Genomic DNA, 72,089 nt, shown 5'->3' on the forward strand with positions numbered 1-72,089 from the left:
ACATTTCCTTTCAGCTTTTCCCTAACTGGAGCTCCACTAAGGGTCAGGGGCTGAGACGGGTGATTGTTGGAATATAAATTTATACCCCCACACAGATCGGCCTGGTGCCCTCAACCAAACACATATATATTTATAATTAACTTAAAATTAGGATATTTTGTATATTTTAAAGGATTAATTGCCTGGACCCGTTATTTTTACATGTTTGTTAAATTTTAAATTAGTTAGTGATTAATTTGGCTTCGTGATTGTTAATGAGGAACGTTAATTGATTTGTTATTTAATTCTTATTTCATTTTTCTTTCATTTACGTGCCCTTTTTTTTTATAATTTTAATTATGTGCTTTTAATTTTCTATTGTCTTTTTGTTTTGTTTTCGTGCGTTTACCGGCTTTTTATAATGCCATATAAATAAATAAATATGTTCAAATAAATAAATAAATGTGTTTAAATAAATATATATATATATATAAGTAAATAAATAAGAACACCTACGCACCGACGAATAGATTAATATTTAAATAAATTAGCACTGGCACAAATAAATACATAACATATATATATATATATAAGTCAAATAAATAAATAAATATGTGAAATAAATAAATAAATAAGTTATTGCGAATAAATAAATAGTTTAAATAAATATTATAACTGCCGATATAGTAATCAATTTAAAGAAATGAGGACGGCAAAAATATCACGTGATTTATGTTTTCTTTATTTCCTTGATCTAGGTCGGTGCAATTTATGTAATTCCTGGTGGGGATTGGAGGTTGGGATTTGCCGGTTTTGTTATCCGCGTCGGCGGAAGATTTGGCCGGGATTTCCTCCCCGGACAACCCTCGACAAGGACAATAGAGACCCCTGTAGATTTCTGGATGTCCTGCCTCCTGGATCTGTCCAATATTCGGTTTTCCTGGTCCGGGTCTGCCTCCTGATCGTCTGTTTTTTTTTTTTTTCTATTTGAATCACTAACGAATTCCGGTTTTACGCCCGCGGGTCACGTGGGTCTAGTGCGGATTGAGTCCCGTGGCTGCCCCGTTGCCCTATTTATGGGCTCGGTTCCCACCGATTCCCCTTTCCCATTTTCGAGCCTCTCTCAAACGAGGCCGAGATCCGCGTTCAAGGCCAGAGATTTAGTTTTTTTGGCCTTGGTGTGCGTAGATGCACTCCCTCCGGGCTCTCCTCTCGCGATCGGCAAATACCATCCACATTCCCCTTTTATAGGATGTGGAAGGCATGGGGCTCTTGGGTTCCACTTTCCCCTATTCATGGACCTGCCAACTCCGCCCAACGGGCATAATTCCCCTTCGGCTCTGCCAACTCGTTTCGGTGCGCATTCCAGGCGATATTTGTTTCGCCCACGGCTATCGATCACCGTCAGAATGCAACACCACGCGAAAATTAGCAAATCGAAAGAGAAGGGAATATTCGCGAGCATTCTACTAAACGTAAACAAAACAAAAATTGGCCAACTCTATCACAACAAACTCGCCGAACAGCTCCGCGGCGTTCTACTGGCGGCTGGTGCTTGCCCCGACATATGGATTACCCAACGTAGGCCACACCCACGGTAATTATCCTGCCTGTGTCTCCTGTGCGCGCGTCGTGCCCTCCCTCTACAATCGCAGATCTTTAGCATGATAGATGCCAATAGGCTTCCCCGCCAGGTCCTCTATCTCGAACATGTTGTTCCCAACGGGCCGGACGACTCGGCATCTCGCGAATTTCCGTGCGAACTTGGCGTTGTAGTTCTTTCCGAAATCGCTCAGTGTAAAGTTTCGCCGGTATACTTCTTGGCCTGGTTTTACGTGGAACTCACGGGCGCGCTTGTTGTACTGCCGACTGCTCCTTTCGTACGCCTGATGCAGGTGCTCCTTAATGCGTTCGCGGATGATGCTTCGCTTGTCCTGGGAGTTTAGAGTGGCTACCTCATGATCTGTCATCGATTGCAGTTTTCTGGCCAACTTATAGCAGCTGCCGTGGAGGTACATTTGCTGCCCGAACACCGCAAAGAAAGGGGTCACGCCCGTCGCCTCATGGATCGAGTTTCGGATCGCGACTTCGATCTCCGGCAGAAATGCATCCCATTCTCTGTGATCTCGCTCCAGATACGTCCGGATCGCGGCCAGAACTGTCCGGTTGACCCTTTCTGCCGCGTTGCTTTGCGGAGAATATACTGCCGTTCTCGTGTGCTGTATTCCATATGCCTCCATCATATCCTGAAACGCCTTCGAGACAAACTGTTTGCCATTGTCCGAATGGATCACCTCTGGTACGCCGAACTTGAAGAATATTTCGTGCACCAGAAACTCGACGACGTTCGTGGCGGTGGCTTCCCTCATAGATTTGAGGAACGTGAACTTGGAGAAATGGTCCACCACCACAAATATCCAGGCTTTCCCTTGCTTAGACCGCGGATATTTGCCTAAAAAGTCTATATATAGCTTTTGGAATGGCCTTTCCGTCACCACTTCCTGCCCTATCCCGACTTGTGTGCGGTAATTCGGGGCCTTCGCCTCCTTGCACTGAATACAACGACCCACGAAGTCTCGGACTTGTGTCGTCATCCCCGGCCAGTAATATTGCCGTTGGAGGCGCTGCAGCGTCTTCTTCACCCCTCCGTGTCCTGACGTCGGTTCCTCATGGGCCGTCGCGATCATCCCGGCCGTCAGTGAGACAGGAATCCACAGTTTCCATGGCCCTCCTTCGACTTCGTCCTCCAATCTGCTGAACCCCAGGCGTTTAAAAATGAGATTCCCTTCCACGCGAACATCCGGTAGGCGCGCCTGATTTGCCAGTATCTCATCTCGTATTTCCTTGTATCCTTCAGATTCGAACTCCGTCGTCGTGAATCCGAGAGCGTCGTCAGCATCCAGCTCTAGTTCTTCTACGCATCTGGACAGCGTATCGGCTACCACGTTCTCTGCACCCTTCCGGTGCGAAATTTGGAAGTCGAAGTTCTGCAACCTGAGAGACCAACGCGCCAAGCGTCCACTGAGGTCTTTCATGGTCATCAACCACTTCAGGCTGGCATGGTCGGTGATCACCGTGAACGGCATGAGCTCCACATACGGCCGGAACTTTTCGATGGCAAGTACTGCTGCCAAGCACTCCTTCTCTGTAACCGAATAATTTAACTGGTGTTTATTCAATTTTGCAGAGAAGAACGCTATCGGACGCTCGTGTTTGTCCTCGTCGTACTGGAACAGGACAGCCCCCACACCATGGTGCGATGCATCGCACTGGACGAAAAACGGACGTTTGAAGTCGGCATGGACCAGAACCGGAGCAGATGTAAGAGCCGTCTTCAACGCTTGTATCGCGCTCTTGGCCTCTTCGTCCAATACTAATCGCGTGTTCTTTCCTTTTTTTAGGGCGTTCGTGAGTGGCGTCGCCATGGCTGCAAAATCCTTGATGAATCGGCGATACCACCCCGCAGTTCCAAGGAAACTACGCAGCTCCTTCACCGACTTCGGCTCGGGAATCTTCTGGATTGCGACGATTCTTTCCGGATCCATTCGTAATGCTCCTCCGCCGATGATGAACCCCAGGTACTTCAATGCCCTGTAGCAAAATTTGGACTTCTTTAACCCTATCGTCAAATTTGCTTTTTTCAGGCAATCCGCAACCAACCGAAGATATTTTAAGTGCGTCGCGAAGTCTGGAGCGATGATCAGCAGGTCATCAAGGTAAACAAAAACGTTGGACCTTAGTTGAGCGGGAATGACCTTGTCCATCAGACGGCAGAGCCTCTGCGCCGCGTTGCATAGCCCGAACGGCATCATCGCGAACTGGTACAAGGGCCTTCCAGCGACCGTGAACGCCGTGTATGGACGACTCTCGGGATGCAGTTCCACCTGCCAGAATGCGAATTTCAAGTCGACACTTGAAATATAGTGCGTCTGTTCGATTCTGGACAGGATTCCCTCTATGCACGGCAACGGATACGCGTCCTTCACGGTGAGGTTATTTAGCTTCCTCGCGTCCAGACAGAATCTGTTTTTGTCCGGCCTTCGCACCATTGTCGTGCGGTTACTCCACGGACTCTCACTGACTTCGATAACGCCAAGTTCCAACATCTTGTCGACTTCCGCCCATACGATCTCCTGCATCGCTGGCGACTGAGGATAATGTCGATCCTTGAAAGGTTCTGCTCCTTCCACAAGCTGGATACGGTGCTTCTCCACCGCTGTCTTCCCTAGTCCGACGTCTTCAAACGCAAGGAACTCCTTTTTCACCGTTTCTAACTGCTTCTTTTCCTCCTCTTCCAGGTCCCATTCTTCAATCACGGACTTCTTGTCGGCCTCGCCATCGAGCCACGGATTCGTTGCGTCCCATAGTTCCGCAACGCTCGCCTTCGGTTTCGGTGATGGTATCTCTCCGAGGATGGCCGGTGCCAACGCGAATCGCCTCCAGAAATCGATCCCTAGGTACATTGCCTGTTCCAGATACGGGCACACATAAAAGGTGAGTATTTTCTCTACACCTTTATATTGCACGGGCACTTGTACTCGCCCTATGATTGACCTGTCTTCTCCCGCAGCGGTTTTCACGATGGACAGGTACTTCTCCATCCCCACGCCGATCTCCTCCAGCAACTCTCGGCTGCCTTTCCCGAGGACGTTGATGGAAGCGCCTGTATCCAGCAACCCGGAAACTCGCTTGCCCTGGATGAGGACCTCCGCAAATACTCTGGGATCCTCTCCCATACCTCGGCGAACGGCTTCCACCACGGCTCGTCGGGTCTGGTGCCTCTGCCTGAAGCGGGCTCTGGCCTTCAACAGTCTCCGACTGACGCTTCGCATCCCGTTCAGCTGGTTATTGTCAAAAATCCGATTCCTGACCTCGAGGTACCTTTCCATCCGTTCCTCTGCCGGTAAATATCTTAGACTATTGCTATTAATGTCTATCTTATGATTAACTACTATTTTAGGGGTCTGCTTCGGCGTCTCGAGATTACTATTCAGTTGCGGTTGGGCCTGTATCTCGAGCGCGGGTCTCCCACTTTCCCGGCGCTCGTCCTCCCGTTTCCCGTACACACCGGGCAATTCGGCGTCACCACTTCCGGCTTCCCGCAGCGGTAGCAGAAAATCTTCCGCTCCTGCGACGGACAATCACGGAACCCGTGGTCAGCCTGGCCACAATTCCAGCAACTCAGCCTCGGCCGGGAAACCTCCTCAACGACAGGATCTTCCGGCCCGATTTCATCTTCCGGCGGGTCGCAGGTCATCTCTTCCACCTGGCGTCCGCCCGGCTGGAACTTGTTCGGTCCCCGGTATGGTTGTCGGACGTCCCGCTTCATGAAGGCATCCTCCACCTCCAGGCATTCCTCGCGCAACTGCTCCACGCTATATACCCTCAGGGCATAGACGAACCTGGCGATCTCGGCGGTAAGTCCTTTTTTACGATTCTGACCATTTCCGTTTCCGCTATGGGGGCCAGCAGTCGATTTCCCAGCCGACGCATCGCCCGGAAATACTCCTCCACAGATTCGCCCTGCTGCTGCCGCCGATCCTGGAGCGCTCGCCGCCGTTCGAACTCGCCACCAATTCCACGGAATCTGGCCACCAAGCTCTCCTTCAGGTCTTCCCACGTCTGCGGAGGATTCTCTCGTACATAATGCCAGTACCACTCGGCGGCCTGGCCTCGCATCAGATGGTAGAAGCTACCCAACACCTGGTCCCAGGAACACCGAGTCTGTCTTTGGAGGTACTCTACCCGGAAGACAAAATCTTCCACGGCAAGTTTGTTTTGGTCGCCGTCAAAGAATATCTCCCATTTCTCGACTCGGATCCCTCTAACTCCCTCTTCTCTTCTTTCAGGGCCCCGGAAACGTTCGGCGCTATCTCGACGTGGGCCGTACGCCGCCTGGAATTGCTGCTGCTGTGAATCAGGAAACGCCGGCAACGATCCCTCGCCGCCATTCATCCCTGCGGAGCTGCCGTGTGCTCTCGGAGGTCTTGGTGGGGGTCTGACGAGTTCCTCATCCTCTGGCTTCGCCCTGGGGTACGCTCCCGACTCCTGGCCATAGCCTACGTCCGCTCGCATTGCCTGCTGCTGCATCGCTTGGACCGCGGTCGCTGTCTCCTTCAACGGCTGGACCACCTCGTTGATCATGGCCATCATCTCCATGAATCCGCGACGGATCTCCTCCTGCAATGTCCGGCTGACATTTTCCGACAGCGCCGCTCTGTGCGTCTCATACGCCTGGGACACCGCCACATTCACCGAGGATGCGATCTCGCTCGGCATTCCACGAGGCGGAGGAGAAATCTCCCAAACGTCTGCTGTAGCACCACCTGCTACTCCTCCCTCATCTCGACCTTGTTGACCTTCCGACGGGGGAGTTCTCGTGGTCATCTTATCAACCTTCGATCGCAAGTTGTACTTCCTAAACATGAACCTCTTCTTATTTCCTAATCGCTACCTTATGTTCCTACTAATTGACACGCTTTCTTTTCTAGATATCAAACACCAAACAACTCAAATTGGACGATAAGAGGGGGGAGAAAATACTGACACTTAACCGGAGCCAAACACCACCCGCTTTTTCTGCGTCATCTGCCTAACGCCAGGATCAATGTTCATATTTGTGAGCTCCATCGGATCCACTATCTTCTGCTGGGAAGATAGGGCATCGAGGGTGCTCACACCACTGCTTGCTTCCTCTCCAACTACGCCGCGCATGTGTTTGCGAGTCCTGTGGCCGTTCCAGATGCATCGCATGGTGAACCCTGTGTTCCCATGGGCCACCCGGAAACCGGCCATTTCGTCGCACACATGCACCTCGTAGTCGACAGGAGCCTGTCCACAATCCTCAACCTTCTGCGGATCCTTCTCTCTGCCACCAGGCATCACCCGGGAGCCTACCAGTTGACGTTTGTCGCCGCTGGTGTCATCCCTTCACATCCTTGAGGATCTCCGCTTTTAGGTGAGGCATCCTACCGCAAATTCTCAAAAAAAAAACAATTACTTTGTGGTTCCTTTTCTTCCAGCCCCCCAGGTTTTCTTGCGGCGAGCAATTATGTTCGGCATTTCGACCGCCGACATAAGCCATCGCATCGCTTCCCAACCTGGACTGCCGGACCACCTTGATTCCAACCTTCAACTGGAAAAATTTTGTATTTTTTTTTTTTTTTTTCAACTGCGTATGGGTGCGATTGTCCCTTTTGGAGGACCTTCGACACCCCACTCCTAGTTTGAACCTTTGGGCGCCATTATGTTACGACCCGCTTATCGAAGGGGCAAGGCCGGCTAGCCAGTCGACTCAGGGAGGGATTTTTCCCCATCTGCCCACAGGTCGCACCATAAATCCCAGCTGATTGGGAATCCAAAATAAACAAACAAATAAAAAAAAAAACAAAGGTAAATAAAACGCTAACAGAAACATTACTCGAATTTATAATTGACATTCACCTTTCATCTCTCCTGGACGCAGGCTCGGGACATGGCTGGAAATATCCTTGGACGCACCCTCCCTTACTGACACCCAACTGGACATCATCTTGTTGGATGCCCCTGGGCGTGCGGCTATCTTGGCTTACTCCTGGTCACGGCTCGTCCTGTCATCTTCCCCCCCCAACATCAAACGCTTAGCAACTCATATTCATAACAACATTTACTTATTACACATACTAATTTATCAACCTAATTTTTACAATCATTTATGGTTTCTTTCTTTTTTTTGTATTTTTAGAAATTTACGGGCCAAAGCAAAATTATAGTGGATTCATATCATCCAAAAGTGTCAACGACGATGAAGACGAAAGAGGACAAGGACAACGAGGACACGAGAATTCGGTAAGGGTATAATATTGTAATTAAAGAACTTTTAATTAACCCACATTTCCTTTCAGCTTTTCCCTAACTGGAGCTCCACTAAGGGTCAGGGGCTGAGACGGGTGATTGTTGGAATATAAATTTATACCCCCACACAGATCGGCCTGGTGCCCTCAACCAAACACATATATATTTATAATTAACTTAAAATTAGGATATTTTGTATATTTTAAAGGATTAATTGCCTGGACCCGTTATTTTTACATGTTTGTTAAATTTTAAATTAGTTAGTGATTAATTTGGCTTCGTGATTGTTAATGAGGAACGTTAATTGATTTGTTATTTAATTCTTATTTCATTTTTCTTTCATTTACGTGCCCCTTTTTTTTATAATTTTAATTATGTGCTTTTAATTTTCTATTGTCTTTTTGTTTTGTTTTCGTGCGTTTACCGGCTTTTTATAATGCCATATAAATAAATAAATATGTTCAAATAAATAAATAAATGTGTTTAAATAAATATATATATATATATAAGTAAATAAATAAGAACACCTACGCACCGACGAATAGATTAATATTTAAATAAATTAGCACTGGCACAAATAAATACATAACATATATATATATATAAGTCAAATAAATAAATAAATATGTGAAATAAATAAATAAATAAGTTATTGCGAATAAATAAATAGTTTAAATAAATATTATAACTGCCGATATAGTAATCAATTTAAAGAAATGAGGACGGCAAAAATATCACGTGATTTATGTTTTCTTTATTTCCTTGATCTAGGTCGGTGCAATTTATGTAATTCCTGGTGGGGATTGGAGGTTGGGATTTGCCGGTTTTGTTATCCGCGTTGGCGGAAGATTTGGCCGGTATTTCCTCCCCGGACAACCCTCGACAAGGACAATAGAGACCCCTGTAGATTTCTGGATGTCCTGCCTCCTGGATCTGTCCAATATTCGGTTTTCCTGGTCCGGGTCTGCCTCCTGATCGTCTGTTTTTTTTTTTTTTCTATTTGAATCACTAACGAATTCCGGTTTTACGCCCGCGGGTCACGTGGGTCTAGTGCGGATTGAGTCCCGTGGCTGCCCCGTTGCCCTATTTATGGGCTCGGTTCCCACCGATTCCCCTTTCCCATTTTCGAGCCTCTCTCAAACGAGGCCGAGATCCGCGTTCAAGGCCAGAGATTTAGTTTTTTTGGCCTTGGTGTGCGTAGATGCACTCCCTCCGGGCTCTCCTCTCGCGATCGGCAAATACCATCCACATTCCCCTTTTATAGGATGTGGAAGGCATGGGGCTCTTGGGTTCCACTTTCCCCTATTCATGGACCTGCCAACTCCGCCCAACGGGCATAATTCCCCTTCGGCTCTGCCAACTCGTTTCGGTGCGCATTCCAGGCGATATTTGTTTCGCCCACGGCTATCGATCACCGTCAGAATGCAACATTCTAGTTTATTTTATTAAAAATCTAGCTTATAAACAAGCTAAATTGGCAACCGTGTATGGCAGTGCGTTTACTAACACACCCACAAGAAAACGTGTACATATGTAGCCGCGCGTTTGTGTTGGCGCGCAGCTGTGCACTGAGGGGAAAAAAAAAAGTTTTAAATATTTATTTTTGGTTTTTTTTTTATTTATTACGCATTGTACTTCGCATTTAAAGTTTATGCTAAAAAAACTGCTCTCTAATTCATCACTCATTTTGATCCGCCAAAAAATTTAACATAACACTTACGATGGTCCACCACGAAATAAATCAAAAGCCAACGCAGACAGAAAAATAAGTTTCAGTGCATGTGCTCGAGGAAAAAACAAAAACAAAATACATTGCGTTCAGCGAAGCGTGACGACCGATAGAGATGTAATGAAGAAATAAGCAAAATTGTTTTTGTTTCGCATGCAAATCGAAGCCCATATGCACGGTTCTTATTCGGGAACTACCCATAAGCACAAAGCATCTACAAAAAGCACCGCAACTTTACTCTCTAGCTTTTTTTGTTGCCTTTTCATTCGGGAAGTACCGTATCTGCCAAAAATCTCGCGCAAAACTGCCTGTAAAACCGATTACGCACGGGTTATGCTTTGGTAAAGTTTCTTACGCATGTATCACTGAAAGACAGCTGAAAACAGCGATCTACCGCACGGAATAGAGGCACGAAAAATGCCAATTTTTGGGGTTGTAGGACATAAAATTGTTTATAATTTTTTTTTCTGAACAAATAAAAAAATTGCAAGTAAAAAACTTAAACGGCAACATTAATACCTATTGAATAAAAAAAAAAAATTTTTATGTGACTACTGGAAGCGGGGAACTATTTTTTTTGGAGTAAAATCCTTTTACACGTGTCAAATAAAATCTTCCATAGAAGCTGAAAAAAATTTTCATTCAATTCTGAGATATGAAAAATTTTCTCGAATCCGTACGATTTGCAAAAGAATGTCCCATATATAAAAGCAAGTTGTGTTAGTTACACCACTTATAACTTAAGAACGGCTGAACAGATTTGGCTGGAAATTGGTAGGAAGGTAGCTTAGAGCCCGGAAAAGGACGTAGGGTACTTTTTATTCCGTTCGACATACCAAAAATCGCATATAAACTGAGTTATTACCTCATCACACTGACAAGCACACACTACCATAGCATTTTAACTCAATTTTTTTGAAGTGAATTGAAGATATTTGTGATTTTGGTGAATTGAAGTGAAGTGAAGTTTTTCGTGGTTTTAGTGAATTGAAGTAAAGTTAAGTTTAATTAATAATGCCGCAACCAAGACGATCGAATCTTTCCCGACAAAGCCGTAATTCAAGAAGACTACAAAATACTGCAAATGAAAGGACTGAAGGAGAACAAAACATTGCACGTGAACAGCGCCGCGTTAGTATGGGTCGACTTCATGCTTCTCAATAAGAACAACAGAGGTCAAGAAATAGATAATTTGCGACGCAAAAGATATTTATCAAGTGCTGATTTGAATCGAGAAGTGTTTCAATACGATTGCATCACTAATTACAGCTTGCATCCCAGCGTTTGCATTGGGCAAATGGACGTTGTTTGCAAGTATTGCGGTGCGTTGAAGTTTTACGGAGAAACGCCTTGATTATGCTGCTTTAATGGTAAAGTGAAATTGCCACTGTTGACTTCGCCACCTGAGCCATTGTATTCACTGCTTTGTGGTGAAACACAAGAATCACGCCACTTTCCTGCAAATACTCGAAAATACAATGGTTGTTTCCAAATGACGTCATTTGGGGCAGATATTATCGAAGAACGAGGATTTAATCCGACATTTAAGGTTTTTTTTTTGGTATTACACAGAATTTAGTTAAAGAATAACTTACTTTATCTTAGATACAAGGGCAGATTCACCAGCGTATTGGATCATTACTATCTTTCGAAGATACACAAAAAAAATTTTAAAAAATATATTTCATGGGCAATATGGAAGAACAACTTGATCGACGCCTAGGGATCAATACAGGAATGAAGCGAGCAATTCTTCAAGACTTGCAGTTTCATGAACATCATGCGATGGTCAGGTTGTTTAAGAGTGCTTAGAGCGCATGCTAAATGATGACTATAAAGTTGTCATAAAAGCAGATAAACGACCATCTGGAACACACGAAAGGACATTTAATGCTCCACCAATAGACGAAGTCGCCATCCTGATTGTGAACAATTTGATGAATGAGAAGATACATAATCGGGTTTTACTCTTGATTGAAGATATGTGTCTTGTGCGGTAATATATTAATCAGGTTAGAATGCCAGCGCCAAATCGTGAAATGAATAAGGCATTTAATCGAGAATTAGAACGGGAACGTGAATATGATCACCAGGAATTAAATTTGTTAGTTCAAACGAATGTACTCCTGTTGAATTCCCAACAGAAGAAAGTTTATGATACTTTAATGAAGGCAATCGATGAAGAAAATGGTGGTTTATATTTCCTAGATGCCCCTGGTGGAACTGGCAAGGCATTCCTCATGTCATTTTAGCAACTGTTCGGGCGAGATCCAACATAGCTGTTGCAGTTGCTTCTTCGGGAATAGCAGCCATATTGTTAGAAGGATGCCAAACGGCTCATTCAGCATTAAAATTACCGTTAAATCTTCAAATTATTGAAGAACCAACGTGTAATATTGCAAAACACTCATCAATGGCCAAAGTTTTAATGGTATCGAAATAAAATTTTTCCTTTTCATATCAAAAATTTTCTTCATCTTTTAAACACTAAAGGAAATTTTACCTAAAACTATCGCCATCTGGTGGCGGAACGGAGTTCGCTGGGTTTACTAGTTGAAAATAAAGATTGAATCTATATATCTTTTGATCCGTAGAAGCCAGATCCAATATATATGTATATATATGATCTACACATCAATACCTTTCAATTTTTAAAATGAAAGTTATCGAATAATTTGAAACGTGAAAATTTTAGCTTATTCTAGTTTATTTTATTAAAAATCTAGCTTATAAACAAGCTAAATTGGCAACCGTGTATGGCAGTGCGTTTACTAACACACCCACAAGAAAACGTGTACATATGTAGCCGCGCGTTTGTGTTGGCGCGCAGCTGTGCACTGAGGGGAAAAAAAAAAGTTTTAAATATTTATTTTTGGTTTTTTTTTATTTATTACGCATTGTACTTCGCATTTAAAGTTTATGCTAAAAAAACTGCTCTCTAATTCATCACTCATTTTGATCCGCCAAAAAATTTAACATAACACTTACGATGGTCCACCACGAAATAAATCAAAAGCCAACGCAGACAGAAAAATAAGTTTCAGTGCATGTGCTCGAGGAAAAAACAAAAACAAAATACATTGCGTTCAGCGAAGCGTGACGACGGATAGAGATGTAATGAAGAAATAAGCAAAATTGTTTTTGTTTCGCATGCAAATCGAAGCCCATATGCACGGTTCTTATTCGGGAACTACCCATAAGCACAAAGCATCTACAAAAAGCACCGCAACTTTACTCTCTAGCTTTTTTTGTTGCCTTTTCATTCGGGAAGTACCGTATCTGCCAAAAATCTCGCGCAAAACTGCCTGTAAAACCGATTACGCACGGGTTATGCTTTGGTAAAGTTTCTTACGCATGTATCACTGAAAGACAGCTGAAAACAGCGATCTACCGCACGGAATAGAGGCACGAAAAATGCCAATTTTTGGGGTTGTAGGACATAAAATTGTTTATAATTTTTTTTTTCTGGACAAATAAAAAAATTGCAAGTAAAAAACTTAAACGGCATACCTATTGAATAAAAAAAAAAATTTTTTATGTGACTACTGGAAGCGGGGATAATATATTTAATATATAGAAAAAATAAATAAAAAACTATTTTTTTTGGAGTAAAATCCTTTTACACGTGTCAAATAAAATCTTCCATAGAAGCTGAAAAAAATTTTCATTCAATTCTGAGATATGAAAAATTTTCTCGAATCCGTACGATTTGTAAAAGAATGTCCCATATATAAAAGCAAGTTGTGTTAGTTACACCACTTATAACTTAAGAACGGCTGAACAGATTTGGCTGAAAATTGGTAGGAAGGTAGCTTAGAGCCCGGAATAGGACGTAGGGTACTTTTTATTCCGTTCGACATACCAAAAATCGCATATAAACTGAGTTATTACCTCATCACACTGACAAGCACACACTACCATAGCATTTTAACTCAATTTTTTTGAAGTGAATTGAAGATATTTGTGATTTTGGTGAATTGAAGTGAAGTGAAGTTTTTCGTGGTTTTAGTGAATTGAAGTAAAGTGAAGTTTAATTAATAATGCCGCAACCAAGACGATCGAATCTTTCCCGACAAAGCCGTAATTCAAGAAGACTACAAAATACTGCAAATGAAAGGACTGAAGGAGAACAAAACATTGCACGTGAACAGCGCCGCGTTAGTATGGGTCGACTTCATGCTTCTCAATAAGAACAACAGAGGTCAAGAAATAGATAATTTGCGACGCAAAAGATATTTATCAAGTGCTGATTTGAATCGAGAAGTGTTTCAATACGATTGCATCACTAATTACAGCTTGCATCCCAGCGTTTGCATTGGGCAAATGGACGTTGTTTGCAAGTATTGCGGTGCGTTGAAGTTTTACGGAGAAACGCCTTGATTATGCTGCTTTAATGGTAAAGTGAAATTGCCACTGTTGACTTCGCCACCTGAGCCATTGTATTCACTGCTTTGTGGTGAAACACAAGAATCACGCCACTTTCCTGCAAATACTCGAAAATACAATGGTTGTTTCCAAATGACGTCATTTGGGGCAGATATTATCGAAGAACGAGGATTTAATCCGACATTTAAGGTTTTTTTTTTGGTATTACACAGAATTTAGTTAAAGAATAACTTACTTTATCTTAGATACAAGGGCAGATTCACCAGCGTATTGGATCATTACTATCTTTCGAAGATACACAAAAAAAATTTTAAAAAATATATTTCATGGGCAATATGGAAGAACAACTTGATCGACGCCTAGGGATCAATACAGGAATGAAGCGAGCAATTCTTCAAGACTTGCAGTTTCATGAACATCATGCGATGGTCAGGTTGTTTAAGAGTGCTTAGAGCGCATGCTAAATGATGACTATAAAGTTGTCATAAAAGCAGATAAACGACCATCTGGAACACACGAAAGGACATTTAATTCTCCACCAATAGACGAAGTCGCCATCCTGATTGTGAACAATTTGATGAATGAGAAGATACATAATCGGGTTTTACTCTTGATTGAAGATATGTGTCATGTGCGGTAATATATTAATCAGGTTAGAATGCCAGCGCCAAATCGTGAAATGAATAAGGCATTTAATCGAGAATTAGAACGGGAACGTGAATATGATCACCAGGAATTAAATTTGTTAGTTCAAACGAATGTACTCCTGTTGAATTCCCAACAGAAGAAAGTTTATGATACTTTAATGAAAGCAATCGATGAAGAAAATGGTGGTTTATATTTCCTAGATGCCCCTGGTGGAACTGGCAAGGCATTCCTCATGTCATTTTAGCAACTGTTCGGGCGAGATCCAACATAGCTGTTGCAGTTGCTTCTTCGGGAATAGCAGCCATATTGTTAGAAGGATGCCAAACGGCTCATTCAGCATTAAAATTACCGTTAAATCTTCAAATTATTGAAGAACCAACGTGTAATATTGCAAAACACTCATCAATGGCCAAAGTTTTAATGGTATCGAAATAAAATTTTTCCTTTTCATATCAAAAATTTTCTTCATCTTTTAAACACTAAAGGAAATTTTACCTAAAACTATCGCCATCTGGTGGCGGAACGGAGTTCGCTGGGTTTACTAGTTGAAAATAAAGATTGAATCTATATATCTTTTGATCCGTAGAAGCCAGATCCAATATATATGTATATATATTCTCTACACATCAATACCTTTCAATTTTTAAAATGAAAGTTATCGAATAATTTTTATTTTTCAATTTATATAATAAAAATTACAAAATAAAAGTTATTGCGTAATTTTTATATAAAATTGTATATTTAATAATTACAGTCGACTCTCGTTAATTCAAACCTGCGATAATTCGAACCTCTCTATAATTCAAAGTTATCACGAGGTCCCTACGAAATCTCTTTATATTTCGAACTAAATCAATACATTTTCATACACTTGGTAATTCGAACGAAAAAATCATTGATATTTAACAAAACCACGCGTTAATTCGAACTCATCAGCGTCTAACACTCGACAATTCAAAGTTGCAGAGAAAAAAATTTTGCGACAAGTTCAAACTTGCCTTTGTTTTTGTTTTGATTATGTAGTATTTGACGCACACACTTCTTACGAATTGGTTTGTGTAGTTATTCAGTTATTGAGCAGTGTGCGCAGCAGAATTGTGCTTTAAAGCAAGCCAGTATAACAAAGTTCTTTCGAAAATTTCGAAATTTCGAACCATTTGATATTTCAAACACTCGATAATTCGAAATATTTCAAGAGTCCCTCGAGTTTCGAATTAACGAGAGTCGACTGTATTACTAATTTTTAATTATTAAAATTAATTTTAAGTATTAAAAATCAATTTTTTTCATAAAAATTGAAAAAAAAACATTTATCTTGTTTTTGAATTTGCCATAAAAATTTAACTTATGACAATTTTTTCCAATTTTTTTGGAGACTGTTTTGGGCTTCAATTTTTTTAATCTCAAATATAATCAAAATATAAAGAATATACGAGTATGTAAGCATATGTACCTTATGGGGTCCGAGGTGTCTCCTTCACTGCGTTGCAAACTTATGACCCCTTGCTCTGCTTGTTAAAAAACAAGAAAGGATGCTAGCTTCGGCAAGCCGTAGCTTATATACCCTTGCAGTCATCAAATATGTCGAACAAAATGCATAAAGGCTAAAAACATCGAAGCTTAGACGATTTTTCTATTCATTTTCCATATTTTCGACTATAGATCATATGGGAGCTATATGATATAGTTGTTCGATTTTGATCAAATTTAATTAGTAGTTCAAGAGTTGTTAGAAAACTTTATATTCCAAAAATTATGCTTATCTAATAAAAAACAACGATGTTATCATTATATTTCCGTTATTTCTATACAGATTTTTCGATCTTTCCTATGGTAGCTATAAGATATAGCTGTCCGATTTTTATGAAACTTTTTTCTCAATATTAGGGTTGTTAAAAAACTTGATATTTAAAAAATCATGCTAGTGGGATAAAAAAAAAGATGTTATCAATTTATTTCCATTAATTCTATATATATTTTTCGATCTTTCCTATGGCAGCTATATGATAGAGTTGTCCGATTTTGATAAAATTTAATCCGAAATTCAATAGTAGTTAGAAAATGCCATATGGAAGAAATCAAGTCGATCTGATAAAAAACAACGGCGTAAGATTTTTTTATTTCATTCTCTTGTTTTGGAGCTATCCGATATAGTCGGCCGATCCGACTTATATACTGCGTGCAATAGCTACACAACTTTTGGGAAAGTTTCAGCAAGTTAGCTTTAAAACTTATAGAGTAGTTTACATAGAAACAGACAGACGGACCGACGGACAGACGTACATACATATTTCGATTCAGATGGTGATGCTGATCAAGAATATATATACTTTATGGGGTCTAAGGTGTCTCCTTCACTGCGTTGCAAACTTCTGACTGAAATTACAATACCCTTTTGCTCTGCAAGGGTATAAAAATCCTTATTACCTATGTGAAGAATTTGTGTTGAAATTTTAAAAAGGATCGGTTCAGTATGTTTTGATTTCTAATGTTCACCGACTTTCAAAATAATGTCTTTGGGAAAATTTTTTTGAAGTTTTTTATACTTCAAAATGCGTCAAAATTCGGTAGTTTAAATCGCAGTAACTCCGTTAATTTTACTCTGATTGACTCGAAATTTTTACATAATATTTTCGACATATTGGTCTTTAAAAAAAAATTTAAAAAGAAAATGCAAAAAAAACAATATTTTTAAAAACTTACCCTCTTTAGGCACAAACATATTAAAATTCCTTTGTAAATATCGGTAGTTTCCTTAACTTTACTTACTTACCAATAAAATATTCGATTGAGAAACTGTAAAAATCTCTTTGCCCGTAAATTTTGCAAAATAAAACGAAGAAAATATTGTTGGATGTATTTTTGCTATAATTAAAATAAATAAAATGTATATATCGGTGTGAGTCAGGACAGATCTTCTTGCAGTTGTTTTTAACATTATATTTTCGGATTTTCGAATGTAGGGCCCTTAGAAATAGTAATATCAGCGTAGGGAGCTGATTGAGCGATGTGAAGCACCTTAAACTTTTTTAACACAAGAAGGGAGTAGAATTTTTGAGCCGCCTGAAAAATAAAAAATGATTAAATTTATAAAGTATTTAATTAAAATACAGAATTACTTGTTCTGAACTGACAAATAAAAAATAAGTTTTTAGGCGCAACAGTGTATATTAAAAATTTTGAAATCTAGCCATACGCGTATAGACCGGAATTTAGCCGCTAATTCGGGAAAATGTTTAACAAGAAAGATAGCTTATATACCCTTGCTATTAATGTAGAAACGGCTAGACTTTTAATCCATATTGTTAGTTCGTCAGCGATAAAGTTTACTGTGCAGTTTAGCTCTAGTTTTGCGAATTTTCTATAACTTTTATAATTTCATTATGATAAATTAACATCTGTATTTAATTTTTAATAATTTATAATATAGTATAATTTATAATATAGTAATCCGATTTTTATGAAGTCAATTTCCATGTTCAAGAGTCGTAAGAAAACACAATCTGAAATTTTAGAGTCGTAAAAAACACCATCTAAATTATTATTATTATAACAATAATTTAGAAAAAAAACCGCGATAACCGACGGCTAGACGTAGAACAGACAATTCAGATGCCAGATCGGTTCAGTTGGTGATGCTTATGCACTTGGGGTCTGCGAAGTCTACTTCAATGCGTTGCAAGTTTTCTGACTGAAATTGTAAACCCTCTGCAAGGGTAAACATGTAACAAACTAATAATTTACATTTTTTTTAATCTTCTTTGTTCTTTAAATTAACACGCTAATAATTATAATATTTAGAAATAAGCCTGTGGCTGCTAATCTTCCGAAGCGCTTAAGGAAATTTTTTTTTTGCGGTGAACATCATACCTTATATTTCTCGAGGTAATCAGGAAGAGTTTTTTTTTAAATTTGTTTGACTATGTTGAAAGTGAAAACTGCGATTTTAGATCAAAAAATCGATGTTAATTTAATTTTTAAAAATAGAAAAATATAAAAAATTAAAAAAAATTACCTCGAGAAATTCATTCATTCTTCCTGATTACCTGCGTATTTATGTGGAGAATTTGTGTTAAAAATTTGAAAAGGATCGGTTCAGTAGATTTTCAGTTCTGAAAAAACTCGAAAATCGATTCAAAGTCTTTTTATACGTGAAAATACGTCCAAATTCGGTCGTTTAAAGCGTTGTAACTCCGTTAGTTTGACTCTAATTGACTCCAAATTTTTACACAATATTCTCAACATATTGGTCTTTAAGAAAAATTTTAAAAACAAGAAAGGAAGCTAGTTTCGGCTAGCGGAAGCTTATATACCCTAGCAGTCATCATATCAATGCGTAAGGGCTAAACAACATCGAAACTATGACGATTTTTTTCATTAATTTTTCATATTTTCGACTTTGTTATAATTTTCCGATTTTGATGAAATTTTATATGTAATTCAAAAGTAGTTAGAAAACTCTATATTCCAAAAATTATGCTTGTCTGATGAAAAACAACGATGTAATAAATTTTTTTCCCGTATTTCTATATAGATTTTTCGATCTTTCCTATGGTTGCTATATGATAACGTTGTCGGATTTTAATGAAATGTTTTTTCTTAATTCAAGGGTTATTAGAAAACTCCATGTTTTATTCTCTCGTATGGGAGCTATTCGATATAGTAGTCCGATCCAGCCAGTTACGACTTATATACTGCGTGCAATGCGCTACACAACTTTTGGGAAAGTTTCAGCAAGATGGCTTTAAAACTGAGAGACTAGTTTCGATAGAAACAGACAGGAGGACAGACGGACAGGCGTACAGACGTATTTCGATTCAAATCGTGATGTTGATCAAGAATATATATAGGGGAGAAGTGGGGGTTGTGTTCATGGGTCGGTTGTGGGCACCCCTACGTATATTTTCACAAAATGAAGATTGACTTTTGTTGGTAATGTCATTCGCAAGCAATTACCCTATGTATAATTTATGCCAAATATCAAAGTAAACGAACGCGTTTGCTTTTTGAAATGAACGAATTGGTTTTTTTTGTGCTTGGAAAAGGTGGTGAAACTTTATTCAAAGATTTTCAATAGTGTATCAATTAAAGTGAATCGATTAAAATGGTAAGTGTAATGCATTTTTATTTAGTCAAAGCATTATACTAAATGGAACAATATCGATTTGAACCAAAAAATTTATGCAAACACATTTTTTAATTACTTCTTAAAATGTCTGCGAAAGTTGGTTGTGGGCACCAAAATTGGGTGGGTTGTGGGCACCCGTTTTTTTTTTTTGGCAAATTTTTTTATTACCTACAATTTCTTGTAAAATTGTTTTCAAAATTTGTTTAGAACCCTCTAGAACAGGGGTGCTCAACGCCTATGCACCGAGTGCACTTTTGTTTTTGTAGAGCTCTGTGCTTATGGGTAGTGCGCGCATAAGCACCGTGCATATGGGCTTCGATTTGCATGCGAAACAAAAACAATTTTGCTTGTTTCTTCATTACATCTCTGTCCGTCGTCACGCTTATCTGATCGCAATGTATTTTGTTTTTGTTTTTTCCTCGAGCACATGTGCATGTGAAACTTATCTTTCTGTCTGCGTTGGCTTTTGATTTATTTCGTGGTGGACCATCGAAAGTGTAAGGTTAAATTTTTTGGCGGATCCAAATGTGTGATGAAATAGAGAGCAGTTTTTTTAGCAAAAACTTTAAAGGCGAAGTACAATGTGTAATATGCTTAGTAGTAAATATTTAAAACTTTTTTTTTTCTCTCAGTGCACAGCTGCGCCCCAACACAAACGCGCCGCTACATATGTACACGTTTTCTTGTGGATGTGTTAGTAAACGCACTGCCATAAGACGATCTTGAGCACCCCTGCTCTAGAACATTCTTGTAGAAATCTTAGGCTCTTGGAAAAGGATCCTCTCCCGCTGAGAGGGATTATCACTAAGATTTTCACACTTTATTCTTCATTTTTCGGCTTCCAGAATATTCGTAAGATATAGATTATCACTAAGAATTCCACGCTTTATTCTTTATATTTCGGCTTTCAGAATATTCGTGAAATAAATAAATTGTCATTTTGTTGATATTGGTTGCGGTTTTTTTCCTATATTATTCCATTTGCAGCATTTTTCCCAGGGTGCCCACAACCCCCCCAAAAAAAAATTTTAGCTAAAAATTACGATCTTACAAAAGTCCATATGAAATTTTTTCGCATGACAAAATCAAGTATGTTTCTTCATAATTAGTTAGCTTAGGTCTCTAGCTTTACACAGATACCCATATGTCCAAATAATATGCACTAGTTCGGGAATTATAAGCCAAAAACAAAACTATGCCCACAACCCCCACATCTCCCCTACTTTATGGGGTCGGAGGTGTCTCCTTCAACTAAACAACTTTTGGTACATTTCCATCGAGATAGCTTTCTCAGTTTGAAACTGCAAGTTTCTGAATTAAAATATAGTACATTGCAAGGGTATAATTTGCAATTCGGACCTTTTTATTGAAAATACCGACAATCAGTATGTCAATCGTTTCCGTAAGATCCGTGGTTCTAAGATAAACGCGTTTAAAGTTTTGGCTGTTGAAGCCGGTGCTTGACATGTGCTCCATGTAAAGGTCTGAAACTCTTGTAATTTTTTAAATTTTGGTTTTTTGAGCAGATTTTTGGAACATATATCTATACGATTTTTTCCCCCAAAAGTAAGAAACAGCCTTAAGAGATCTTCCACCGGATCACGGGCCCATTTTACTTCAACTGTACGACCATCCACAGCTTCAAAAACGCACACATTTTCTATTATTTGGTTTCAATACAGAAAGTATGTAAGTTCCCCTATTAATGGCTTCCCAAACATGTAAGAGATTGACATTATGTGACTAGCTGCACAACACTGCGCCCCTCTTATATCGGTTTGTAATCCTTTTAAAAGCAGACGGGCCTCTGGGCAAATCAATTAACTGACGATTATGAATTGCTGAACTGTGCAGTAAATCTTCTGACCAGATATTCAACACTATGATGAAATGGGACTTTTAGGCACAACAATGGAAAAAATCTGTCATCACTATGATCCATAAAGCCGGAAGGGACAAGCCCCAGCCTTCATTATACGAGGTGTGGCAATTAAGTTCCGGGAATTCTTTCATAAAATAAGAACAAATCAAGTTTGAATCGAAAGTGTATTATTAACCTTCACAATAGCCTTCCTTTAACTCTACATAACGTTTCCAACGTTGCTCCCACGATTGGAAGCACCCTTGGTAATCCTCCGAAGGTAAACCGTTCAGCACCTTCACCACGGCTTCCTTGACCTACCGTACGCCATTCCCTTGAGGTATGACCCCATCGTAGGGAATAAGAAAAAGTCTCAGGGGGTTATAATAGGGCTATAGGGTGGCTGCGGCAACGTTGGAATACCGAGGTTCGCCATGAACTAAGGCACAACCGATAGACCGATTAGATCACGACACGTTGCTTGGATGGAAAATGACTTATTTTCGTGACGCAACTTAAAAAAGCACTACCGAGAAACACCCATAAAACACAAACTGAACGTGTGATCGACTTCAAACTTTCACTCGAGCTTAAGAAAGATGACTGCCCTCTAGACATGCATAAACAAACAATGTAGTGATGCCACTTTTCTAATTATAACTAAATTCCTGGAAGCTAATTGGCACACCTCGTATATGCCAAGCAGTCTCCTGCCGTGTCCATCAAAGATGCTTTAAAAGCTGCTTCTCAATTATATAAAGCAACACCAACAGTCCCATAATGCTATCCCAAGCCACCAATTTGGTTTTCCAGAGAATCACGCAACCGAATAACCTCCGAGATAAGAAATACATTTGAAAGTCAAGAGTATTGTTCCTTAGTCTTTCTAGATGACGCCCAGGCTTTCTCACGCGTTTGCTTGGACGGCTTGATTTATTAAATTAAAACATTGCTTCCACAGAACACCCATAAAATACTGTTATTCTAAGTCGTTCTAAGTATCCCATTATAGCAACCCAACATTTATCAGCTCAGTTTGGGCATAGGGGGGTCGGTGGACAAGCAGGTAGAGCGCTGGTCTCCGAACCGAAAGGCCTGGGTTCGATTCCCAGGCTCCCCGAGAAAAAGAAACGGTCTCTTTTTCCAAATCTCTATCATTTCTATGCCCTATCGCTCACTGAACAATAGTAACAAATTTCGGATCCCCGGACCCGCACGCCCCCTCGTCCACGTTACTGTGAACACGATAATAAAACTTCGCCACTTCTAGATGGCTCTAGGTGGCAACCCCACCATATTTTTTTTTTTTTTTTAGCATTTGGAGAAATGGCTAGCAGATTGGCGCATAAAGGTTAATGAGCAAAAGAGCAAACACGTCACCTTATCCCAAACAGACAACCTTGCCCTTTGAATATTTACCGTCAGTCTCTAAGAGAGGATCGATAAATAAAACACCGTAATTAAAAAAAAAGTTAACAAAGTCAACAAATTAATTCTGTTATATCTGCAGAAAATGCGGCTTCGTTGAGATCTTTACTAAAATTGTCATGTCTGTTAAAATGGTTTTTCCAAGTAACGGGTATTTAAAAGTAGACGCCTCTTCCTCCGCCTACACTTCTTGACCGAATCAGATGGTGATACTTTTTAAAAATATATACACTTTATAAGGTCGAAGATGTCTCATTCACTGCTTTGCAAGCTTCTGGATTAAGGGGCACAACTAGTGTGACAGCCTAAAAAATGGTGATTTTTGGGAATTTTTATAAAAAAAACTACTTGATTAATTCCTTTCAAATTTTCAGAATATATTTATACATGTTTTAAGAATGTATAGTGAAATTTTTAAAGAAAAAAGTTAAATATTTTTTAAGTTAGAGTCGATCTCCAACGGCGCTAAAAAAAAAGTGCCTTAACTGCTGCAGTGATTCCGGCCCTCTCCGTGGACGAAATCAAAAAATTCTCGTTAAACTAGATAACATTTTTCATACCATGAACTACGATAAAAAAAAAAATATCAAAAAATGACAAAATGGCAGCGTTTTAAAAAAAAAAGTCGAATTTTAACAAAAATTTTGGTCGTTTTTGGCCTGCCAAAATTCGATTTTTGATCGGATCAAAAAACCGATAGTTCATGGTACGTAGAACTATATAAAGAACATTTAAAAAAAATTTGGTAGTGATCGGATCATTAGTTTTTGAGTAATCACTGCAGCAAATTCGGAAAATGCTGTTTCGAGAAAAACGCGTTTAAAGATAAAATGATCGCTTGCACTGTTATGAGAGCGGCTGCTCTTTAAATTGCTATAACTCAAAAACTATTTGGGATATCGATTTGAAATTTAAATATGTCATTTTCAAAGGTGTAATCTACTGAAAAATCAAAAAAAAATTCGAATTTTTTAAAATCTCACACTAGTTGTGCCCCTTAAGGGGGTCTTCCTATGTGATGGGTTGAAAAAATCGATTTTTTTTTTTTTCATAAATTGCTCCCTTAACATGTCTAGAATACAATAGTAAAGCGATTTTAGAAAATTCGAAGTCGTTTTAAAGATACAGCAGGTAAAAGAAAGAGCGGTTCGAAGCGCTGAGTTGGCAGTTAGAAACTTTAAACTCGTTTTTCTCAAAACTGTGTTTTTCAAACTTTCCTCCATTGTATCTCAGAAACGGCTGGACCGAATTACTTGAAATTTACAGGGCACACTCAATATATGTAAACGCATGAAATGAACTATTATCAATCGAAAATTTTCAAAACTTCGATTTTTTTATAGCCAAAAAAAAAAAAAAAAAACGCCAAATTTGCAACTTTTTTTCAAATGTCTATCAAAAATCCAATTTTTTTTATATTCATTTGATTGTAGTTCATTCCGTGCATTTAAGCCTACAAATTAAAACGCCGTTTATTTTTTTTTTTTTTCTGATAAGCCGATCAGCCGGAATCGTGGAGGAAGTGGGAGCTCTTTTTTTCGAGGCGGGGGTGTTCAGAGCGCTGTAACTCTAGTTTGACCGAATATTTTTTGCTGAAATTTTTTATTTATACTGTCCAAATATGTGTTAATAAATGATAAAAAAACTTGAAGCTCTAAATATTTACTGGTCGTAGAAAAAAATCCTAAAATAACCCTAAAAAACAGGCCGTCACATAGGAAGACCCCCTTAAGGCAGGTTCTCACCTTGTAGGGTCGAAAAATTTACATTTTTTTTTAAAAAAATTGTTTTGAGAAAACGGTTAAAGATAAAAATCTGAAATTTTTAACTTCCTTTGAAAACATATTTATTTTGCGAAAAAAATTTCAAAATTGAAAAATCAAAAAAGGGGCGGGAGGGGGCGTTACTCAGTTGCAACATTTCGGCAAAAAGGTGTCCCGCTTACGGAAGTGATTCAGCCAAAACGGGTGATCGGAAACACAAAAACCAAAAAGATTCTTAAAGTGTACAGTACTGTGCATATTATTTAGTTTAGGAAAAAAAATTTATTTTCATAATAATGTGTTTATTTTTACCTGTTTTCTGGAGTTTTGTGCAGTAAGTTGAGAAAGAGACAAGTTTTCTTTAACGATAAAATGTGTTCTAACATCAATAAAGAGTTGTGCTGCTCTTTTATTTAAGACACGTTCCTCAAATTGTTCATCAGTTTCATTTTCCATTTGTTCGTCACTGTGATTCTGTAAATAATAAAAAAGAACACAATTAAAAATTTATACTGATTATTTGACGACACAAGTCTTATAGCATGTTGTGTGTCTTTAACGGTCATTTTATAAAAAGTCTGGGTTTTAAGGCATAAATAAGGACCGTTGGACTTATAGGTCACCATTTTTTTTCTATCTTTATCTGTAGATGTCTGTAAAGTAACAAAAAAAACTTTGTATACTGTGAATTTTTTTGAATTGAAGAGGAACTGTCCGAAAACAAGCTTTGTCCCAGGCTATTGCTGATATTGACAAAATTTGTCATTTAAATAAATATGTTGATGAAAATCATATTTTATGGTCATTCCACCAACTAACGCAATTCAGGGATGAAATAAAACATTTTTTTTTTTTCGTATTACTAAATGGTCAACAAATTCATTACCACATTCATCCGTTTAATTTATTTTTCGTTCGCATCTTTTTAGTGAATTATTTTTTTTTAATACTAACAAGAAAGTAACCTAGCATTGGCAAGCCAAAGCTTATACAACCTTGCAGTCGTCAAATAATTCGAACAGAATTCATAAAGGCCAAACAACATCAAAACTATGTCGATTTGTCTATGAAGTTTCTATTTTTTCGACCATTTTTTCATAAGACAGCTATATGGTTTAGTTGTCCGATTTTTATGAAATTTAATTAAAAATTTAAGAGTCATACGAAAACTATTTATTCCAAAAATTATGCTTGTCTGATGAAAAACAACAACGTTGTTTATTTTTTTTGTTAATTTACTTTAATTGTATAAACATTTTTTTTATCTTTCCCATGACAGCTATATGATATAGTTTTTCTTTTTTTATAAAATTATTTTTTTTAATCAGGGGCAGTTTAAAAACTCGAGAAAAAAAACAAAAACGGTATCAATTTTTTGCCATTATTTTTATATATATTTTTTATCTTTCATATGGCAGCTATCCGATTTTGATAAAATTTTGTCCGAAATTCGGTAGTAGTTAAAAAACACCATCTAAAGGAAATCAAATCGATAAAATAAAAAAAAAACAATAAATTATTATGATAGTTTTTTTTCAATTTGTCGTATGGAAGCTATTCAAAATAGTCGGCCGATCCAACCCGTTCCAACTTATATACTGCGTGCAATAACTACACAACTTTTGTTACAGTTTGAACAATATAGCTTTGAGGGGTTATCCTGGTCTTGTCTTTTCAAAAAATTCATTTTTTTCAAAAGTTTTAATATAATAGTAAAAAGTGTCAGGAATGTTGTCCGAAAACTTCAAGTCGATCGCAGGAAAACTTTACGAATGGGGAGATCTAAAGAGCGGTTTTTCCAGAGTGTTTCAAGATACACGTTGAAACTTTGAACGCGTTTTTCTCAAACCACTTTTTTGAAATCGGTAGTTACATTTTTTCGAAAGCTATTGCATCGATCGACTTTTCTCCTTTTGCACACTTCTTTTAGACATGTTTTTGTTGTCGTTGAACGAAGGATTTTTATTATTTTCAATTAAAACTTATTTTATAGGCCGAGATAGGGTCAAAGTTTATGCCAACAAGAAAGGAAGCTTGCTTCGGCAAGCCGAAGTCAAACAGTCGATTCAAGTGTTATTAAAAAACTCCATATTTTGAAAATCATACTCGTGACATTAAAAACATCGACGCTATAATTTGATTCCCCAATATTTAAATATATAATTTTCGATGGCTGCTATATGATAGTTATCCGATTTTGATAAAATTTAAGCCGAAATTCAATAGGGCCGTCCATAAACCTCGTGACGCTCCTAGGGGGTGGGGGGGGTTCATCAGAGAGCCACGCTTTGTTATAAGGAGGTTGTAATTTGTTTTTGTAATGCGTCACATAGGGGGGAGGGGGTCAAAAAAGCCAAAAATTAGCGTCACGAGGTTTATGGACGGCCCCATAGTAGTTAGAAAACGCCACCTAGAAGAAATCAAGTCGATCTGATCAAAAACAATTTTTTATTTCATTCACTTGTATGGGAGCAATCCGTTATAGTCGACCGATCCTGACCGTTCCGACTTATATACTGCGTGCAATAACTACACAACTTTTCGAGTGTTTTATCAAGGTAGCTTCAAAACTGAGGGTCTAGTTTACATAGAAACAGACAGGAGGACAGATGTACAGACGTATTTCGATTCTGATCGTGATGCTGATCAAGAATATATGTACTTTATGGGGTCTGAGGTGTGTTTTGCACTGCGTTGCAAACTTCTGAAACACCCGAAAAAATAAAATCAAGAAAATAAAAGATAGGGTGAGCATAGATTGCGCAATTAAGGAAATATCAAATTGCAATACCATGTCCTTAATTAGTTCGATGACACGCGCACTGAGCTTGCACTTTACGATCATGGGTACGCTTAACAATGAGCACCCAAAGTTGATTGAACTAAAGAAAGTGCATCCAACAATAACAATAATAAGATCGGATGACACGTGCGCTGGGCTTGCACCTTCTTGACCATCGATCGTGGGAAACGCTTAACCAAATCCCCAAAGTTGATTGAACTGAAGCAAGAGCATCCAACAACAATGACTAATAGTAAATCGGCCAATTATAGTTAAGTTTGGCCAACGGCGACAAAGACATCAGCAATTTCGGAAGCAAGAACCAATAGGAACAAATAACGTCAGCTCCAGACCAAGATAGCCCCTTGAAACTGAGAGACTATTGGGTTGGCAAGAAAGTAATGTCGTTTTTTTTAGTAATCGTTTTTAATCTAATTTATTTACGACTAATCGAGCACCAGGGTCACACTTTTTAGTATCTTTTTAAAGCTTATTGTCTTAGGTACTATCGACGAAAATTTGGTAATTATTCGATAACATTTGTGGAAGCTATAGCAAATTAAACATGGAGGACCAAAGTGAGCATTTTCGGCATATTTTGCTTTTTTACTTCCAAAAACGAAAAAAGCGGTCGAAGCTCGCGAAAAATTGTGCGAAGTGTATGGTAAAGATGCAATGAGTGATCGCTAATGTCAGCGCTGGTTTGCCAAATTCATGCTTGGAGATTTTGGAGTTAAAGACGCCCCACGTTCTGGTCGACCATCGGCCGTTTTTGACGAACAAATTCAGGCTTTGCTGGATGAAAACCGGCGTTATTCAACGCGGGAGATGTCAGAGAAGCTCAGTGTGTCGCATAAAACGGTTGAAAACCATTTGAAGAAACTTGGCTACGTAAGCAAGCTCGATGTTTGGGTTCCGCATAACTTAAAGGAAATTCACCTAACTAAGCATATCAACATCTGCTATTCTCTGCTGCAACGAATTAAAAACGATCCTTTTTGAAGCGGATCATTACTGGCGACGAAAAGTGGGTTGCTTACAATAATGTCCAACGAAAAAGATCATGGAGCAAGAAAGATGAGCCAGCCCAAGCCACATCAAAGGCCGATATCCATCAGAGGAAAGTTATGCTGTCTGTTTGGTGGAATTGAGCTGCTGGGACGAAATAAAATCATCAATTCAGATGTGTACTGTCGCCAGCTTTTCAATTTGGCGGAAAAAATTAAAGAAAAGGAGCCGGCACTAGCTAATCGCAAGGGTATAGTCTTTCACCATGACAACGCTAGGCCCCACACATCTTTGGTCACTCGGCAAAAATTAACGGAGCTGAATTGGGAAGTGCTACCACATCCACCTTATAGTCCGGACTTAGCACCTTCAGACTACCATTTGTTTCGTTCTGTTCAAAACTCTTTGAATGGTAAAAACTTTGATTCAGATGAGGCTGTCGAAAACCACTTGTATAGATTCTTTGCTGGAAAAGACCAAAAGTTCTTCGAGCGCAGAATTATGCATCTGCCCGAGAGATGGTCATTAGTGGTCGAACAAAACGGCCAATACATAATTGATTAATTATAAGTCCTGATATATATAAATCATCTTTGAAAATATTGAAAAAACGACATGACTTTCTTGCCAACCCAATAGTTTACATGGAATCAGACAGGAGGACAAACGAACAGGTTTCAAAGAAGCCGAGAACTAACGGATTTACAGCGTTTTAAACGACCGTATTTTGGTGTATAAAAATACTTTAAGGGGGGCTTCTCATGTAAAATTTAAAAAAAAAAAATTGTTTTTTTTTTTTTCATAAATCGATAGAATAACGTCTTGAGAGTATATTCCCAAAGTTTTATGACTCAATATTATGGAAAATATGAGTGATTGAACGAGCGCGCTCGGGCGCGCTTTGTGTGCTAACTCAAAACTTTAAATCGTTTTTTCTCAAAACTATGATTTTAAAAACGCGGTACACGATTACGAAAAAACTACTAAACCGATTTTTGATTTCTAAAAAGTGTTTTGCAGATTATACATTGAACGAGTGCATGAATATCTGAAATTGTGAAAAAAAAAGTTATTTTATACACTTTTCAGCCCAATTTAGCAAAAAAAAAAAGACGAAAAAATGGCAATTTTTTTTTAGACGTGATTTCAATATTTTAAAATCGAATTTTTTGAAATAAATTTTAATAAATTTTTTTTTTTTTTAAACTCTTCGAAAGTTGAATAATAATATGTCATTAAACTTAAAAAAATTAAATTAGACATTTCGCCTCAAAAAAACACAAATAAAGCCTCTTTTTATGGCTTCTGGTTAGTTTTCAATATATTTCCGCACTTACCTGTCCAACAAAGGTTGGAATTTCGTAGTTTTGCCATTCTTTCGAAAAATTGCTTGGTTTTTTTAAGAACCCGTTATCATTCAACAAAGGTTGCTCGATAGATTCATTAAATATGGCGCTTATTTGTTCTGTTGACATAATAGGAATATTGTTCATCTCGCCAATATTTGTGTGCTGCGGAGTCGTTTCACCATGATCTAATCCAGCTGGCGTTGAATCTCCTTGGTTGAAATCATCTCCCATGTCATGACTCGTATTTCTTGGGGTTAAGGGCAGTTCATTTATTGATGAGAAATGTTCCATATCATTAAAGGATAAAAGATCCGGACTTTGCATATTATCGAAAGCTGATTCATTTTGGCAAACCCTACTTTCTTGATCTCTTGCTGTGATATCTATAGAAACTGCGGATAACCCTAAAGATTTTTGGTCTTCTCTCACAACCTCTGGAGCTTCTAAGCTCTGAATTAATGTATCTGGTGCATGATCCGGGTTATGAGATAGATCGTTCTTTCGTTTGCGTCCTTTTTTATTTAAAATAATTAATGAATTATCGTTTTCTTGAGCATAAAATTCCAATGCTAGAATTTCCATTGGAGCAACACTTGAAAAGTCCTCAAAAAGTGTTGAATGGGAAAACAACTGCCTATTGTAATTATTACATAAGGATCTGGCTGGGATGCATCTTGATGGTAATGAAAACAGTTTTTCGACACCTCCAGTTTCTTTCCAATACATAAGTCTAAGATTAAAAGAAAAGAATATTAGAAATCTAATAAGTATAATTCTATTTACGTTATACCTTTTTGTAGGTGGGGCCAAATCTAGTGTAGTTAATATATCTGAAGTATCGGCCAACTGAGCCTTCATTTCTTCTCCAGAAATATTTTTTATTTCATCAATAATAAGTTTTCGTTTGCGTTTAGCTTTTGTTACGCCTTTATAACTAGTTGCATCAACAGGAGCTAAAGCGAATCCCTCATCCTCGTGTTGAACAAGAGTTATTTCATTTATTGGCAAATTTTCAGTCACATTGCCGTGTTCGTGCAAATTAGTTTCTATTAAAGAGTATTTTTTTCAAATTTAAACTTTGTTGTAACTTTTATTCAAATACTAAAATGTTTACCACTTTTTTCATCAATAACTGAGTTAATACACGATGTGGTAGGCGACGGAACGGTATTAGCAGTATCAATGGCATCTTCATCGGAATCTTCGGCGACAATAATTTCTTTAGAAGCCTTACCAATCTGTTCAACTGGCTGCGAAGGTTCACCAAAAAGATCATCTTCAAAAAGTTCGGGCTCTATAAAAAACAATTCATCTTGTGTAAGTAAAAACCTAAAAAAATTAAACCACCTCAAATATGCAAATACAATTTTTGATTTTTAGCTACTACTACTAAAAAACAAGAAAGGAAACTTACTTCGGCATGCCGATGCTTATACATCCTTGCAGAAAGTTATTTTTGAGCGATGAAAAACAACTATGTTATCATTTCTTTCCTTTATTTCTATACATATTTTTTCTATTTTTCCTATGGCAGCTACATATGTATATGATATAGTTGTCCGATTTTTATGATTTTTTTTTTTTTTTTTTTTTGATTGAAGAATTATTAAAAATTTGATGTTTCAAAAACCATGCCCTTGGGATAAAAAAAATTTACATTCTTTATACTCCACCCGGGAGCTTAGAGCCTCTACAATTTCTTGTAGAGGATTCATTATCATTGATTTTCGATCGTACCGGTGATAAGCCAGTAACGACTTATCCTAGCGGTGGGGTTGCCACCAGGCGCCATCTAGGAGTGACGAAAGTTCTATTGTTGGGAGCCGAAATTTGTTACTAATGTTAAGTGAGCGATAGAGCATAGAAGTGGTGGAGATTTGGAAAAAGAGACCGTCTCTTTTTTCTCGGGGAGCCTGGGGCTCGACTTGAACCCGGGCCTTCCGGACCGGAGGCCAGCGCTCTACCTGCTGGGCCACCGTCCCCCAAAAAACAACAACTTTATTATATTTTTTTTGCCATTACTTATATACATATTTTTCGATCTTTCCTATGGCAGCTATATGATAGAGTTATCAGAATTTCGCGCTTCGCTTGTGAAGTCAAATATAATCGTATCTGGCAATGCTGTATATCGTTTGAAAGGTATTGGCATCACCTTGACATATAAATTGCTTACACGAGCTTCCACGTTAAAAAATTACAAACGCAGAAACTCGAGCAATTTTAAAATTTTATTTCGCACAGGGAAAAACTGCTGCGGAATCTCGCAGACCGATTGTTGCTGTCTTAGGAGATAACAAACTTTCGATTCAAACCGCCGAACAGTGGTTTAGGCGATTCCGAAGTGGCAATTTTGATACCGAAACACCCAAGCCTTCCGGACGACCAGTGACCGTTAATACGGATAAAATCATTTAAATAGTGGATCGAGATCGTCATGTGACGATTAGAACCATCGATTATATTTGACTTCACAAGCGAAGCGCGAAATTTGAATGTTAAAACCGGTATGTCAACACTAGAGCTCGGATAGTCATGCAAATGCATGTTGCATGCATATTGTGCATATTTCATTCCTTAGAGCAGTGTTTCCCAAACTTGTCGGGACCGCGACCCACCTACACAAAAAATTGCAAGATCTATATGGCAATTCGTACCCACCAAAAATCTACCCGCGACCCACCAGTGGGTCGCGACCCACACTTAGGGAAATACTGCCTTAGAGCATATTTTGACCGAAAGTGCAAGTTCGAGCATATTTTAATATTTCATTCATCAAAACTGATAATAATTTAGATGTGACATATAAAAATCATTCTGATAACAACAAAAAACTTAATACATTCTATTACAAATCTATCTAATTGTGTATAAGATTATTGCGTGGAATTGAAAGTAAATTGACTTTCACGTTGTTTATTTTCATCAAATGATAACACTAGGTATATTGATAACTTATTAATGGATTCTCAATGACTAATCATAATAAACGCTTTATTATATTCTTAAATTATCATTTGTCTCGTGGAATTCAAAGTTATCGGTTGTTTCAAATCAACTTCAAATCAAATTTATATTGCGTATGAATCTTGTGATTGTTATTGTGAATGTTATTGTGTTGTGCAGTTCAAGGAAAAAAATATTCCAAGTAAATTAGCATATTGCATCATTAAAACACAAAGCTGCCAAAGATAGAAGGAAGGAAAATGCCGATCAGGGAAGCCAATCGTTAAAATCGGATCTTGAACCAAAACCACACCAAATTTGTCGAAGTTCAATGTAAATCTGTGCAAAACTTTAGCTTTTAAATAAAGAACCGCCTTTTCCAACATATTATGACTATTTTTTGCATGATTCTTCCATATTTTATTGTATTTTTGAATGCATATTCTTGAGCATATTTTGCTATTTTTCGTGCATATTTGCATGCATATTTTGGCCTTTTTTCGTGCATAACTATCCGAGCTCGCGTCATCACCAAGCAACCTAATATATAAAGGCTAAAAAACAACAAAGCTATGACGAAAAAAAAAAAAAAAATCCTTTTCTTAGTGCGTCTTCCGGGTATAACGACGAAAACTCGTCGGTCCCTTGAAAGTCGCTATAAGCAGATTCTACCCTATATTTTTCGATCTCTCCTATGGCAGCCGATTTTGATAAAAACTTAATTCGAAACTCGACAGTAGTTAAAAAACACGAAAGGAAGCTTCGGCAAACGGAAGCTTAATACCCTTGCAGTCATAAAATATGTCAAACAAAATACACAAAGGCTAAACAAAATCGAAGTTTTGACGATTTTTCTATAAATTTTTTCATATTTTCGACTACTATATGAAATGTCGTCCGTTTTTGATAAAATTCAATTCGTAATTCAAGAGTCGTTAGAAATCCAATGGCAGTTATATGATAGAGTTATCCGATTTTGACAAAATTTAATCCGAAATTCAATAGTAGTTAGAAAACGCCATCTGGAAGAAATCAAGTCGATCTGATAAAAAACAACGGAGTAAGAATTTTTTATTTCATTCTCTCGTAAGGGAGCTATCCGATATAGTCGGCCGATCCGGCCCGTTTCGACTTATATACTACGCGCAATAACTACACAATTTTTCGGTTATGTTTAAGTAAGATAGCTTTAAAACTGAGAGACTAGTTTGAAGAGAAACATACATAGGTATTTCGATTCTGATTGTAATGCTGGTCAAGAATATAAATACTTTATTGGGTCTGAGGTGTCTCCTTCACTGTGTTGCAAACTTCTGACTGAAATTATAATACACTTTTGCTCTGCAAGGGTATAATTAAACTTAAACTTAATCTTCGCAAACTTATTCTTCGCAGGTGAAGCTGTGGAGTCTTTAATAGTTTATCAGATAAATTCTGAAAAATTAAATACATAGTAACAAAATTGAATATCGCAGCCTAAGTGGTTTAAAAAGGTTTTAAAGGCCAAAAAAGGCTGTATTTGTGTTGTTTATGTATGTGTATGTTTAAATTACATAGGTACTATTGTTCAACTATTGAAGAGTATTAGGAAACAATTTGAATGAAAAATATTTAGAAATAAGCCAGTGATGCTTAATCTTCAGAAGCGCCTAGAAAAAAAGTTGTTTGGCGGTGAACATCATAACTCGTTAACGGATCATCTTAACAAAAAAAAAAAAGTGATATGTGCTTTAAAGGAAATATATATATCGGGTAATCAGGAAGTGTTTAAAAAAAAAAATATATATTTTTTTTTGTCTATTTTTGGAGCACTTGAAAGTGAAAAGTGTGATTTTAGCTAAAAATAAAATGGCTGTTAATTTATTTTTTAAAAATAGAAAAAAATAAAAAAAAAACTCTTTCTGATTACCTGCATATTTATGTGGAGAATTTGTATTAAAAATTTGAAAATGATCGGATCAGTAAATTTTCAGTTCCGATGTTTACCAATTTTCAAAATAATAAAATAATATTATTTTTATAGGTCAAAATACGTTTAAATCATTCGTTTAAAACGCTGGAACTCAGTTAGTTTTACTCTAATTGGTCTTATAAAATTGGTTTTATAAAAAAAAAAAATCAAAAAAATAAAACAAAAAAAATTATATTAATTTGCGTGATTTAAGTGGTAAAGTAAGTAAAATTCAAACGGTAATTTGGTGAGCACATTTCAATTGTTTCCCTGCATTTTATGAATTGTTGTCCGTTTATTCAATATCCGGTAAAGGTATTCCAGTGCAAAGAAGCTGTTGTTTTCGATATGTGCTCATGGCAGCAATCTTTTATTGCCTAGTGATAATCCCTTGTATCTATATGGTCCCAATAATACGTAAGTGGGAGTGAAACAAAATCATTCTCTGATTTCTCTAATCTGGCCCGTTCCGACTTATATATTCTGTGTGCAATAACGCCAAACTTTCGATAAAGTTTAAACCTGAGAGCTAGGTTCTATATATTTACAGACAGACGGACAGACGAACTCATCAGATAAATTTAGATGGTCATGTTGATCAAGACAATACATACTTTATAGTGTCTGACATGTTCTTATCTGCGTTACAAACTGACTTAAATTATGATACCCCTTGAAAGGGTATAAAACAATTATAACGTTGTAGTTTTTTATCATACAAACATGCTTTTCGGAATATAGAGTTTTTAACTACGATTGAATTGGAACTCTGAGTATTCTACTATTATGTCAAACGTTATTTAAAAGTTAAGTAAAGATCGAACTTCCATGTCGTATACTGCCATAAAAATAAGAAAATAAATGGAAAGTTCGCAAAAACTAGAAATGATTTATATATATGAAATATATAGAGTACACTTTAAGAACTAACAATAGGAAACATCTTTAGAACCATAGATTTCTGATTTTTAGTCGTTTTCTACATTTAAGTTCTAGCGAGTCGATGTTCGTTTTAAAAACTTCTGCAGGTCAGAAGGAAAAGATTCAGATGTACATATATATAATATAAAAATGTTATCTTAGGGTTTAACTTACGTCCAAAAGAGTCTCCAAATCCATCCCCGTCTAATCTGGCACCGGATATATCTGCTTGGTCCACGCTTCCATGTGGATCCAAAGACTCAATATTCTCCAATACGTCACTATCAAAGAGTTTATCCTAAAGCAATGTAGTAAACAGATTTTTAATAACAATGTCGGAAAAGTCTTAAATACATATAAAGTTAAGGCAAGAGAACGTAGAGATCCCCGACCATCAGATGCCCGTTACTAGAACATGGATCGTAACCCTATCCATTACCTTACCCCTTCTTTACGGAGATGGCGGATTTGCTACGAAAAGTACAGCATATACAGCAGTGTCTAAGATGACAACGGCCTTCGCTACTTATTACCAGAACAAAAGTCATCAAAATAAAGGATGTGCCATTAAGGGGCACAACTAGTGTGACATTTTAAAAAAATCTTTCTTTTTTTTCATATTTCGGTAGATTACACCTTTAAAAATAACATATTAAAATTTCAAATCGATATCTCAAATAGATTTTGAGTTATAGCAATTTTAAGAGCAGCCGCTCTCATAACAGTGCAAGCTATCATTTTATCTTTAAATGCGTTTTTCTCGAAACAGCATTTTCTGAATTTGCTGCAGTGATAACTCAAAAACTAATGATCCGATCACTATCAAATTTTTTTTACATGTTCTATATATAGTTCTCCCTACAATGACCTATCGATGTTTTGATCTGATCAAAAATGGAATTTTGGCAGGCCAAAAACGACCAAAATTTTGGGTAAAATTCGATTTTTTTTTTTAAATACCGCCATCGTAATTTTTATACCCTTGCAAAGGGCATTATAATTTCAGACACAAGCTTGCAATGCAGTGAATGAGACACCTCAGACTCCATAAAGCATATAGAATCCTTCTATACGAGATATTGAAAAAAAAAAATTCCACCCCGTTGTTTTTGATCATATCGACTTGATTTCTCCCAGATAGTGTTTTCTAACTACTTTTGAAATTCGAATCCTATTTTTTAAAAATTTGATAATTATATCACATATCTGCCATAGGAAAGATCGACATGTATATTTATAAATCATGGACTGAAACGATAATGATAAAATGTTTTTAATACCTCAAGCATGATTTTACAATTTTTTTAACGATCAAAAAAAATTTGTGAACACCAAATAAATATTGCTTATTTTTGGGGTCAAGAAAGTAGCAATCCCTTTTCCTTTATCAGCAGTACTAAATAACTATTTACCCGAAACCTAAAACAATATCTTAATAATACCAATAACTTAAGGGTGTTGTAACAGGAACAAATTTATACCGAAAAACGTTAATTAAAAGACAGGGCGAATCAATAGTATTACTTTAATATGGAATATTAACTTATTTATTGAACGAAAGTTGGAAAATAAGCACCTGAAACCCACGGTCAAACATGGCGGGGGTCGCGTCATTGTTTGGGCCTGTATGGCATCCTCTGGCGTAGGCAACCTCATTTTCATTGATGGCATCATGGATGCCACAATGTACCTCAACATTTTAAAGGATAACCTACTCCAAACAGCTGAAAAACTGGGCATACGCGACCGAAGCATTCAGCAGGACTTGTGAAGTCTTGGCTTATCTGGAACTGTGATCGAAAATTTATGGGAATGAAGCGGAAGATTTCGACCAAAAACGATCTGAAAACTGTTCTTATGGAAGAATGGCGAAAAATTTCAGTGATAACCACTAAAAAGTTAGTTTGCTCCATGGAAAATCGTCTCAAAGCTGTCCTGAACCAGAAAGAAAGACATACAAAATTGTAGCTGTTAAACTACTTAGAATATGTTAAGTAGAATCTGCTGCATGAAATAAGCTGCGGCATGAAAAAAGCCTGTACAATTTGTTTTTATTATTTTCTTTTTGTTTTTATAATTAAGAAAATCGCTTTCGTTCAATAAATAAGTTAATATTCCATATTAAAATACTGCATTTAAATTTTTCTGATATCTTTCTTAGTTTAGCAAGAATAACGATTAGAACTTTTTTATGGTAACTGCACGAAATAAGCTGCGGGCCACTGTATGTAATGTCTTTACTTTCCGAAAATTCCTCAGCAACTTGCGATTTGAAAATGTAAGTCAATCGCCTGATCACCGCAATGTGCGGGCAAGGACATTATGACAGAACAGGTTCACTGTGGTTCCGCCAGAGGCCAAAAAAAAAAAAAAAGTGATAACAACGAATAGAAAAAAATTACAAGCAAATTGTCTATAAAATGTTCAAACTTCTTAATGGCAAACCGGTTTTGTCTGTAAATCTAACGGGACTTTCTAAAAATAGAATGCAAAGCGTGATCATGTGTACATTTTTGCAGCGCAGCTGTACTTAGCAAGAATTTAATTAATTTTAAAAAAACTTATTGAAAATTATTACGACTGCGTTTATGTTTTCCTGCAAACTTTCTGGTAAAGTTTATAGCAGGTATATTTAGTTTGAAAGAAATTTAATTCGACATTTAAAATACGATAACACGAAACTTGTACTTATTGTACTTAAAACAGTGACGTTAATATTTTAAATAGGTATCTTCCCTGGCAACGGTGTGCACAAATATAAAAACTCATTTTAAACGTAAAACCGAAGAAAGACGGGTTATAATAAATGGTAAATATCGCATTTAAACTTATTTCCTAAATACTTACATTGATATTTGAAGGAATTGATCCCCGGATGATTTCGGGCGTTTCCGCTTCGAAACCTATATCGCCAAAGCCGTCATCCTGAAGGGAGAGCGACATACTGCCGTAATCTTCTCTCATTGTTATTTCGTCAGCTCTAGACTGATTAATAGAAAATTGAGCTTCAATATCAATATCATTTAATTCGGGCAGCGCCGTGTCGAAGTCATGAAAAACTTCCGGCAGTGTTATGGCATTAACATTTGCTTCCCTATGTCCTTCAGGTAAGTCGACCATACCTGGTCGAAAAGCCATCTAGAAGTAGCAGAATTATGAAGGTACATATATATGTCGTTGAAGTACCAGAATTTACCTTGATCTTAACAAATGCTTCATTGCAATCAGCTAATAAGTACTTAGCTTTTCTTGAATAAATGCGCACAACTCCAAGCAACAAATGTCCAGATGTCCTGAGCGCTAGTTTTACTTTAGGCTGCAAGATGCCATCCACAGATTTCTCAATGTTAGTTTCAAACACATGAGCTTTTGTAATCTTTTTGTCCCAATGTGCTGCTAACCAGATCCTGGCCAACGGACCTTTCTTGGCCAAAATTATGTGTTCATAGAACATTTTCAATAATTAAAGTTTAATAATTAAAAATGTCTTCGGTTACATCTCCCAAAAATGTTTATTTTCATCATTTATTATCGATAACATAGAGGATACTCTTCAGTGTCAAGATAGGATACAGTGTACAGTACTAGCAATAGCTCATTTCTATGGAATGGTGGAAACCTACAATTCCCGACATCCGATAACAATGTACATTTAAAAACAATGGTTTTAAGGCAGGTTCTCAAAAAATTGTTTTGTGGAAACGGTTTAAGATAAAAAGCTGAAATTTTTAACTTTATTTGAAAACATATTCATTTTTCGAAAAAAATTTCGAATTCGAAAAAATCAAAAAGGAGTGGGAGGGGGCGTTCCTCAGTGGCGGCATGTCGGCGAAAAGGTGTCCCGCTTACGGAAGTGTACAGTACTGCGCATAAAATAAACTAGAATCAGAAAAAAAAAATGCCATTTGCAAAAGTTATTAACTTTATAAAAAAAACTTAAGGTTTTCAAATAAACAGTTTTCAATATTTTTCGATAATCCTAGTTCATTAGTTAAAGAAAACAAATAGGAACATTTAAAATTGGATGACGATTGGTTAACCCCAACGCCTTCAATCACTTCAGTAAAGTCCGAGAACGTGGTTCCAAAATAAACGCGTTTAAAGTTTTGGCTTCAAATAGCCGGTGCTCGATATGAGCTCCATGTAAAGGCCTGTAACTCTTGTAATTTTTCAAATTTTCATCTGAAATATTTTGAATACGTTCTTAAAACATATATCTAAGTTAACACTACTGAGGGGTAACAAACAGTCGGTAAGAATTTTGGGTAATTCTTGGATCACACTAGTCTTTCTAGATGCCGACTCAGCATACCCGCCTTTGGGGGCCGTGCCTGGGTCCCATTGGTTCCCGGTATGGTGAGATATGCTCATTTTGCGATTATCAGCATTTTCCACTGACATCCGGTCGGCCTGCCGACTTAGCTCCCTTTTTCGTACAGCTGAGTTCCTCAGTTCTGTTTTAAAATTATTTGAATAAAGAACACTTAGCTCCATAAACTTTAATCCGGCTATAGCCGTTATATTATTTGCATTCGTCCACTGAGTATATGGCCAGGGGTATAGGGGGGCAGTTACCCTCTCGACATAAACTTCATTTTACACAGCATCAACCACCCTACCGGTGGCACACCATCAGCAGCCACCTGGGAGCAGAAGCCCGGCCGCCAATTTTCATCGATCTTGACACTCACTACTACTCAGCAAGCACCCTACCGGTGCCACCTCATCATCGCCCTGATCTGGAGCAGCTTTACCACCTAGCAACTATAAGATAACTGGCGCCTAACGAGCAAAATAAACTAGCGAGCCTCAAAATTTTTAAGAAAAACATGTAAGTGGGCTGATTAATTTACAGCTTCAACAAACATACACAAAATTGCAAACAATAAAAGTGCGCCTTATAATTGGCGAAAAAAATTCAACTTGCACACGTTAAAAAAAAATATAATAATAAAACTGCATTTGTGTACTGCAGCTCATATAAAATTTTTTATTTGTGAAAATATATTTGAATGAATTAAATAAATATAAAATACAGTAGAATCCTGTTATAACGACTCCGCTTATAGTGTCCGTCCGGGTTGTGCGACGAAAACTCGATGGTTTGGTTGGTCCCCATACAAACTTATATGAAAAGGCCTCCGCTTAGAGCGTTTCCGCTTAAAGCGACAAACCGCTTATAAGAACGAAATTTTTCGAGAAAATTGAAAATTTTAACCAGATATTACGTCGTGCAGAAAAAAATACATTGCAATAGTGCCAAATTTAAGAATCAAAACACGCTGTGAGCAATGCATGTATTTATTAGTGATCCGCACCCTTGTTTGTGTGCGTAGCAGCGACACAAAGGATCTTACACTGTCACTACTCTTTGTTAGTTTTAGCTGTCGCCTTAACAACGTTGCTGCGAGAGAGAGAGAGAGAGAGAGAGTCGAAGTGCAATGCCGACGTCACACTTCGTGTGCAGACCTCATAGCTTATTCCATGAGGTGTCCCTTTATAATTCTAATTTTTACTTCTTTTTTCTGAGTAAAACTGAATTTGTAAATTCGCCAAATGCAAAATGTGCAATAATAATAAGCTCATTCAGTTTTCGGTATTTAGAAAAACCTATGTTTTTGAACTGAATTTATTAAATCTTTCGTTTTAATTAAAAAATTAATTTCATTTATTTTAAAAACCTATTACAAACACAGCAACCATAAAATATTAAAAAAAATATTTTTTTTTTGCTCCTTTTGCTTAGTGCGTCTTCCGGGTATTACGACGAAAAACCGCCGGTCCCCTGAAAGTCGCTATAACCGGATTCTACTGTAGTATTCAGGGTGGTGGTAGTTGAAGTATTTAGGATCGTGAAAGCATTCCCTAGATTGTTAACGGCACTATTGGTGGTGCTAGTGGTTCTAGAACCCCCCGATGCGTTACCCGAATCCATGATCAAAATTTCTTCCTCCCTAATTTCAGGTAGGCTGGTGCTAATCCTGAGACCTAGTCTGGTTTTGGTCTTTTCTACTATGGTTTTCCTTGACATTAGGTGAAAGACTACGTATTTGCGCAATTAAAATTAATAAATAAAATATTTAATACAAGTACCTATATTAGATTATTTAAATTTAAAGGTATTGGTAAATATCTTGTGCTTTAAAAGAATTCTTTTGTGTAATACGAAATTGGTTCGGGAAAAATTTGGGTATAGGGAGAAAATATAGTGGTAAATATAAGTGTGGATGTGTAATAATAATTACTGATGTTTGTGTTGTTGTTGTATTAAGTTGAGAATCTGTAAGACAGACAATATTAGTGTATGTGTGTGTTTGTTTTTAAGATGTGGCAACCATGGGGCAAAGTGATTATTAAGTTTATTGGGAAAAAATAATAAGTATTTAAAATTTTGTAAGTTCCTTTTTTTATTTTGTCGACTTATTTGGTTTTCTAGGTCAGCGAATTTCAAGTTTGTGCTTTTTTCTGCAACGTTGTAGCTACTCCTCGTCGAGCCCAAGATCCCAACGTATCAGGTTACGTGGCAAGAGCAAGGGACAAGGAGGAGGGGGGTAAAAATACTCCACTGAGCCGACGACGGTACCCGGATTCGCACTCTCACTCTTTATAAATATATATACATATGGGACATTCTTTTACAAATCTTACACCTTTTTTTGCGTCACAATTCCGATTTTTGTGAAAATTTTTTTCCAAGTGTAGAAAGCAAAATAAAAAGACACGTGTATCGGTATTTTGCTTAAAAAATTTTTTTTATAAAGTTATGATTTTTGACAATATTAAACAACCAATAATATTCTTAATATCCTTGAACACGTTAAATGAATTATCTCTTGTTCTATTAATCGTATCGTTACAATTTTTTTTTATTATTTAGTTCAAGAATTCAGCTTTCAAAAAGTAATTTTATTTTTTAATTAAATTTTTTATTTATAAGAATTAGTAACAAATTAATCATTATATCGACATTTCAATGCCGATCCCCACAGCTTATTTGATTGAAAAAAATTAATTTATTATCCCTATGTTTCGCTTAATAAGCAGTAAAAAAAATTAAGGTGGGGTCTTCATTAGATCAAGAGAAATTTAATCATTTTCAGCACGCGTCATGCGTCACGCGGCGCGCGACGCGAGCAACAAGAAGTGGAAAATAATTGTAACATACGCATGATGTTAAACAAAATAGTATTGTTTTATCAGAATCAGTCATTACAGGCTGAAATGAAAACACATTGAATTATAGTCGAAAAGTAATTTTTATTCCAGTGATAAATAAATGATGTCCGCGAGAGATTAGCAAATATAACTACAATGTCATGTTCATACACGAATATATAATGCAATAATAGCGTATAAATCCAACTTAAACAGCATACATTCGTTACATCGTTACAATGTCAATCAATTCATTACTTTGACATCAAAATAATTTTTCTGTGAAGAAAAATGCTTTGCTTTCACTTTCTTTTTCGTTATTGGTATCATACAATGATAAGATAAAGTCCCTTCGACAGTTAAAGCCTTTCTGAATCTAGTTTCTAATTTTTTTTCCTCTTCATCATATTCCACTTTTTCCACAAACTTCAATGACATGTTGGGAAGAGCTGCAACTGCCCACTCGAATAATTCTCTTGGAGTTTGAATTGGGTTATCTATTCTTTGGAGGCTTGATCTGGCAGCCAATCTTTTCAAGGTACCCCCTAAGCCATCGCATGCACCTTTTCCATGAGATGTTGGAAAAAAGTCCCACTCAGCGTCTAAACCAAAATCTTGTCGGTGATGGGTAAGGTTGACAAAGTTTTTTTTATTTTTATATTGTGCACTTGCCCCATCAGAAAAGTATATGATTTTATTAATCTTCGTGGGACTCCCCATACAAACTTATATGTAGAGCGTTTTCGCTTTTAGCGACAAACCGCTTATACGAACGAAATTTTTCAAGAAAATTGAAAAGTTTAACCGGATATTGCGTCGTGCAGAAAAAAAAATACATTGCAATAGTGCCAAATTTAAGCATCAAAACACGCTGTTAGAAATGTATGTATTTATTAGTGATCGGCACCTTTGCTTGTGTGCGTAGCATCGACACGAAAGATCTTACACTGTCACTACTCTTTATTAGTTTTAGCTGTAGCCTTAACAACGTTGCTGCGAGAGAGAGAAAGAGGGAGAGAGTCGAAGTGCAATGTCGACGTCACACTACGTGTGCAGTTCTCATTGCCTATTCCATGAGATGTCCCGTTATATTTCTAGTTTTTTCTGTTTTTTTCCGAGTAAAACTAAAAGCGTAAATTCGGCAAATGCAAAATATGCAATAATAAGCTCACTCAGTTTTTAGTAATATGAGAAACCCATGCTTTTGAATTAAATTTATTATATACAAGAGGTCCTGTGTCCGCTTCGCTGGTCAACACAATTTAAGGGGCACAACTAGTGTGACGGCCTAAAAAAAGGTGATTTTTGGAATTTTTATAAAAAAAAAACTACTTGATCAATTCTTTTAAAATGTTCAGAATATATTTATACATGCTTTAAGAATGTATAGTGAAATTTTTAAATAAAAAAGTTAAATATTTTTTAAAGTATAGTCGATCTCCAACGGCGGTAAAAAAAAAAGTGCCTTTACTGCTGCAGTGATTCCGGCCCTCTCCGTGGACGAAATCAAAAAATGAAAAATTCTCGTTAAACTAGATAATATTTTCCATACCATGAACTACGATAAAAAAAACTACCAAAAAATGACAAAATGGCAGCGTTTTTAAAAAAAAGTCGAATTTTAACCAAAATTTTGGTCGTTTTTGGCCTGCCAAAATTCGATTTTTGGTCGGATTAAAAAACCGATAGTTCATGGTACGTAGAACTATATAAAGAACATGTAAAAAAAAATTGGTAGTGATCGGATCATTAGTTTTTGAGTTATCACTGCAGCAAATTTGGAAAATGCTGTTTCGAGAAAAACGCGTTTTAAGATAAAATGATTGTTTGCACTTTTATGAGAGCGGCTGCAAAAACTATTTGAGATATCGATTTTAAATTTTAATATGTTATTTTTAAAAGTGTAATCTACCGAAATATGAAAAAAAAGTTTTTTTGATTTTTTTAGATCAACATTTAGAAGTCAATGTTGCAACATTTTTCAAATATATGGAAGTATAGAAAGATAGTGATTTAACACTTTTCCAGTTTGACTTATCCACTTGCGCAGCACAATCCAGCCGTTTCTCTTTTAAACTTTAACGCACTGCAATATCGGTATATAGTCGCCATTTGTCCAATATCTTTTATTATCACAGTAGTTCGCAGTGGGGTCATATTGGAATGCCAAGCGATTGAATGATGCCAATGACTCCATGTGCTCATTTGTCTTTCTTCGCTTAAGTTTTGTGAATATACTTGTTGCTGGCTTGGATGTCTGCGGCCAATGTTTGCACGTCGTCCTCTAAGAATTTTGGACTATGGACAGAGTGGTGAATTTATCCTCAAATGCACGATCCACATAATTTTCACAGTTCAACTTAAATTGAATAAAAATTCTTTTTTTTCACAATTTCACAGTGACCACAAAAATTGAGTTAAAATGCTAAGGGAGCGTGTTTGTCAGTGTGGTGAGGTAGCAACTCACTTTATATGCGACAATATTGCAATTTTCTTACGGATCCCTAATTTTTTTCAAAATAAATTACAGCCTATTTAACTCCACGATAATGTAGCTTTCTATCGGTAAAGGAATTTTTTAAATCGGACTAGTAGTTCCGGAGCCTATTCGCTGCAAACAAACAAACAAAGAAAATAAAAAGGAAGTCGTGAGTGATAGTGAAGAAGAAGAGATCCGGGTTTTAGACTAAGACAGGTTCAAATCGAAAAGAAAGCAGACATTGTCGGGTCATCCAGCCGCAGCAGATATTTAATGCTAGATTAATGCTAGCTCTTAGCTTATCTGCATAATTACCAGTGTTGCCAACCACTCAGAGGTCATTTATAGCAGTGGCAGCAAAAAAAAAATAGCCAAAAATAGCTAAATTTCTTCAAAAATACAGTCGAATCCCAATAATTCGTACCCCGCTAAATCGAAAATCGCGATAATTCGTAAAAAATTCTGTTCCCTTGAAAAAAACTCGTTAATTCGTAAAAATTCCATACATTTTGGTCCCCTCGTTAATTCGTAGTATTTGGCGCAACGCAAAGAAGATTGAGCCTCTTATAAATCGTAATTTTGTTTCGTAACCTCTTATAAATCGTAATGCGATTCGAAATTTTTTGTAGTTAAAGCACCGTTAGATTTTGCAGACAGCTATGCCGCCTTTATGTCGCTATGCATTATGAATTTTGTGTTTCTCTCGCTGTTATAATTTTATGTTATTGTTTAATTTTCCTTTAATTTGAAAAAAGTACAAATGAATAATTATAATGTTTGTTTAATTTTAATAAAGTTAAATACATATGTAAACATGATGTGAAATGTAAATACCCCGTTTATTCGACTTTTTCATTTTTGAGTCCCGTCAAATAGAAATCTCGATAAATCGAATTCCCGTCTAATTCGTAAAAATAGTCATCCCCTTGGCATTTCGAATTATCGGGACTTGACTGTAGTAAATTTAAATAGCCGTTAGTTTTCAATAATAAAATCTTATATTTTTGTACATTCAATGTTGATTATATAATGATTCTTCTTCGTCTAGCAAATTGCTTAAAATTTGCCCAATTTCTACCTCCTCGGAACTCAAATACTTTCCCATTGTAACAATCTGTGAAAGGCACTTATTTGATTTGTTAGTTACAGGGCCGGAGAAACAGTTTTGAGTGGGGTGATGACCTCACAAACCTGACCTCGCACCTGGCTTACCGCTTATTCAAAAGACTCGACTGGGATGGGTTGTTTCCGGAGGATATGGCGTCTCCAATGTCTCTTCATTAATCTCGCCCCCTGCTGTACCTCTCGTTAGTAAGGAGAATAGCTTGGATCGCCTTGATGATGGTCGAAAGGTTCTGCTAATAAAATCACCATACGCAGACATCGTAGCCTGTTCCAAATTTGCAAATTCCTTCGCTGCCCTTCAAAGGATTTTCGGATACGTCTACAAGTTTATCAATCGCACTCGTCAGCCGGATCTTAATGCGTCGGATATCCAAAGCGACATAAAATCCTTGCAGTCTCAAGGAGTATTAGCCCCATCTAGTTCGGTTGGATCTCCATTTCCCTTTATGGATCAGTTTGGACTTCTTAGAGTGGATGGCCGACTAAGAAACTCGTCGCTGGACTTCAATGGTTGTCATCCAATCATATTGTCACGAAGCCATCCTGTCACTGCCGCCATCATTACTCACTTTCATGAGCGTAATCTGTACCCTGGACCTCGCGCCCTATTCTGCATAGTTCGATCCCAGTATTGTCCTATTGGGGGGAGGAATACGGAAAGATTGGAGGGATGGCAACTATTTGCAGCAAGTCCGCTGGGCCCGATGGAAGGAAGAATACCTGACGCTACTGCAGCAGCGCTCTAAATGGCGAACCCCGACGCCTGGCCTGGGTGTCGGTGACGTGGTGCTGGTCAAGGACGAGAACTTGCCTCCTCGCTCTCTCGTTGCTTGTTGGCTTCTACTCTGGGTCTGAAATTGTCTGATCCGTTGTAATTCTAACTCCTCCTTTCGATCTCGCGGACCATTTTTGTTAATCGCTTCTGCTAAAATAAACTCGCTGCCTTTGCAGAAATCGAACTCTAAATTTTCGTGTTTTTATTTAAATAGCTAATAAAAAAGAATTGTATTTGTCGGGGGACCGTTTGTATTATCCATCACTTTTATTAAAAATTCAGCAGCAAGTTCCGTTCGAATGACAGGCGCTTTTTGAACTCACTCCCTAGAGTCTACTTTCCAAATTTATACTTTCTACTCAATTCTTATACATTGTTAGCCATCTCTTTCTAACATGTATGTCAGCGCTTAACGAACAGACCTCACTTGGCAGCAGTCTAAATCTGTCCTGCTCTGCCATGCTTTCACTCAATTTCTAACTTCCTTTTTTAATTGTCCCTGCTTCACATTAAAGAAGGCCCCGCTTCACCTGTCCTGACCAAGAGAACAAAGTAGGCCCCGTTTCATTTGATCCGACACGGCCTTCCTGACGAATCACACGTCCTCGTGTGTTACCTTAAAATCACAGTATTCTCAAATTTCAGTTCTCATTACATTTTATTATCAACAAACATTTCATTACATTTTCTTTACATAAGTTTTGAGGCATTTAGACAAAATAAACAAATTGATTTCTTAATTACATTTCACAAGTTACATTTTCATTTTAATCATAATTTACAATTCAGACTTGACTAATTGCATAGCTTTATCAACTGGTGTATTTCCTTTTACACCCACATACTGACCCCCGCCATAACAAGTCCTTCTGTTATGGTGCGGTCATCACTAACCCCCGCCATAACAATTCCTTCTGTTATGGTGCGGTTATTCTATCCCCTCTTGGAATTCCAAGGCATCAACCGTGCCTTCCATATCATCATTCCCCACATGGGAATCAGACGCTTCTGCACTAAAGTCGTCTAAATCTTTATCAACTTCGATATTTATTTGTCTATTTGGCAATGCCCTCAAAAACTCATGCGCATATTTGTAAGTTCTTTTGCTAGTTAAAGATTTTAAAGTGTACCGATCTCCATCTAATAGTTCAGTTATTTCAAAAGGACCTTTAAACTTTGGGTCAAGCTTTGTTTGGTGACGCTCTTCATTTTTTAGCAACACATGATCTCCTACGTTATATTTTATTATTTTTGCCTTGTTCTTATCAAATCTGCGTTTGTCGTAACGAGCACTGGATTCCATGTTTTCTTTAGCTTGTTTTCTTAAATTTTCCCTTTCAACTAAATTGTCCTCTTCATCACCTATCGGCAAAAGGCCAAAAGGTCTAGCTTCCCTACCAATTAGCACTTCTAACGGGCTGACCTTGGTGACTCGATTGGCCGTACAATTCATTGCTAGCTGTACTTCGGGTAAGGCGTCTTGCCACGACCTCTGACTGGTTTCGACAACGGTCAACATACTCTTAAGCGTGCTCATTACACGTTCCACCTGTCCATTGGCTCTGCTCGTACCTGTAGCAATTAAGTGTAGGTCAATTTTTTGAGAAACACAAAATTCACGGAATCCTGAACTTGCAAAGTTACGGCCCTGATCCGCTATAATTCGATTTGGGACTCCAAACAAACACACGACGGCTCTAACAGCCTTAATAGTATTTTCTGTGTCAATTTTTAAGGTGTGATAAAAATAAACAAATTTTGTAAACGCATCTACCAAAACAATAACGTACTCCTTTAAGTCATTTTTTCCACTCATCTTTCCTGTTGTGTCAATATGTAGGGTGTGCCACGGAATTTCTACCTTAGGAATCGGATGTAATTCGACCTGCCTTTTTCCAACTGGTGGCTTAGCTAATTTACAGGTGATGCAATTTTCGACAAACCTACGAACGTACTTCGACATGTTTTCGAACCAGTAAAAACCATAAACTTTATCCAACGTTTTCTCCCAACCCAGATGCATAATAGATTCGTGGACGTGATTAATCACTGCCCATCTAAATGCCCTAGGGATTACAGGCAAACATTTGGTTTTACCGTTTCTTTGTATTTTCCTATATAAAACTCCTTTTCGCAGTTCATAGGTTTTATCTAGGTTTTCCGGCAATTCGTTATTTTTAAGCTTAACTATTAACTCTGCCACCTCAGGATCACGTATCTGTTCAGAAACTAGCCAATTATCCGTTATCTCAGTCAATTCAACCCGCTTTTCCACTATTTTTTCCACACTTCTATTCTCTTTAACCAGGGGATTCCTTGACAAAAAATCTACGTGTGCCATTCGTTCTCCCTTCGTATATTGAATGTCAAAATCAAACGACTGTAAAAAGGCCCACCATCGATACACCCTCGGCAATAGGTCCAATTTTGTACGACTAGCTTTCAGCGAGTTGCAATCAGTAAACACTACAAATTTTCGCCCCTGTAAATAATGACGGAAATGTTTAATGGCATTGACAACTGCCAAAGTCTCAAGTTCGTAAGAGTGGTATTTTGATTCAGCAGGTGATGTGCATTTACTAAAATATTCAACAACATGGGGCTTTTTATCTATTCTGTGTAGCAATACTGTTCAACATTTATATTGGAAAGAATTTGCATTGTGCTACAGATGAAGTCGTTACCTATGCCATTCAGTTTTACAATATTATTAAGTCTTTTCCCTTTAAATTTCTCTGCAACACTTCCCTTAACTAATGAGCACTCTGCTCCGGAGTCAAAGCAAAATGGAACAAGCTCACCGGATACATTTATTTTTCCCTTTGGCGGGGCCACAGTGCAAAAGTCCACACGCTTTTCGCACATATTCTTCTTCTTCTATATACGAGGTCGACTGTTGTACACCAGGCTGAGGCGTCTGCTCCGCCACCATCGGGATTAAATTTGGGTAAGGTGTCATGCGTAGCCTTATCGTCCGCTGCCGAAGTCCTTGGTGTCTGCATAGATTTTATTAGCTCCATCAGGGTTCTGTTCTGGGCTTCCAACGCTGCCATATATTGTCCAGAAGTTTTGTCTGTAGGCGAGGCGAATCCCACTTCTGATGTCGGGGGACCGTTTGTATTATCCATCACTTTTATTAAAAATTCAGCAGCAAGTTCCGTTCGAATGACAGGCGCTTTTTGAACTCACTCCCTAGAGTCTACTTTCCAAATTTATACTTTCTACTCAATTCTTATACATTGTTAGCCATCTCTTTCTAACATGTATGTCAGCGCTTAACGAACAGACCTCACTTGGCAGCAGTCTAAATCTGTCCTGCTCTGCCATGCTTTCACTCAATTTCTAACTTCCTTTTTTAATTGTCCCTGCTTCACATTAAAGAAGGCCCCGCTTCACCTGTCCTGACCAAGAGAACAAAGTAGGCCCCGTTTCATTTGATCCGACATATTTATTAAAAATTATAATACAATAAAGTATTATCCAAACCCGCAACAAGATAAAATAAGCAGACACTTTTTAATGTTAAACCGCACGCACTCGTTGTCAAAGGAGAAGTAAAACGTCGTGTTCGCGTGTACAAGCAAATGCCCAAAGTGTAGAAGAAAAGCGCAAGAAGATTCCGTTACTTCTTGCGATCTCCTCCTTCATCACACTCACACATACAAGCATCAAATGAATGCATGTGCATCAATGTGACTTTTGCTTATATCTGTATGTTCATATTTTACAACACGCCACCTCAAAAGTTACATTGAGCAAAAACAAAAAATTTGACATACGAGATTGTGCTTATCTTTTAATTTCTTGTTTCTTTCTTAATTTCTGGGGATTACAATTAGATCCAGCATTCGCTGCAAAGAGTTGGGGAAACCCAGTAAAACCCAACTAGATCTACATATACAAATAGCGAAAAATTAACATAAATTCAAATTTTGAACAAAAGAAAATTGTAAAAATATTAAAGCATTTCACTTAAGTTTATACATAAATATTACTTTGTAAAGTATGATAAAGATTATTTTAAATATAACAAAAAACTCCATGAGCTCCATTTCTTTTGGTTCCAAATGGAAAAAGGGATTTCTTTTGCGACGTTTCAAATTTTTCGATGTCAATTTAATCGGAAAGGCCCAGTTGGCTTCTCAGAGCGATAAATCTTGCAGATGGTAATGGCTTCGTCAATATGTCGGCTAGTTCATGGTATAATAAGTACAAGGTAGTCTCGTCGGCTTTTTTTTCCCCTATTGGTCACTACAATGAGTGCGAGTGAGAGGGTGTTTTCCCGTAAGTGCGAAGGAAACAGAAGAAGATGATGCCGTTTTACCCTTATGCTGTGCACGGGGTTTAAAAAGGACTGTTATATGACAATCAGTAGTCTTTAGGACTCCCTCCCATATTGTTCACATTTCAAAATATTTTTCTGCAATATTACATGTTACGCCTTGTATGTGCTTGCTGCAATAATTGCAACAAGTATTTTTCATAAGCACACAAGGGTTAACGTTTTGAGAAAAAATCGTCCGCGGACAACCTCTCACTTCGAAATCCCGAGCGCACTGAACCATAGGGGAAAAAACCCGAACGATTTTGCAGCCGACGAGACTACCTTGTATAATTCTACCATGGGCTAGTTGGAGATCTGTGGGAATATACTTTACACAAATTAGTTTCTTTTCAATTTGTTCCCTCGTAAAATGATATTTAATGTCTATGTGCTTTGTTCTCTTATGGCAAGTAGGATTATTGGCAATGCTGATACAACCTTGGTTGTCTTCAAAAATATCTATAGGACCATTTAATTCTAGATTAATCTCATTTATTAATGACTTGAGCCAAAGGGCTTCTCTAACACCTTCAAACAAGGCCATATATTCTGCTTCGGTAGATGAAGCAGCAACCGATTTTTGCTTCATGGTACTCCATGAAATTAAGCAGCTTTCAAACATTTTAAAAAGATATCCAGTAGTACTTCTTCTGTCAGTTTCGTTCCCAGCCCAATCTGAATCTACATATCCTATAAGAATGTTGTTAAAATTTATATTTTTCTTGAATCTGAGCTTTAGATCGACAGTTCCTTTTAAATATCTAAGAACTCTTTTAAGGCATTGCCATAGTTCCTTATTGTTGTTGTTTGTATATCGACTTAAAATACTTATTGAAGTACTTAAGTCTGGACGTGTGCACAACATAATGTACATCAAACAACCAATCAAGTTTCTACATGGTGCATCACATGATTCTTCCGATTGCAGAGCCTCATAGTCTAACTTGCTTTGGAGGGGAGTACTAACTGTATTGCAATCTTCCATATTAAATTTCCTCAATACATTTTGAATATATGCTGACTGACTGAGACATATCTGTCCGTCAGTTCTATCAATTTTTATACCAATAAAATGCCGAATTTCACGTAAATCAGTCATTTGAAATTTATCTTGAAGGTAAGATTTAAAATTGGACATTGTATCAGATTTGCTTTTAGCAATTACTACATCATCCACATATAACAAAATATATATATTTCTTGAAATATCTCCCTTATTTAAAATATAAATACAACGGTCAACTCCTAGATTTTCAAATCCAACTTCTTTCAATACGCTTTCAAACACCTCGAACCAGCATCTAGCAGCTTGCTTAAGGCCATATATAGCTTTATTAAGTTTACACACTTTATTCCCATAGCATTGGGTCAAGCCTTTTGGAACAGTCATGTATATTTCATCGTTTAGAGTTCCATTTAAAAATGCGGTTTTGACATCCATGTGATGAATCATTAAATTATATTGATTTGAAAGTGCCAATAGAAATCTGAAACTTGAAATTCGTGCAACTGGTGCAAATGTCTCGTCATAATCAGTCATATACTCTTGAGTAAAACCCCGCGCTACAAGCCTTGCTTTATACTTTACTAAGTTACCAAACTCATCTTGTTTTATACTAAATACCCACTTGCAATCAACTATGTTTTTGTTATTTGGCCTTTGCACTTACTGCTGCAGTGATTCCGGCCCTCTCCGTGGACGAAATCAAAAAATGAAAAATTCTCGTTAAACTAGATAATATTTTCCATACCATGAACTACGATAAAAAAAAACTACCAAAAAATGACAAAATAGCAGCGTTTTTAAAAAAAAGTCGAATTTTAACCAAAATTTTGGTCGTTTTTGGCCTGCCAAAATTCGATTTTTGGTCGGATTAAAAAACCGATAGTTCATGGTACGTAGAACTATATAAAGAACATGTAAAAAAAAAAATTGGTAGTGATCGGATCATTAGTTTTTGAGTTATCACTGCAGCAAATTTGGAAAATGCTGTTTCGAGAAAAACGCGTTTTAAGATAAAATGATTGTTTGCACTTTTATGAGAGCGGCTGCAAAAACTATTTGAGATATCGATTTTAAATTTTAATATGTTATTTTTAAAAGTGTAATCTACCGAAATATGAAAAAAAATTTTTTTGATTTTTTTAAAACTTCACACTAGTTGTGCCCCATAACAACATAGAAGTCAATGTTGCAACATTTTTCAAATATATGGAAGTATAGAAAGATAGTGATTTAACACTTTTCCAGTTTGACTTATCCACTTGCGCAGCACAATCCAGCCGTTTCTCTTTTAAACTTTAACGCACTGCAATATCGGTATATAGTCGCCATTTGTCCAATATCTTTTATTATCACAGTAGTTCGCAGTGGGGTCATATTGGAATGCCAAGCGATTGAATGATGCCAATGACTCCATGTGCTCATTTGTCTTTCTTCGCTTAAGTTTTGTGAATATACTTGTTGCTGGCTTGGATGTCTGCGGCCAATGTTTGCACGTCGTCCTCTAAGAATTTTGGACTATGGACAGAGTGGTGAATTTATCCTCAAATGCACGATCCACATAATTTTCACAGTTCAACTTAAATTGAATAAAAATTCTTTTTTTTCACAATTTCACAGTGAACACAAAAATTGAGTTAAAATGCTATGGGAGCGTGTTTGTCAGTGTGATGAGGTAGCAACTCACTTGATATGCGACAATATTGCAATTTTCTTACGGATCCCTAATTTTTTTCAAAATAAATTACAGCCTATTTAACTCCACGATAATGTAGCTTTCTATCGGTAAAGGAATTTTTTAAATCGGACTAGTAGTTCCGGAGCCTATTCGCTGCAAACAAACAAACAAAGAAAATAAAAAGGAAGTCGTGAGTGATAGTGAAGAAGAAGAGATCCGGGTTTTAGACTAAGACAGGTTCAAATCGAAAAGAAAGCAGACATTGTCGGGTCATCCAGCCGCAGCAGATATTTAATGCTAGATTAATGCTAGCTCTTAGCTTATCTGCATAATTACCAGTGTTGCCAACCACTCAGAGGTCATTTATAGCAGTGGCAGCAAAAAAAAAAATAGGCAAAAATAGCTAAATTTCTTCAAAAATACAGTCGAATCCCAATAATTCGTACCCCGCTAAATCGAAAATCGCGATAATTCGTAAAAAATTCTGTTCCCTTGAAAAAAACTCGTTAATTCGTAAAAATTCCATACATTTTGGTCCCCTCGTTAATTCGTAGTATTTGGCGCAACGCAAAGAATATTGAGCCTCTTATAAATCGTAATTTTGTTTCGTAACCTCTTATAAATCGTAATGCGATTCGAAATTTTTTGTAGTTAAAGCACCGTTAGATTTTGCAGACAGCTATGCCGCCTTTATGTCGCTATGCATTATGAATTTTGTGTTTCTCTCGCTGTTATAATTTTATGTTATTGTTTAATTTTCCTTTAATTTGAAAAAAGTACAAATGAATAATTATAATGTTTGTTTAATTTTAATAAAGTTAAATACATATGTAAACATGATGTGAAATGTAAATACCCCGTTTATTCGACTTTTTCATTTTTGAGCCCCGTCAAATAGAAATCTCGATAAATCGAATTCCCGTCTAATTCGTAAAAATAGTCATCCCCTTGGCATTTCGAATTATCGGGACTTGACTGTAGTAAATTTAAATAGCCGTTAGTTTTCAATAATAAAATCTTATATTTTTGTACATTCAATGTTGATTATATAATGATTCTTCTTCGTCTAGCAAATTGCTTAAAATTTGCCCAATTTCTACCTCCTCGGAACTCAAATACTTTCCCATTGTAACAATCTGTGAAAGGCACTTATTTGATTTGTTAGTTACAGGGCCGGAGAAACAGTTTTGAGTGGGGTGATGACCTCACAAACCTGACCTCGCACCTGGCTTACCGCTTATTCAAAAGACTCGACTGGGATGGGTTGTTTCCGGAGGATATGGCGTCTCCAATGTCTCTTCATTAATCTCGCCCCCTGCTGTACCTCTCGTTAGTAAGGAGAATAGCTTGGATCGCCTTGATGATGGTCGAAAGGTTCTGCTAATAAAATCACCATACGCAGACATCGTAGCCTGTTCCAAATTTGCAAATTCCTTCGCTGCCCTTCAAAGGATTTTCGGATACGTCTACAAGTTTATCAATCGCACTCGTCAGCCGGATCTTAATGCGTCGGATATCCAAAGCGACATAAAATCCTTGCAGTCTCAAGGAGTATTAGCCCCATCTAGTTCGGTTGGATCTCCATTTCCCTTTATGGATCAGTTTGGACTTCTTAGAGTGGATGGCCGACTAAGAAACTCGTCGCTGGACTTCAATGGTTGTCATCCAATCATATTGTCACGAAGCCATCCTGTCACTGCCGCCATCATTACTCACTTTCATGAGCGTAATCTGTACCCTGGACCTCGCGCCCTATTCTGCATAGTTCGATCCCAGTATTGTCCTATTGGGGGGAGGAATACGGAACGATTGGATGGATGGCAACTATTTGCAGCAAGTCCGCTGGACCCGATGGAAGGAAGAATACCTGACGCTACTGCAGCAGCGCTCTAAATGGCGAACCCCGAAGCCTGGCCTGGGTGTCGGTGACGTGGTGCTGGTCAAGGACGAGAACTTGCCTCCTCGCTCTCTCGTTGCTTGTTGGCTTCTACTCTGGGTCTGAAATTGTCTGATCCGTTGTAATTCTAACTCCTCCTTTCGATCTCGCGGACCATTTTTGTTAATCGCTTCTGCTAAAATAAACTCGCTGCCTTTGCAGAAATCGAACTCTAAATTTTCGTGTTTTTATTTAAATAGCTAATAAAAAAGTATTGTATTTATTAAAAATTATAATACAATAAAGTATTATCCAAACCCGCAACAAGATAAAATAAGCAGACACTTTTTAATGTTAAACCGCACGCACTCGTTGTCAAAGGAGAAGTAAAACGTCGTGTTCGCGTGTACAAGCAAATGCCCAAAGTGTAGAAGAAAAGCGCAAGAAGATTCCGTTACTTCTTGCGATCTCCTCCTTCATCACACTCACACATACAAGCATCAAATGAATGCATGTGCATCAATGTGACTTTTGCTTATATCTGTATGTTCATATTTTACAACACGCCACCTCAAAAGTTACATTGAGCAAAAACAAAAAATTTGACATACGAGATTGTGCTTATCTTTTAATTTCTTGTTTCTTTCTTAATTTCTGGGGATTACAATTAGATCCAGCATTCGCTGCAAAGAGTTGGGGAAACCCAGTAAAACCCAACTAGATCTACATATACAAATAGCGAAAAATTAACATAAATTCAAATTTTGAACAAAAGAAAATTGTAAAAATATTAAAGCATTTCACTTAAGGTTATACATAAATATTACTTTGTAAAGTATGATAAAGATTATTTTAAATATAACAAAAAACTCCATGAGCTCCATTTCTTTTGGTTCCAAATGGAAAAAGGGATTTCTTTTGCGACGTTTCAAATTTTTCGATGTCAATTTAATCGGAAAGGCCCAGTTGGCTTCTCAGAGCGATAAATCTTGCAGATGGTAATGGCTTCGTCAATATGTCGGCTAGTTGGAGATCTGTGGGAATATACTTTACACAAATTAGTTTCTTTTCAATTTGTTCCCTCGTAAAATGATATTTAATGTCTATGTGCTTTGTTCTCTTATGGCAAGTAGGATTATTGGCAATGCTGATACAACCTTGGTTGTCTTCAAAAATATCTATAGGACCATTTAATTCTAGATTAATCTCATTTATTAATGACTTGAGCCAAAGGGCTTCTCTAACACCTTCAAACAAGGCCATATATTCTGCTTCGGTAGATGAAGCAGCAACCGATTTTTGCTTCATGGTACTCCATGAAATTAAGCAGCTTTCAAACATTTTAAAAAGATATCCAGTAGTACTTCTTCTGTCAGTTTCGTTCCCAGCCCAATCTGAATCTACATATCCTATAAGAATGTTATTAAAATTTATATTTTTCTTGAATCTGAGCTTTAGATCGACAGTTCCTTTTAAATATCTAAGAACTCTTTTAAGGCATTGCCATAGTTCCTTATTGTTGTTGTTTGTGTATCGACTTAAAATACTTATTGAAGTACTTAAGTCTGGACGCGTGCACAACATAATGTACATCAAACAACCAATCAAGTTTCTACATGGTGCATCACATGATTCTTCCGATTGCAGAGCCTCATAGTCTAACTTGCTTTGGAGGGGAGTACTAACTGTATTGCAATCTTCCATATTAAATTTCCTCAATACATTTTGAATATATGCTGACTGACTGAGACATATCTGTCCGTCAGTTCTATCAATTTTTATACCAATAAAATGCCGAATTTCACGTAAATCAGTCATTTGAAATTTATCTTGAAGGTAAGATTTAAAATTGGACATTGTATCAGATTTGCTTTTAGCAATTACTACATCATCCACATATAACAAAATATATATATTTCTTGAAATATCTCCCTTATTTAAAATATAAATACAACGGTCAACTCCTAGATTTTCAAATCCAACTTCTTTCAATACGCTTTCAAACACCTCGAACCAGCATCTAGCAGCTTGCTTAAGGCCATATATAGCTTTATTAAGTTTACACACTTTATTCCCATAGCATTGGGTCAAGCCTTTTGGAACAGTCATGTATATTTCATCGTTTAGAGTTCCATTTAAAAATGCGGTTTTGACATCCATGTGATGAATCATTAAATTATATTGATTTGAAAGTGCCAATAGAAATCTGAAACTTGAAATTCGTGCAACTGGTGCAAATGTCTCGTCATAATCAGTCATATACTCTTGAGTAAAACCCCGCGCTACAAGCCTTGCTTTATACTTTACTAAGTTACCAAACTCATCTTGTTTTATACTAAATACCCACTTGCAATCAACTATGTTTTTGTTATTTGGCCTTTGCACTAAGGACCAAGTATTGTTTTGAAAATGGGAGTTAAGTTCATCCTGTATAGCTTTCTCCCAGAAAGACCTGTCTTCACGAAACTTAATTTCATCAAATGTAATATCATTTAAGCATGTTTGAGTATTCATAAGACATTTTTCTAAAAATCGATATGATAATTTTGGTTTACTTTTAATTCTTTCACTGCGTCTGATTTCTTCCTCATTTTTGTTTTTATTTTCATTTGATTTATCACCAGTTTCAACAACTGGATCGGCATTCTCGAGATCTGTGGAATTTTCATTGAGTTGTTCATTTATTTCCGAATCAACAGATTTAATATTTTCCACCGAAGGAAAATCCAACTCTTCTTTCTCTCTATTTAAAGAGTCATTATTTGGTTCAACAGTATTACCTTGAACCACAGAGTCTTCTTCATGTATAACTCTAAATTTTAACATATTTATCTCATCCACCACAACATCTCTAGCTGTCATAAATTTCCTCGATTCCTCATTCCACAATTTATACCCATTTGGCTCATACCCGACAAGTATAGTTTTAATCGACTTTTCGTCAAACTTTCGCTTTCGAACTTTGTTTAGTGCATATACTGTCGAACCAAATATCTTTAAATATTTTAATACAGGCTTTTTGTTATGCCACATCTCAAATGGTGTTTTATTTATATTTTGCAATGCTCTACTTGGGGATCTGTTAATTAAGTATGTTGCTGTTAAAACAGCTTCCCCCAAAAATATTTATTGATTTTAGCACAATTAATCATAGAGCGAGCCTTTTCGGTGATTGTTCGAATCATCCGTTCTGATACACCATTTAATTGTGGAGTATGAGGAACCGTTAAATGATAGCTGATGCCTTTTTCGACACAGAACTCACGCATTTCATTAGAAAGATATTCCCTTCCATTATCGATATACAGATTTACCATTTTCAAGTTAAAATGAGCCTCACTCTTTGCAACAAAATCTTTGAAAACGAAAAATACATCCGACTTATATGTTACTAAGTATGTCACACAGTAGTGAGTATACTGATCAATAAAAACGACATAATAGTTTTTATTATCAACGGTAGGGGGTGTGATTGGACCACAGACGTCGGAATGGACAACAAATAGCGGTCGTGTTACATTTTCTTTATTTTTAAATTTTTCAAATTTTAATCTAGACTGCTTGCCATTTATACAAGCCTCGCATAATTCATGGGTTAACTCAACATTGTTTAAAAGCTTAATATCTTCAAAAAGGCCATTTCGTTTTATTTCTAGAAATTTTCCTACACTTATGTGTCCTAACCTTTCATGCCATAATCGATACTCAGCACTATTTGAAATCTTTGATGTAAATACTTAACTGTTCAAATTAAATTTTATAATCGGTACATTGTACTCACATATTCCATCAAATGCCAATTTACCATTTTTAGATACTTTAATGCCTCCAGGGTTAAACTCGATGGTCATCCCAGCATCCTGCATCTTCTTTACTGACAGCAAGTTGTGCGGAATGTCCTTACAGTACAGCACGTTTCGTAAGGTGATTTGGTTTTCAGAGCTGTTTAGGTTGACCACTCCTTTGGCTGTAGCGTATATGTATTCTCCGCGTTTTGCAATCTCAATAGGGACATTTGATTGCAAACGCTCATACTCGGAGAACAGTCCGGTGTCGTTTATGAGGTGATCCGACGCCCCTGAGTCTAGGATAAACTCAACCTCACTTGTGCTGGGACTTGTTGTTGCTTTTCTCATCATGAAAGCGAAACTACGCTCTGGTCGGGCTGCTGCTGTTGTTGTTGATGCCATCTGAGCCTGCCTTTCCTGTCCACTGTTTTCATTAAAATTCTGGTTTCCCTGCCTTTTTAAGAAAAAACAATCTTTCTTCAGATGACCTAGCTTACCACAATGAAAGCACTTCGGTTTTGGCTTAAATTGGGGCTTGAACGGTTTCTTGAGAAACTTCTGTAGTACCTTATTCTTAAATTTGTTGTCTTTCATCTCCTTTTTACCTATAGCTTGCAGAACTTTAGCACTCGTATCCCTGCCCATGTTTTTAAGCTTGATCTCCTGATCAAGAAGACGTGTTTTAACAAAAGCTAATGTTAAGTTACTTTCGGATAGAGTCTCTATTGCAGTTATAACTCCATCATAACTGGTTGGAAGAGTTAAAAGTAAATGGGAAACTTTATCCATATCGTCTAGCTTTGCTCCTGACGCGATAAGTTCCGTAATGAGATCATCAAAAATATGGAAGTGATTGAGGAGCGAAGTATCACCTTTTAACTTCAAACCTAAAAGTTTCTTTCGCAGTGATAGTTGCGATGCTAAGCTCTTCCTCTCGTAAATTCCATCTAAATTTGCAAAAATCTGTTTTGCTGTATTCTCACTGTTAGCAAAAACTAGAAATGAATCACTGAGATATTCGATAAATAAACTTTTTGCATTCCGTTCTGCCTTTTTAATTTCTTCGGTAACTTCTAACTGTGTTTCATCTACTACTTTTAATAAATCATGCTCTTCTAAGAGCGCTCTCACTCGAAACTTCCAGATTGAGTATTTTTCACCGTCAAACGGTTTTATGTTTCTCTTTCCCTTATCCATTGTTTCTTTCTTAGCCTCAACAGCTTAGCAACACTTTCTTAGCAACACAACACAGCTTAGCAACACTTTCTTAGCAACACAACACAGCACAGCAACGCAGTCCAGCAACAGCACGGCAACACTGCCCCGCAACACAGTACAGCAACACGCAGCCCAGCAACTTTTTCTTGGAAGCGTCGAATTTGTCGTGGCGGATCACTTGCGGCGAATTCGAAGCGTGTTCTAGAAATTTCGCAGCGAATTTGTTGGCGTCCTCCTGGAAATACAGAAAAAGTTTATGCGGCGAATTCGTCGCGGCGTCATTTATTAAGAAATTAAGAAATATAATCTGTGCGATTATACACCAATAAATTAACACAACTCATTTAATTTATCTTTATTTCATTTACATATTTGTCCTGAAAACGTGATACACATGTATATATATGTCCACATGCACACACACAAATTTGTCAATCGTTTTTCACTTTTATTCACCTTTTTTATTTTCACAATCAAAGAACTCTACTATTCATCTGTTGCTATTGTGTCTGGGCCCATAACCTATTGTATTTATTAAAAATTATAATACAATAAAGTATTATCCAAACCCGCAACAAGATAAAATAAGCAGACACTTTTTAATGTTAAACCGCATGCACTCGTTGTCAAAGGAGAAGTAAAACGTCGTGTTCGCGTGTACAAGCAAATGCCCAAAGTGTAGAAGAAAAGCGCAAGAAGATTCCGTTACTTCTTGCGATCTCCTCCTTCATCACACTCACACATGCAAGCATCAAATGAATGCATGTGCATCAATGTGACTTTTGCTTATATCTGTATGTTCATATTTTACAACACGCCACCTCAAAAGTTACATTGAGCAAAAACAAAAAATTTGACATACGAGATTGTGCTTATCTTTTAATTTCTTGTTTCTTTCTTAATTTCTGGGGATTACAATTAGATCCAGCATTCGCTGCAAAGAGTTGGGGAAACCCAGTAAAACCCAACTAGATCTACATATACAAATAGCGAAAAATTAACATAAATTCAAATTTTGAACAAAAGAAAATTGTAAAAATATTAAAGCATTTCACTTAAGGTTATACATAAATATTACTTTGTAAAGTATGATAAAGATTATTTTAAATATAACAAAAAACTCCATGAGCTCCATTTCTTTTGGTTCCAAATGGAAAAAGGGATTTCTTTTGCGACGTTTCAAATTTTTCGATGTCAATTTAATCGGAAAGGCCCAGTTGGCTTCTCAGAGCGATAAATCTTGCAGATGGTAATGGCTTCGTCAATATGTCGGCTAGTTGGAGATCTGTGGGAATATACTTTACACAAATTAGTTTCTTTTCAATTTGTTCCCTCGTAAAATGATATTTAATGTCTATGTGCTTTGTTCTCTTATGGCAAGTAGGATTATTGGCAATGCTGATACAACCTTGGTTGTCTTCAAAAATATCTATAGGACCATTTAATTCTAGATTAATCTCATTTATTAATGAATTGAGCCAAAGGGCTTCTCTAACACCTTCAAACAAGGCCATATATTCTGCTTCGGTGATGAAGCAGCAACCGATTTTTGCTTCATGGTACTCCATGAAATTAAGCAGCTTTCAAACATTTTAAAAAGATATCCAGTAGGGTAAAATTGCGCTTTAGCGGCTTTTGCTAAAAATGGTCTAGGAATTTTTTTTTTTTTTTTAATGGATACCTTGGGGCCTAAACATTAATAAAAAAGTGGCGGAAAGCTTGATTTCTAAGTATTTATTTGTAAAAATAGCAAAAAAGCAACTGGCCATAGCTTTTCTGGGTATTCACTCAGTACTATAAAATCACTCTGAGTCATTTCGCAACCTTTACAGCGCTCAGTAGTAAAATTGGCAGTGCCTGACATGGTAAAATTGTTAAATTTCTTTTGTTTTTAAATTTTCACACAATTGCAGCACTCTTCATCCACAACACATTCTCAACGGTAAAGTTTTTCGCTAGAAAAACATGGCAATGTTCTAAAACGGGTTGCCTCGCGGCAGTAATAATTGCAATTTTAACACATTAATAATTAAAATTTAAGCTTTCCGCCACTTTTTTATTAATGTTTAGGCCCCAAGGTATCCATTAAAAAAAAAAAAAATTCCTAGACCATTTTTAGCAAAAGCCGCTAAAGCGCAATTTTACCTAAATATATTCTGAAAATTTTGAAATAATTGATCAAGTAGTTTAATAAAAACTCCCAAAAATCACCTTTTTTTTTGGCCGTCACACTAGTTGTGCCCCTTATATTGTGTTTGGAATATTTAATAAAAAAAGCAACACTATTTAACACAATCCATTTGTGCCTTATCCCACCGTTCCTTAACCGGCACTTAGTCAGCGACGCTATTCTGACGCTGCCATTTCAACTAACTGTATTTTTGCGACATCTCTCGAAATCTTTATTGATTTGCTCAGCAACGTTTTCTAAAATGAACCAAACAATTGGTCGATTTATAAGTTCGTGGAGATCGACTTTTCTCGCTTGCGGACCTAACTTTTCTTTACCAAAGCAACGCAATGTTCTATTGTACCCAAATTTACGCAACACTAGTTTTTTTAACAAACGTAAGTGAAATAAGGTATTGTGTGTACCCTTGAAAATAATTGGTTTTACTTCTCGACCCTACAAATGCTATAGATTAAGAACTTATTGCAAGTATTTGCTAACCTCACAATATATGTCAATTAAGAAAATATTCACCCATATACATATATGTATGTACATCCATTCCGGAAATTTAAGAAATATGTAACTAATATGTACATACATACAGTAAGTCACAAAAGTATTCGTTGCGAAGCACCCTACGACTAAATACATGGCCAAAAAAAAGGGCTATATTTTTTTTTTTTTTTGCGGCGAAATGGGTAATTATATTTTATTGAGCTTAATTACATGCTATTGCTCAACTTTTGAAGAGTATTAGGAAAAAAATTATTGAAAAATATGGTAATACTTCGGAATTTTGACTCCAGCTACAGTCAGCACACAATTTATTCGGACGCTCACTATTGTAAAGTTTAACTGCATTTTTCACAGAACTTTCGTAATTTTAAAAACTTTTGTTTTACGTATTATGAAAACAGATATTTTCTGAAGCCACTAGAATAAAAAAAATTATTTTTTTACAATGCTCTAAGATCTAGTGAAAGAAATGCAAAATAAGTGCCTGAAATACGGCCCAAAAATTATTCGTACACTTTTCATTTATTGACTTTTATTTCTGATTGCAACGTAATTCGACGATTTTTTTTTGTTTTATATTAGGAAACAGTTAAGAATAGTCTTCAACGTTTTTTTTTTTGATTTTGGGGCTAGTTTTGCTACGTTTATTAATAATATTAGACGAAATAGGAGGTAGTCAAGATTTGTCTTTGTAGTTGCGAAAATTTATATTTTAAATGCATTTGGAGAATCGTATCTTTCGGGAAATTGGTAGAATCATTGACAAATCACCTTCCACAATACATAGCGTGATAAAAAAAAATTGCTGGACACATGAGATTTAGCTGCAAATCTCAGTAAAGCTGGTAGGCCCAAGATACTAACACCTAGTGAGGAGCGGAAAGACGTATCTACAGTCTTGCAAAATACAAAAACAACATCTACTAAAATTGAGAAGAATCTAGAGGAAGCTAGACAAAAAAAATTTTTGCCCAAACCAACCGCAACTACCTGTACAAAGCTGGTTTACATGGCAGAGTTGCTCTCCGAAAGACCTTAATTTCAGCCATCTACAAAAAAAAAGTTTTTAGCTCAAAAAACTTTATGTCAGCAAGTCGGATTCGTTTTGAAAGAACGTAGTTTTAAGTAACAAATCAAAATTCAACAAATTTGAACACGTCGGTCCTTCCTAAGTTTGGAGAAAGGCCAATTAAGCTTTGAAAGAGAACAACCTAATACCAACTATTAAGCATGGAGGCGGTTTGTGGGTGTGTAACTTCGTGTGGAGTCGGCAGAATGGTCTTTATAAATGATAAAATAAACAATAATAAAATAAACAAAATACAAAAAATTTTATTCTCAAAACTTGGATTTGAACCATAGAAATTCTTATTTTAACAAGTTAACTACACGAAGCATTCTTCCTATATGGTGCAAAAATGGCTTTTGCATCACAGCAAACAGCTTAAAAGAATTCCCTAATCTCCAAATTTAACCAAAATAGAACACGTATGGGACATACTTGAGAATAAAATAAGGAAGCCCAGTATATCCTTAAAGGAATCCTTAAGAATCGCATTACAGGTGGAATGGGATAAAATAGGCGTTATAAAGACAGCCAATTTGGTCAAAAAGATGGGTCGACGTTTAAAAGCAATAATAAATGCTTTGGGAACACCCATTAATTTAAAAAAAAAAATTCACCTAAAAAATATGTTTTTATCCCGATTCTTTGAAGTGTACGAATAAATTTTGTGCGAGAAAAAAAAGACTTTTTTAGGTTTTTTTGAAATATTACGTAGTATTAAAGCAACAAATTTATTATATAGTTTTTAAAATTTATGCTTAGAATGTTGTTCTTCAATATTAAATATTAACTTTTGATATTCGTTATATATTTGTCGAGTTATTGATGAAAAAGATTCGAAATCACGGGTGTCCGAATAAATTGTGTGCTGACTGTATATCTCAGCCCCAAAAAAACTTGGGAACCAAATTAACGGTTTTTTCGTAAGATAATAACCCCCTTAGGAGGGGCAGAAGGTTTTTTACCTTGGAAAATGGAAATTTCCTCGGAAAATCAGCGGAAAACTCTTACATGCACGTCGTGCATTTCCGCACTAGGGGAGATTTGAGGACACATTTTGGGTAATTGGCCCAAAAAAAACACTTTTTAATAAATAAAATTTTTCGATTTCTCGCACCGTTTACAAGATATAGAGCCTTAAATTTCCGATAATAGTGAGGGCTGGTAGCGGGCGAAAATACTTATTGCACATATTTTTCGTGTTTTCCGCTGATTTCCGAGGAAATTTCCATTTTCCAAGGTAAAAAACCTTCTGCCCCTCCTAAGGGGGTTATTATCTTACGAAAAAACCCTTGATTTGGTTTCCAAGTTTTTTTGGGGCTGAGATATAGCTGGAGTCAAAATTCCGAAGTATTACCAAAAATATTAAGGCAGGTTCTCACCTTGTAGAAAAAAAAATTGATTTTTTTTTTGGCTTATAGTATAGATATATGTTTCGAAAATGTTCTCAAAAAATTTTAGATCCAAATTTGAAATATTACAAAAAGTTACAGGCCCTTACATGGAGCACATGTCGAGCACCGGCCATTGGAAGCCAAAACTTTAAACGCTTTTATCTCGGAACCACGTTTTCGGACCTTACGGAAGTAATTGAAGGCGTTGGGGTTAACCAATTGTCATCAAATTTTTTTTTAAATGTTCCTAATTGTTTCCTTTAAATAATGAACTAGGATTATCCAAAAATGAATTTAAAAGCTAATAACTTTTGCAATTTTTTTTTTTCTGATCCTAGTTCATTTTATGCACAGTACTGTACACTTTAAGGAAGGGGGGGGGCATGTTTCATTTTTTTTTTTACGGCGAGCTTAATAACATGTTATTGTTGAAATTTTGAAGAGTATTAGAAAAAAAAATTATTAAAAAATATTAAGAAATAAGCCTGTGGCGGTTAATCTTCCGAAGCGCCTAAAGAAAAAGTTATCATAACTCGTTAACGGATTATCTTAAAAAAAAAGTGATATGCGCTGTAAACATAATGAATTTCTCGAGGTAATCAGGAAGAGTTTTTTTTTAAATTTATTTTTTGTCTATTTTTGGGAGCACTTGAAAGTGAGAAGTGCGATTTTAGCTCAAAAAATCGCTGTTAATTTTTTTTTTAAATAGAAAAAAATTAAAAATAAAAAAAAACTTTTCCTGATTACCTGCGTATTTATATTGAGAATTTGTGTTAAAAATTTGAAAAGGATCGGTTCAGTAGATTTTGAGTTCTGATGTTCACCTACTTTCAAAATAACGTCTTCGGCAAAATCGATTCAAAGTATTTTTAAACGTGAAAATAAGTCCAAATACGGTTGTTTAAAACGCTGTAACTCCGTTAGTTTGACTTTAATTGACTTAAAATTTTTACACAATGTTCTCGACTTATTGCTCTCTTAGAAAAAAAAAAATGCAAAAAAAAAAAATTGTTAACTCACACCCCATAAAGTATGTACATATATTCTTGATCAGCATCAGGGGCAGAATCGGAATACGTCTGTCTGTCTGTCCTCCTGTCTGTTTCTTTGCAAACTAGTCTCTCGGTTTTAAAGCTATCTTGCTGAAAATTTCCCAAAAGGTGTGTAGTTATTGCACGCAGTATATAAGTCGGAACGAGCCGGATCGGCCGACTATATAGGATAGCTCCCATACGAGAGAATGACTTAAAAAATTCTCAAGGTCTTGTTTTTCATTAGATCGAATGGTCGATTGATTGATTTCTTCAAGATGGCGTTTTCTAACTACTATTGAATTTCGGGTTAAAGGTTACCTCGACCCAACTGGATCTATTGTACCCCCTATCTGAGCTTAGAGCTCACCCATCAACCCGGCTCCTTCGATAAGATTAAGGAGCTTTATCGGGTCGATGCTTCCGGAGGTCCCAAGTGTAAGGAACCTGGACCCGAGGGTTCTGCTCCTCAGGCTACTTAGTGCTGGGCAATCTGATATTATGTGTAGGGAGGTTTCATCCTCGCTATCACAGAATCTGCATGTTTTCCTGTTTGTAATCCCTATATTAAATAGGTGTCTACTTAGTTTGCAATGTCCGGTTAGAAAGCCGGTAGCTATCCTAAGTGAACTCTTCACTAGTAGTATAAGTTTCTTAAACCACTTCATGTCATAATTGACGATGAGGGTTTTTGCTTGTCTTTGACCAGTGGTGTTTTCCCAGCAGGTTTGCCTCATATGTACCTTTTCCTTTCTTAGGTAATCTTTGATTGTGTGCCTGCCTATGCCACAGTAAGGCTCGGGCTCTATAAGGGGTCGTTCCGCCCTTAGTTTTGCTAGCCTGTCGGCAAGTTCATTCCCGGATATGTTTTTGTGTCCTGGAATCCGTCTTAATGACAGCCTGTTGTTGCTGCCCAGAAGGTTTAGCTTTGTTCTTACTTCTCGAACCAGCTTCGAGGTGATTCTATTGCTGCATAGTGCAGTAATTGCCGCTCGACTGTCCGAGAGGATCGCAATGTCCTTGTTTGTGTACCCACGCTTCATATTGAGCTCTGCACACCGTCCTATGGCGCAAACTTCAGCTTGGAATATGCTGGTGTATTGGCCTAACGATTCATGGTACTTGATTCGTGGTCCTACTACTCCAAGGCCAGTGCCTTGGTGTGTTAAAGACCCGTCCGTATACCATGCTATAGTGTGACTCGTCATGGAGTGTACTTCCTTCATGGTGGTCCATTCTTTCTTGTTGCTCAGATGAGCAGAGAAATTCTTTTCAAAGATGAATTCTACTGTCATTTCGTCCCTGGGGTGTGAGCTCAGGGGAAGTTTGACTAGTAGTTTTGCTGCATCCCTAGGACTGAGGATGCGGTCACTGCCATTACCACAAGATGTGATTCTTAGTAGGTTGGCCTTCCGCTGTAACTCCACTACGCAGTGTAGCGGAGTGAGTTCCATGAGAACAGTGCCGCAGTGGGGCAGGTTCTCATTGCTCCAACCCTTAAATTGAGAAAAAAGTTTTATAAAAATCGGACAACTATATCTTATAGCTGCCTTAGGAAAGATCAAAAAATCTATATAGAAATATCGGAAAAAAAATTATAACATCGTTGTTCTATAGTCAAAAATATGGAAAATGAATAGAAAAATCGTCTTAGCTTCGATGTTGTTTAGCCTTTATGCATTTTGTTCGACATATTTGATGACTGCTTCATCAAATAATGGGTATATAAGCTTGAGCTTGCGGAAGCTAGCTTCCTTTCTTATTTACTTTAATATTTACCGTATTTATATGGATGTTTATTTGATCTTGGGTCTTTGCGTTAATATTTATCTGCCTATTTTCTGATTCGATGAGTTCTTTTTGCGTGAATTTATTGGTTTCGAAGCCATCCAAATCTGGAGTACCGGCTACAACTTTTAATAAGATTCCTAATTAATTAATACTTCTAGACTGTGCGTGATGAGCATTTACGGTAGCTATGAGAGTCTTATTTTGTCTCATATGTGCCTAAGGGAAATGGTTTCTAATTTCTTCAGTTACTTACACTATTTCGAATGTTTGAGGTACTAATAATCTTTTTAAATAGTCGCATCTCCGTCAATGATTGACATGTAATTTGAAGTCTTGCACGTGTTTTGGATCGTCTTCGATTTTTACCTATTCAAAAAAATGGATCAAAGAACCTCTCAAATTTTTTGTAAAAAACTAAATTAAGTGCGTGGATGCATTCTGAATGTTGACATATGGCATACGGAGAAGCTACCTTGGATCGAGGCAACGTTTATCGGTGGTACAAAATGTTCTCAGAAGGCCGAAAAGAAGTGAACGACGAAGAGCGTGCCGGACGCCCGAGCACTTCAACAACAGACGAAAGAATTAATGAAGTGGAAAAAATGGTATTGGCCAATCACCAGTGACGACGACCAAATCCACAGATGGCGCCAACACTTCATGGAAATCAGCAACTCCGACATGCCTAGCAGCGATGCTATAGCGATGACTATAGAAGTGTTGCGCCAGCAAATGGGAACCGGAGAATATTACCGGCCCCACCCACAATGAGAGAAATCGGAAATGCATTAAAGAAACTGAAGAACAACAAAGCTGCCGGGACGGACGGCATTCCAGCCGAAATCCTCCAAGTTGACACTCAACTGATGGCAGAAATATTGCATCCGCAATTCTCGAGTGCATGGGAGAGCGAACACATTCCCGACTCCTGGAAATGCGGAGTCATAGTGAAATTACCCAAGAAAGGAGACCTTAGCGATTGCAACAATTGGAGAGGGATTACACTACTGAACACCAGTTACAAAGTCCTAGCCACAATTCTGATCAAACGCCTAACTGATAAATTCGAGCCCACACTAAGAGATGAACATGGAGGCTTCAGACCACACAGGAGCTGCGTAGACCAAGCCAACACCCTACGCATCATAACCGAACAAGCTGTGGAATGGAGAGCACCACTGTACCTCCTTTTGTATGTAAACACAAGCGTGGAATCACATGGAGCTTCATCAGACACCTTGAAGACCTGGACTACTATCTGCCTAATCTCTGACAAACTGAGTGGTATTCAATCCAAAGCTGATGACCTCGTGAATCTAGCCAGCCGTGTGGGTCTACAAATAAACACGGCAAAGACAAAAATGATACGCCTCAATCACGCCAGCCAAGAAAATATCATCGTAGGTGGAAACCCAATAGAATACGTCGAGAGTTTCCCATACCTTGGCACCGTAATCTCCAACAACGGTGGCGTGACAGAGGATGTGATGAGCAGGCTAGCCAAAACCAGGTCTGCCTTCGGGAGACTCTAACGCATATGGAGAAGCCGTCAAATGAGATGAAAAACAAAGATACGGATCTTCAACTCATGCGTAAAATCCGTCCTACTATACGGAAGCGAGACGTGGTTCACAACACAGATAATAATCCAGCAATTGCATGCTTTCACCAACATGTGTCTCAGAATAATATGCTTTTCTGATATGATTTTCTGGCCAAACAGAATCTCCAACATAGACCTTTGAAATATAACGGGTGAAACAGTAATAAGACTCCAAATCAGGAAGAAAAAATAGAGATTGATAGGCACCGCAATGCGAAAGGACCAGGATAGCATAGTTAGAATGGCGCTAGAATGGAACCCACTGGGAATCAGACGAGTAGGCAGACCCAAAGCAACATGGAGACGAACCGTCCTTCAAGAGTTGTCCCAATACAACATCACATGGGACACAGCGAAACAGAGTAAGATGGAGAAATTTAGTCGAGGCCCTATGCTCCCAGGAGGAGTTATAAAGGAAAAAAAAATTAGCACAGAACACAACCCGGAATCCCGTCAGGACCTGGGGAGTAAACTGGTGTGACAGAAGATGTGATGAGCAGGCTAGCCAAAGTCTGCCTTCGGGAGACTCTACCGCATATCGAAATAAAATGATAACATCGGACTACTGTGTCAAATAAACTTCCTGATTACCTTTTGATTTATGTAAAGATTTTGTGTTAAAATTTTGAAAATTTTCAGGGAAATTGATTTGAAGTTTTTTTATACGTCAAAATTCGGTCGTTTAAAATGTTGTAACGCTTTTAGTTTGACTCTGATTTGTGCACAATATTCTCGACAAATTGGTCTTAAAAAAAAAAAAATATAGAAAAAAAACAATTTTTTAAACCTTACCCGATCCGATCCGATCTTAATAGAATTAACCTTTTAATAGAGTACATACTTATCGTCACGATAAGTATATACTCTACTAGAGGTCCTGTGTCCGCTTCGCTAGTCAACACAATTTAACAACATAAAAGTCAATGTTGCAACATTTTTCAAATATATGGAAGTATAAAAAGAAAAAATTTTTTTTTTACATTTTTTTTTTTTAATTTTTTTTCTGAATGACCAATATGTCGAGAACATTGTGTAAAAATTTTGAGTCAATTAAAGTCAAACTAACGGAGTTACAGCGTTTTAAACAACCGTATTTGGACTTATTTTCACGTTTAAAAATACTTTGAATCGATTTTGCCGAAGACGTTATTTTGAAAGTAGGTGAACATCAGAACTCAAAATCTATTTAACCGATCCTTTTCAAATTTTTAACACAAATTCTCAATATAAATACGCAGGTAATCAGGAAGAGTTTTTTTAAATTTTAATTTTTTCCTATTAAAAAAAAAATTAACAGCGATTTTTAAAGCTAAAAAACTTTTCACTTTCAAGTGCTCCCAAAAATAGACAAAAAATAAATTTAAAAAAAAACTCTTCCTGAT

At 37.1% G+C, this 72,089-nt stretch overlaps 2 protein-coding genes across 3 annotated transcripts in view; one reads left to right on the plus strand and one right to left on the minus strand.

Moving 5' to 3' along the window:
• Window positions 1-17,420: 17,420 nt before the first annotated feature.
• LOC108093335 (double-strand-break repair protein rad21 homolog) lies at window positions 17,421-39,254 on the minus strand. 2 transcript variants are annotated; one of them, XM_017193374.2, is made up of 8 exons: window positions 38,909-39,252; window positions 38,560-38,850; window positions 35,887-36,010; window positions 31,009-31,188; window positions 30,685-30,940; window positions 29,883-30,624; window positions 25,068-25,229; window positions 17,421-17,638 (listed from the first exon to the last, which is right to left on the minus strand). In XM_017193374.2, the coding sequence occupies exons 1-8, from the start codon at window positions 39,164-39,166 to the stop codon at window positions 17,513-17,515; spliced, it is 2,139 nt and encodes a 712-aa protein (XP_017048863.1). In that variant the 5' UTR covers window positions 39,167-39,252; the 3' UTR covers window positions 17,421-17,512. The 2 variants fall into 2 exon arrangements, with proteins under 2 accessions (XP_017048863.1, XP_017048943.1); XM_017193454.2 differs by lacking the exons at window positions 17,421-17,638; window positions 29,883-30,624; window positions 30,685-30,940; window positions 31,009-31,188 and having other exon boundaries at window positions 25,070-25,229; window positions 38,909-39,254.
• Window positions 39,255-63,483: 24,229 nt separating this feature from the next.
• The window catches only part of LOC108087726 (28S ribosomal protein S5, mitochondrial), a 10,402-nt gene continuing 1,796 nt past the window's right edge, over window positions 63,484-72,089 (plus strand). The window contains exon 1 of the mRNA XM_017185247.1: window positions 63,484-63,701. Within this exon, the coding sequence (XP_017040736.1) occupies window positions 63,566-63,701 (136 nt within the window). The 5' untranslated portion in view covers window positions 63,484-63,565. The remainder of the gene's footprint in view (window positions 63,702-72,089) is intronic.

This window comes from Drosophila ficusphila, unplaced genomic scaffold (genome assembly GCF_018152265.1).
Source record: "Drosophila ficusphila isolate 14025-0441.05 unplaced genomic scaffold, ASM1815226v1 contig_470, whole genome shotgun sequence".
NCBI lineage: Eukaryota > Metazoa > Arthropoda > Insecta > Diptera > Drosophilidae > Drosophila > Drosophila ficusphila.

What these genes read in the sequence shown, in the direction of transcription:
- LOC108093335 (XM_017193374.2), bottom strand. Translation starts at nt 39,166, where the DNA reads ATGTTCTATGAACACATAATTTTGGCCAAGAAAGGTCCGTTGGCCAGG. An exon ending in AAGCATTTGTTAAGATCAAG is followed by an intron (nt 38,851 to 38,908) that starts GTAAATTCTGGT and finishes TGCTACTTCTAG; the next exon opens with ATGGCTTTTCGACCAGGTAT. An exon ending in CACAAAACTCCAGAAAACAG is followed by an intron (nt 17,639 to 25,067) that starts GTAAAAATAAAC and finishes TTTATTTTTCAG; the next exon opens with GCGGCTCAAAAATTCTACTC.